Source organism: Cricetulus griseus, chromosome 6 (genome assembly GCF_003668045.3).
Source record: "Cricetulus griseus strain 17A/GY chromosome 6, alternate assembly CriGri-PICRH-1.0, whole genome shotgun sequence".
NCBI lineage: Eukaryota > Metazoa > Chordata > Mammalia > Rodentia > Cricetidae > Cricetulus > Cricetulus griseus.
The window spans coordinates 75,132,468-75,204,556 of record NC_048599.1 but is presented as its reverse complement, the minus strand read 5'-3'; the positions used below and the strand labels follow the sequence as shown (position 1 = coordinate 75,204,556).

The 72,089-nt window shown below is 43.5% G+C and overlaps 1 protein-coding gene and 2 long non-coding RNA genes across 6 annotated transcripts; 2 read left to right on the top strand and 1 right to left on the bottom strand.

Annotated features, from left to right (window-relative positions):
- Positions 1-14,412: 14,412 nt before the first annotated feature.
- Fjx1 (four-jointed box kinase 1) lies at positions 14,413-16,940 on the bottom strand. Its single transcript, XM_027422389.2, has one exon. It carries the CDS (start codon positions 16,657-16,659, stop codon positions 15,307-15,309), a length of 1,353 nt encoding a protein of 450 aa, XP_027278190.1. The 5' UTR covers positions 16,660-16,940; the 3' UTR covers positions 14,413-15,306.
- Positions 16,941-16,986: 46 nt separating this feature from the next.
- On the top strand, positions 16,987-54,384 carry LOC118237704. 4 transcript variants are annotated; one of them, XR_003486606.2, is made up of 3 exons: positions 16,987-17,256; positions 29,312-29,494; positions 53,876-54,384. It is a non-coding gene; the product is annotated as an uncharacterized LOC118237704 (long non-coding RNA). The 4 variants fall into 4 exon arrangements; XR_004770589.1 differs by lacking the exon at positions 53,876-54,384 and adding an exon at positions 44,744-45,228 and having other exon boundaries at positions 16,988-17,256; XR_003486603.2 differs by lacking the exon at positions 53,876-54,384 and adding an exon at positions 29,665-30,030 and having other exon boundaries at positions 16,990-17,256.
- Positions 54,385-65,816: 11,432 nt separating this feature from the next.
- LOC107978072 lies at positions 65,817-67,536 on the top strand. Its single transcript, XR_004770590.1, has 4 exons — positions 65,817-65,885; positions 66,416-66,508; positions 66,983-67,162; positions 67,433-67,536. It is a non-coding gene; the product is annotated as an uncharacterized LOC107978072 (long non-coding RNA).
- The last annotated feature ends 4,553 nt before the right edge of the window (positions 67,537-72,089 follow it).

Below are 72,089 nucleotides of genomic sequence, written 5' to 3'. Positions count from 1 at the left end.
TGTGCCCTGATCTAGATCAGTATACCACAGTGATTCATTTATTATTCAAAATAGCCAAGATACAGAGCCGAGGTAGAGGTCCATCAATGAATGGGTGAGTACAGAAAATGTGGCCCATTACGCAACGTGGAATTTTGTATTTATTTATTTATTTTTTTGCACCGGGGAATTTTATTCTGCTGGTTTTGGTGGCATTCACCTGTATTTTTAATGCTTGGGGTCTGAGCCAGGAGGATCAGGAGTTTGAGGCCATGGAACTATCTGGGTCTACAAAGTGAATTGCCCCACACTATGTTTAAATATTGATGTATGATACACAGTGTACACTATAATGATTAGATATTACTGTTTTGTGCTATTTCCATCTTTTTAATGTTAGGTGAGATATAAATAATCAGAATGGATGTACAGAATACAAAATTTACACTCAATTATAATACATCTGTGTTGAATCTTCCTGGGAGCAACTGGCAGTGCCATTTCTGACAAGATGCCTGAGTCTGATGCCACCTCCCACATTCTGGAAACAGGAAGCCTTTCCTAATCTGATCCTATCTATCAGCATAGTGTCATGATTAAGTGAGTCACCTCTGGAGTCAATTACTAGATACTTCAACTTCCAAGTTTTAATCTTTGAACAGTTCTTATTTTCCCCCTGCTTCTGTTTTCTGATCTATAAAATAGGGGCAAAACTTGTATCTGCCACTGAGGTCTGCCTGGCATGGTACTTGGCGGGCAGCAAAATATGCAAGCAAAGTCAGCCATTTTTATTAGACTGTCTTGCCAGTGCACCTGCTGTAGGTAGAGGTAGAGAGGCAGTGTCATGTTGGAGCCAGATCACAATGGCTTGGCTCAGAGCTGATTTATTCATGTTTCCAGTTCTGCATTCAGGGGACCTCACAATGGTGTTATCCACATGGGAGTGCTTGCACCACAGACACTGGTCGGGTACTCTCTCCTCTCCCTACCCATACCAGTTGCTGAACATTCACCAACATACTCCTGGGTACAAGAGAGTCTACTAAGTCACCATGCCTGCTTTTCCATAGTTCCACTAGGAAGTGAGAGTGGGGCTCTGGACAGGTCAAAGTCTAACAAACTAAGTGTATGGGGAGAGGAAGATCTTCCTTCCTTGGCTCTGTAACTACCATGACAACATATTAGATAAAATATCTACTCTTATGGAAATGTTCATTCATTCATTCATTCATTCATTCATCCATTCATATAGGGTCACAATATATAGACTAGCCTTGAACTCATAATCCTCCTGCCTCAACTTCCTTGGTATTGGAATTTCAGGTATGCAGACATCACTTTTTCACTTCCATCCATGCTCTATCTACTTACCTATGTACATACATAGTATGTATGTATGTATGTATGTATGTATGTATGTATCAATCAGTCAGTCATCTCCAAGGTCTTCTAATGTAGCATAAGCTTTCCTCAAACTGGCAGTCCTACTTCTGCCTCCAGAATGTTGGGATCATAAGTGTGAGTCACCATATTAAGCTTTATCTGTCCTGCTTTTTAAAAAAATCACATTTATTTAGAGTGTGTGCACACACATGCGTGTGCCATGTAAAGGTCAGAGGACAACTTGAGGGAGTTGGTTCTCTTTTTCCACTCAGTGGGTCCTGGAAGTTTGATTCAGGTCATCAGGCTTGGGTAAGTGCCTTTACCTGCTGAACCAGGTAACTGTAGCAAAAAAATGAAGCCCCGGCAAACAAGAAGAATATGGGAATTTAATAGCAGGAAATGGAACAATGACAGGCTTAGAAGGAAGTTTGTGGCAAGTCGCTTCAGATAGACAGGTCCCAGATAGCCACACAAACTTCTAATAATAGGGACCTTCCTAGTCCGGCAACTATTTCATGGTTCAGAAGCAAAGTCTTAGGAAGGGGCAATGCAACTGATGAAATTTAGTTCATAACTCCTTGGTTGTCAAGGAGCAATTAGACTCCGGATTCTATACAGTCACAACTGGGAACTCCCAAGTGACCTGAATATCTGGAAGACATGGATGTTGGTGGCCACAACTGTGGCAAATGTTCACCTCTTCGTTCTTAGTCCACATGATGGGAAATTATTGGTGATTCTTTTCTCTTAAAGGAGTCACTAGCTAAGCCTCCCATGCACAGCCTTTCACAGAGGCATTGGCAGTGATTGTATAAAAAAACTACATAGCTAACAGCCTGCAGGATGACCTCCAGGGAAGAGGTCAAACTTTTAAGGTGAATGTTCCCAGTTTACTGAGTTCATGATGTGCACTTTTCGGAGCTATCACCAGGAGGTGTTCTCTGGGGAAAACCCTAAGAACTCAATCGGGTCCCTTTAACTCCAATTTCTCTCTTTCCTGCCCAGGGTGATTAACGCACCGATAGCTTTGATGACAGCTCTACAGAATCTCCGGGGATCTATAATCTTGGGATGGCATCATAGGACGATTTGTCTCCTTGCAGGCCCTTGCAACATTTCTGCAGGCACCAACTAAACACTGGGGAAGGTCTTTTGTAAATCTGTCAGGCGCATTGTCAGGCGCATTGCTGGACCTCCCAAGGCCTTTGATAGTTTGTGTTGCTTTTTCCTTCCACTCCTCATTGTGATCCATTCTGGAGGTTTCATTCTCTCTCATTCATTCTTTTTTGTTTTCCTTTGTCTTATTTGTAACGGTGCTACAGATGACGGCCTCATTTCTTTGACACTATGTGGTGGCTGCAGAAAGTTTCAATGGCTTTTCTGTTTTGGGGAGAAATCTGCTAAGAAAACTGGACAAGGAAGAATAAGTAGTATGTCTGATATTGGGTGGCAGGAGGGAGGAGACAATGGGATAAGGGTCTCTCATGAGCAGCAATGCACAGGTAACAAAAGCACAATGATTATTATTAGATTATTTTTAAAAAGAATATTTTGCTACATAATCATAATTTGAATTGGATGGGCATGGGTAGAAAAGAGGCCACTTACTTTTCCTCCTGTGCTGTATCCCAGGGACCAATTACCAATGTTTCTAGCCCCCCTCCCCTTTTTTTTTGAGACAGGGTTTCTCTGTGGCTTTGGAGGCTGTCCTGGAACTAGCTCTTGTAGACCAGGCCGGTCTCGAACTCACAGAGATCTGCCTGCCTCTTCTTCCCGAGTGTTGGGATTAAAGGCGTGCACCACCAACGCCCGGCATTTCCAGCCCTTCTTATGTGGCAAGGCATTATCCTAAGCGCTTTGCATGTGTTGATTTATATATTAGTTACTTGTCTTGATTCTGTGACCCAATCCAGGACAAAAGCAACTTAAGGAAGGGAGGCATTCTTTTGGTTCATGGTCTGAGGATGCATTCCCTCATGGCAAGGAATTCACAGCAGTAGGAGTGAGAGGCAGCTGGTCCCATTGTATCGGCAGTCAGGAAGCAGAGAGATGAATGCTGTGGCTCAGCTACTTATTCTTTCTTTAGTCAGTCTAGAGCCCCAGCCTGTGGAATGGTGTTCCCCACATTCAGGGTGGGACTTCTCTGCTCTGTCAAGCCTTTCTAGAAACAGCTTAATAGACACGCGCAGGGGTTTGCACAGGGTTTACCCTGGATTTGTCAACTTAACAATTAAGATCAACCATCACAACTTACTGAAGGTAGTTTTATTGCTATTCCTATTTTCAGATGCAGATACCAAGGATCAGAGAGTATGGGCAACTTGGTTAAGGTCACAGGACTAGAAAAAAAAAGGGAACTTGATCTGAAAGCAGCTTTCTCTAGAACTCAGCCTTTTGTCACTTTGCTCAAGGGTGTCCCAAACAGATGATGAACATGCTGTCATCGAATCCTGCCCTCTGTGCCTGGCACTTAAGGGGTGTCTGTTTTCTTGAAGCCTCAAGTTCTACAGTTCCCTTGGGGTCTCTGTTATTCTTTTGTTTAAAAAGAAGAAAAGAAGAGAAATTGCTGAGACAGACATAAGACTATAAGTTTATTATAAGGGCTGGTAGAATGGGTAGACTAAGAAGAGGAACAGGGTAATGGCTGACCGCCATGGCCGGTCGCCATAGAGAGACAGAGCGGGAAACAGAGAAACAGGGGGAGAGAGAGAGACAGACAGAGAGAGAGAGAAAGAGGAGTAAAGGGGCAGGAGCCTATCTTTTAAAGGGGTCCTCTGCACCTGCGTGCAGACTTCTTTCCCATGGAACCTTGGGCTGACCAGGGTATTGCCTGAGTGGATTCCACCAGGTAACAGGGGCAGGCCAGCATAATGCCTGAACCTTTCAGTCTCCACATTGGTTTCTTTAGTATCTTCGAAGCAGGTGCCTTCTGCCAGGCTCTCAGACAAGAGTTCGTTTTGATTGAAAAGCTCTCCCCTCCCACTTCTCCCCTCTGTGTCGGCTGACTTTTGCTCATTGCTCTGGTCTTTGTTGAAATGCCACATCCTTCAACCTCCAATGTGAGGTTGTCCCCTATTAGCACTCTTACAGGGCCATGTATTTTCCTGTCATTTCATTTATTACTGTAATGATTTGCTTAATGTCTGTCACCTCTACCAGATTCCACACTCCAGAAGATTAGAAACAATGTCTTTCTAGTTAACTCACTTGTCTCTACCACCTGACACAGTGTTTGACCGAAAGCAAGCATCTGGGAGCTATGAGGACCATGAACAGATATGCTCACTATGCATCTGCCTAATAACTAAAGACTTTGAATAAAGCAGAATAGACTGGGTTTAAGATGACAGTGCCACTACCACACAGATCTGTACTGTTGCATCTTATATGTGTGAGACGCTGTTCATATTGTAAAAGGAGAAACTAGAACTTATTTTTTTTTTATTTTGGTGCTGGGGCGCTGTCCAAGAGCATCCCCAGAGTGTTAACCTGTTAGGTGTCATATCATTGGGCAGTATGGGGAAACTGTTCAGGAAAGGGGCTTGTGGCAGCTGGCAAAGTAGAAAGGGCACTTTGGTGATTAAGGGTGGTAGACATTTGCTAAGTAAAGTGGAAGTATTTCAACAGTGTCACAGCCAACATAGCTGTGTTGGTATTCACAGAACATACCTGGCCCATAACTTTCCCAGTAGGGATTTCACACTGAGCACCAACTCCTGAGTTGCTACATCAGAATCATTATAATAACTTTTCATAGCATCCAGCATGTGTACAGGACCATAGTGTCAGCAAAGGCACAAACTGTGTGGAGCTGGGTCATGAGTATGACTTTACAGAGAGACTTTGGACGAGTCCCAATTACACAGGTGGAGAAGAAGAGGGCCACACAGCAACATTTTTTTTTGTTGGACTTTTATTAGCTCAATGCCTTGAGAAGTCAAAGATGCTTAACCTCCCCTTTCATTAGCATTTTTTGATTTTGCTAATAGGTCACTAGAGAGGTGCTCCCGAAACGACGAAGCCCAATGTTCTGCCCCTGGAAATGCAAGGTTGAGATTCAATATGTGATGTCAATTGCTCTGTTTTCTTTGAGAGGTTGGCTGAGTATGATCTTTAGTGTCACGAGGCCAAAGATCAAGTGTCGGTGGCTGGATTTCTCATCACTGGAAGCTGTGACAGAGGCAGGAAGCTGACTATAAATGAAGAGTCATTTTCTCTGGTATTACTTGACCATCCCTAATCCTGAACATAACCCACCCACACGATAGTGCTTTCCTCTGTAGTGGGGCATCACTGTGTGGGCTCTGATGCTGGCTGAAGGTCAAGCTGAGGGCTCTGCACCAGAGGCAAAGGCTGCATCTTGGGCAGGTCTGCCACATGGACTCTTTTTTTCCCCTCTTGGTCCCACTTTTACCTTTTCTCTTTTACTTTTAATCATTTTCCTGGCTTATATCTCAGACTTGCTGGTGGCAAACAGAACAGAATTTGTATTGACTCCCAGGTCACCTGTTTCATGGATTACTTCATGTCAAATCCCATTAAAGTAAATGTCTCTGTGGTGGGGAAATCTCTGAATAACCAAACAGGGCATCTAACCCTCAAATAAGGACCAGACTACAGCAAGTAGGATTTGACAGTAGGGTTTAGAGGGTATCCAGGTGGACTTTGCTTCTAGTGATAAGACAAATGACATGACCTAAAAACCTTCTGTCTGTAAAACACCTATAAATGCTTTATAAAATATAACAAACATCATTTTAAATGCAGAGCTCAACTCGTAAAAATGTAGGAAAATCCCCAGGGCCTCAAAACAAAGAGAGAACCAAAGGCATAGTGATAAATGTGACATGAAAATGGGTCTGCTCTGTGTGTGTGTGTGTGTGTGTGTGTGTGTGTGTGTGTGTGTGAATGTGTGAGTGTGTATGTGTGTGAGTATGTGTGAGTTTGAGTGTGTGTGAGAGTGTGTGTATGTGTGTGAGTGTGTGAGTGTGTATGTGTGTGTGTGAGAGTGCATGTGTGAGTGTGTGTGTGAATGTGAGTGTATGAGTGTGTGTGAGAGTTTGTATATGTGTGTGAGAGTGTGTGAATGTGTGTGTGTGAGTGTGTGTGTGTGTGACAGTGTGTATATGTGTGTGTGAGAGAGCGTGTGAATGTGTGAGTGTGTATGTATGTGTGTGTGTGTATGAGAGAGAGAGAGAGAGAGAGAGAGAGAGAGAGAGAGAGAGAGAGAAAGAGAGAGAGAGAGTGTGTGTGTGATCTTAGTAAGTAGATTGGATTTAATGTGCCCCAGCTAGAGGGAAAGTTGGATTTATCTGAGACCCCCCAAAAGCCAAGACAAAGGAAAAAGCTAACATCTTATAAAAGAATATTGTTTCTCTTATCTGGACTCTGACTGGGGAAAAATAATCTCTGACCCCACCCCCACCATGGATCCTCTTTATCTGGTATTTAGATTTCTCTTATCAGCTAGGACTTCAACCATCAGGCAAAACATTTAAAAAACCCAGTTCTGGTTTCAATCCTGGGGTTCCTGACCCAAGAAATAAAAACATTGCGAGAAGTACTTATCTCCAATCCAAACAAAACAGAGTCTCACAGATAAAATCTCCCTGAGGATGAGTTTATGGCCCCAAATTACAAAACACAAGCCTCGAAACATTATATTATATTATTTAGGAGAACAAAGGAGAGTGCCCAGTTAACTTTGCATTTCAGAAATATAACACATAATTTTAAATATAAACATATTCTAAATATTGCACACAACGTATACATATTAAAAATTGATTCACTGAATATGTAAAATTTAAAGTCAACTCAAGGTCCTGAATTTTATATGGTGATTGTAAAAGTCAACAGGATTAGACCACCTCAGAACTTCAGACACCAGAACAATCAGGTGTATATTTGTGAATGATTGATGCATTAAAGAAAGTCTTGAAAAACAAAGAAAACATCTAAAAAATGACCAGGGGGGCTGGAGAGATAGTTCAGAGGTTAAGAGTACTGACTGTTCTTCCAGAGGTCCTGAGTTCAATTCCCAGCAATCACATGGTGGCTCACAACCATCTGTTATGATATCTGGTGTCCTCTTCTAGTGTGCAGATATACATGGAAGCAGAATGTTGTATACATAAATAAATAAAATATTTAAAAAACAACCAGGAAGTTCTGGAAAAACAAAAACATACAAAGCTTCTGGAAACAAAAGAGCAATGTCTTTGAGTTGAAACAGATGAATCTACGCTTTGGGGTTGAATTACACAGTAGCTTTGCTGATTGGAGAGAAGATGCATTGATCAAGAGACAGATCCCCACTTCCAGCGGGCGTCACAGAAAGGTAGAGATGGGAAAGATGGGAAATCCTTTGGGTCATGGAGAATAGAAAGACTACCTAGCTGGGCAATTGTGGCCATGCCTTTAATCCGGGCACTGGGGAAGCAGAGATAGGCAGATCTCTGAGTTCTAGGCCAGCCTGATCTACAGAGACAGTTCCAGGACATCCAGGGCTACACAGAGAAACCCTGCCTTGAAAAACAAAAAGCAAGGAAGCAAACAAACAAACAAACAAACAATAACAATAAAAAAACCAAAGGAGGGAAATAGCCAACCTAATATATGACCAACAATATTTCTAGAAGAAGGTAATAGAAAGAGCAAGAAAAAAATAATCGAAAAGACAATGACTCAGAATTTGTTTAGATTAAAAAAACACAAAGAAAAAAATTTTTTTTTTAGATTTGAGAAACATATAATTTTCCTATCAAAAACGCAAAGGCAACAGGGCATATATAGAAATACCATAATGGAACTAAAGGACAACAACGACAAAGACAAAGGGAACGTCTGGATATGAACTGTTTTAAAAGACTAAAATGGCCAGGAGACAAAGGAAAGAGAGAAAAAGTATTTGGTACTAGAGAAATTTGTCTTTAAGACATAGCTCTTCACCTCACCTAGCCACAGGGGCACTTGATTTCCTCTGAACCTTCCTATCCAATCTGTAAAAGAAATATCCAGTCAGTGCTAATCCTCAGAGCTCCACGAGATGTGTAACACAAAGCCTTGTTTGTTAATATGCACTCAGCAAAAAGTAGCTATTAATATTATTGACAGTCCTAATTTCCCCCTGATATTAATTCCTATCATGCCCTCCCCATGCACCCAGCCTTGGGAAGATTAATATTTAGATGTATGTCATGTTACAGACAACAAATAAAATCTACCGGAAAAACTTAAACTACCAATTGAGGGCTCCCCCAGGCTCCCAAGGGAAGCAGCAGAGACCACACCCTCTAGTAGTCTGGTCCCCAGAACACCTATAGATCCTTGTGGGGGGCACAATGATGATAGTCCCACATTGCACCCTTCCTGCCAATATTGCCCTAAATTTCAAAAACAAAAACAAGGTCAAATTGTCAATGTTTTTGACTTCCCTTTAGGTCAGCTTAAGAAGTCACAATACAAACTCACACTGCACTTTTCTCTACTGTGATTTACTTATCACATCTGACTTCTGTTAGACAATTTTCCATTTCCCTTCTAGATTCTAAGCTCCACAGAAGCAAAACCTTTACCTGTCTGGTTCACCGATGAACCTACAGTGCTTAGCCTATGGCCCTGGACTAGAAAGTTTAAAGGTTATTTACTCCATAGGTAGGGGAATGAGACTGGAAATAAGACTGGAAGTTAAGAATAGTATTCAATCCCCCCCCCACCACCTGTGTGGCTGCTTTTCTGGAGCTGAAAGGGACTCTAGGGATGCTGACACAATCTTCCCATGACTTTTCCAGAAGGAACTGAGGAGGTTCTCAATTTGACTCAACTTCCGGGGTTATTATGGGGTGGAAATGAGATTCAAATGCAGTACAGCCAATTTCCAAAACTTCTGTCTCACTTCTATAGAGTTGCCATGAACAAGACAGTGACCATGGATGTAAAAGAAAAACAGAGTAAATATCAGGTGATTCCACTGAAGAGAAATATCCAGAACAGGCTATCTTAAACAGACACAAAGGTGACTGGAGAGCAGGGGAGAGAAGGGGTGAGGAGTTACTGCTTTATGGTTGATTTTATTATTTCTTAAAGATTGATGGAAAAGTTCTAGAAATAGTGGTATGCTTGCTCAAATTTGTAAGTATGCATAATGCCATAAAGTGTACAATTAAAATGATTAAAATTACCATTTTACGTTGCATATACACATTTACAACTTTAAAGAAAAAAGACTATGGCTGTGGTCAGTCTCTTAATCTTACCTTTCAGGCCATTTGTAGAATGGGACAAAGTCTTTAATGGACATTAAAGAAAAAGTCATCTCTAGGAAGCTATAAACAGCAGGCAGGGACAGCTGCAGAATATAGAGCCATTGGCTTAAAAGTGACATGTTTCTATTATAACCCATAATTTCTCAGTACAGTAGAGTCTGTGAGCTGGTACTAGGGGAAAAAAAACAAGAGCTCTATAAGCTACTTAGCTTTTCTGGATGGGAAATAAAATAACTATTAAAACTGTAAAAGATACCATATGGCACCCAAGAAAGGGGGGAACAGATAATTTTTGTGGTTGTTTCCTCAACGAACAATTAGTTCTCTATTCTCCTAAAAATAATAAGAATAAAGTGCCATTAAGAGAAAAATTCAAAACTGCCAAGAAGACATATCTGAAACGGAAATAAAGTTGAAAAGATAAATAAAATAAGCATTCCTTTGCTATATTTGGTGGAGTCCTGCAGAGAAAAAAATTCCAGCTAGGCAGCATTGAGACATAGTTTATTAATGCAGTTTCCCCCACAGCAGGACACAGAAAGAGAAACTGGTAAAACAGTCGCATTAAAAAATTATGACTCTTACATCTGATCTTTATGAATACATAGAAAAGAAACTGTCCTCCTGAGCTGTCCTTGGGCTTCGAGGAGGCAGAGATGCAAAGAATTCTTGTTTTTTTTTCTCCAAAGCATTATTTACTCACACATGCTTAGAGCAGACCAGACATTACCTCCTACATTTAGAAGTATTTATGAAAAGACCCCATGGAAGATTCTGAATGGTTCTCTCAACTACAGTTTGAACGAAGCCCATTATTCTTCTTTTCAGTCTACAGAATTGAAGTCTATTTGTATTCCCTTTGGGGGGAAATGCAGTGGGTTATAAACTGGTTGTAAATGGAATTTCCCTAGAGTTTGAGAGTTGGGAAGGAGCTCAGTGATGAGGTAAGCCAGTGTTTTGTGTTGTGTAGGTTGTGCCCCTCTGATCAGTTAGGAAAGAAATTTAGAGGGCTACAATTAGTTTTTGGAAGTGGAGAAAGAGGACGGAGCACAACTGAATAAAACATAAAAAAAATGTGTTACACATATTGTTTGATGAGACTTTTGTTTCGTGTGTGTGTGTGTGTGTGTGTGTGTGTGTGTGTGTGTGTGTGTGTGTGTGTGTCTGTCTGTCTGTCTGTCTGTCTGTCTGTCTGTCTGTCCTTGGTCACAATGTAAAGGTATATCATACTGTGATTCTGGAAAAACAAAACAAAACAAAACAAAAAACAAAAAACAGATTCATCAAACACTATCTTCCATGTAGGAGAACAGGAGCCAGAGAAGGGGAGATGAATGACTTCCTCAAATCACAAGCCAGAAGGAGCCTGAATCTCCCAACTCCCAGAATCCTTTACATTAAAGTTTATTCATGAGCATATGCTGCATATGCTTGAAGGTGATTTACTTCTGTGAAGATTAGTTGTCAGTTTGACAGGATCCAGAATCACCTGGGAGACAAGTTTCCAGTCATGTTTCCAGGTTGGGTTCAAGAGGGAAGAGCCACCCTAAGTGTGGGCAGCATGGTTCTATGGGTTTTGGTTTAGGACTGGCTATAAAGGAAAACAGAATGCATCTCTCGCTGCTTCCTGACTGCCCACGAAGTGTGACACCTGCTTTACATTCCTGCCGCCATGACTTTCCTTCCACAACACACTCCCTTCTCAGACTCTGGGTCAAAATAAGCTCTCCTTCCTTTAAGTTGCCCTGGACATATATTGAGAACAGTATCTAATGGGGGTTTTAAGCCTCCAGCTGATGTGCTGGTCCTTCCTGAAGCACTTCCTGTGCTTCTGGAATCACTGGCTTGCTTTCTTTTTCACTCTGCACTTCTATACTATTTGGGATCAGTGGTTGTGTGGGATGAGGCAGGTGCATGGAGGGGCAAATTAGCACCCAAGGTCAGATGATCCATGACTCATAAATAACTCCTGATATCTCTGGAGCCTGCAAAATTCCACAGCTCACTGCTCTCCGAAGCTGACAGGCCACATGAGAAATAGAACTACAGCCTCCCTGTAAAAAAGAGGGAGGCCCTTATGCTGACTCTATCATAGAGGGCATCTTCAGAAATAGTGGCCTACTGGCAACCAGGAGCTCTAGGTATCTCTTAGCAGACTCATGCACTCTAGGCTGTATAAGGTGTTCTGTAACCACAATGATAAGGCTGCGTTATAAGTGGATCTTGCCTGGCATTCAAAGTGTCTCTGGTTTTGAGTCAAAGGAGGGATGATCTACCACATTAATAAAGCCATCTCGTGGTTCCTGTGTGCCAGATACTCTTCTGAAAATACCATAAATATTTTCTCATTTAGTTCACACTATCAGATTCTAGGTTGCAGAGGCCTTTCCTAACTACCAGTGTAGTCAGAAGGCTGAGAAGTGTCGAGATGTGCTAAAATAATTTGTTTTTCTTTCTGATTTGAAGACAGGCGGGCAAGCATACTTAATGGAGTTTAGAACTATGTCACCGACAGAGTGAATTAATCAGCAGTCAAACCTAAGGAGAAAGGTCAACTGCCTGCTTTCTCTTGGCAGAAGAAATCGGGAAGAGGATTGTTCTTGCAAAGATTCATCACTTTTTGATGCTTTCCAGAAGTGGTGATGGATTTGCAATGAGGCATCTACTTTTTTTTCTTGTTCTTCTTCTAATCTGTCTCATACATTTTAGTCCAGCTGCCTTGGTACATGGGGGGTGCTGGTTTTTGAAAACATCCACTTAAAACCATGTGAAACTCAAACCTATGCCCCTGGCTGACTGAACCAATGTTTTACACAGTGCTAGAAGAGGGTACTCAACAAGCACTTTGTTAATTTATCACCACATGTCAAAACTGATCTTGAACTTGGAAACAGGTAGATTTGAACTTAACAGGTAGATAAAGAACTTAACTAGTAATTTCCTGAAGTGTAAGGTGAAAAAGGTTCCCTCACCCCTTAAAAGGAATGTGAATTGAGGATTATTTTTTTAAAGCATGCTTCTTATGTGGATGTTTTATATGTTAACATTTAAATCCCACAGTACTCTGATTAAATCTCCATTTCACAGATGAGAAACTAAGTTAAATGATGATGTGCTGAAGGTAAATAAGTGAGGGACAGAATTCAGATTACACTCTCCCTGCAGAACCCATTACTTTTTCCAATTCATCCCCAGTTCAAAAATGAATTATCCCTAGGAGCATTCATTGACCACAGCACAATGTTAATGGGTCTTTCCATGCCCTAGCCTATTGACTAGCCACAAGGAATACCAATAGTTAAAGCCCTTTGTCTATAATTAGTCCTTGGTTCCCTTAACAACGCTACCATGTAATTAAACCAATTTTGCCAACAGGCAGATATGCTTCACTGGAGAATCTGGGAAGAGCCCTTTGTATCATGCTCTATTTCTCGTTCATGGTTGCCCATGGTCAAGTCTGGGCTTGGAGCTGAAGCGCAGGAAGAATGTGGAGAATGCTGTTGGCCCAGAACTTGCTCAAGGAAGCAGGGTGGATTTCCTGTGCGGCTGGTGAAAGTCCAAACTTATTTCTTCTCGTTGTTCCCCTCAAGGAAATGTGTTGAGGAAAAATGCCAGTGGCCTAATATCTACCCTTCTCTTGGAGTGGCCTCCATTAACTTCAACAGCAAATCTCCTAGTTATTAATCATCAGAAATGAAAAATGTCTCCTTTTCAAAAGTGTAATTATCAGAGGTCTCACCGTGTCTTGAAAGAAGATGTATTTGCCATTATCAGCAATTCTGTATTTAGTCTCTGAAAAAAATTGGCTTACACCACAGTTTATGGACTGTATTTTTCTTAAAGCTAGAATAAGGCACTGAAAACACAAGAATGGCATTAAATAGTTAAATTACACACTATGCTACAGTGCTAAGTGAGAAGGGGAACCCACAGAGACTTAATATTTTCCTGGGTTTATAAAACTCCAGGTTTACAAATGCAAGTAAAATAAAAAGCTATTCCAATTGTAACTAAAAGTTGCCTGGATTAAAGATCATTAAATGATTAAGAAATAGGCAAGGTCATTTGGGCTCAGATACCAATCCAAATTTTCTAAATTTTAAGTTTCCCAAAGGCCACAATCCGAATGTCATGTACTAAAGTACTTACTGTACTCTTTCTTGTCCCAGTGGCTGCCTTGAGAGGACAAGCAGTTACTGCCCCCAATAGCCACAGAGCACCAGAGGGGTCCAGATGTTGGAGATTATCTCTTAAATGTAGTAGAATGTATGCCAGAGATTAAAAGGCAGAATTAATTTATAACACACTCTACCTGTTTGCAGTATGTGCTCAGTTTATCTGCACACATTGTGTTGCATGGTAATTACATTGAAAATGACCTGCAGCACATGACCACTGCAGTGAAGTTTAACAGGGGCATTTGTCATGTTTTAGTCCGCACATCTGGTTCTATCATATTTACCAAATGATTAATATAGGAATATATTACAGTGAAATCTTTCATTTCAGTTTTATTTGCTAGGAAATGGAGCACCTTTCTTTCATCTGTCCCTATTCCCTTCCTCCCCTTCCTGGCTGAACTCAATTTTCTAGTCCTAGGGTTCACTGGAGTGAAGACAGGGACGCCACTCTTGGCCTTTGTTTGATTCCCCCAACCACAACCACAAAGGGGGCGGATCTGCATCCTTTGTTTTACAAGGCACACCCACTAGCCAGAGAAAACTGAACCCTTATTCCCAAAGTAGATGAGATCAGGAACCTCAATCAGATCAAACCATGGGGATTAAATTCTAAACTTTAAACTCCCTTTTATTGAAATATAAGTTTGTTTAGTCTATTTACACCACAATTTATGCACATATATACATAGAAGGCAAAATCTGTCAAATAAAAAAGTTTCTTTTACTAAAAAATTAAAAACAAAGTAAAGTGCATGGAATTGATTTTTTTTTTCTTCTGGTGAACATCATCATTGTCATATTTTTGGTCAGCTGGGAGAAACAGGAAGAAATTCATTACTGACTCTGCATACAACTAGTCCTGAATTCATAGCCTTCAGGCCAACATGATGGGAGTTGGGGAATGAGTCAGACAAATTGCCAGGGTCTGTAGGGCTCCCCGGGGCGGGGAAGTCTTGTTCTTTGTCCTATCCAGAGCTGTCCCCCAGCTTGGAACAGTTATCTCTCCATCGTGGCGCTGGAACAAAGGGAGAACACAGGAAGGGGGCTCCACCAGCCCAAGTCACAGCCGGCTCTGGTTCCACCCGTATGGTGATAGGAAATAGAATTAGCTCAAGGGCTCAAACGGAAGTTTTCCTTTTTTGGGAAAGGGTTGCGCGGGGGGAGGGGTGGGTGGGTGGGGGGCGGCGACAAGAATGGACTGCATCTCCCATAGAGACTCCCATTCGGGGGCCAAACCCCAGCAGCCAGTTTCTTCGGATCCAATCTCCACACAAACACAGAAAAGAATCCTTTTAATAAACTGGGTGGAGGGAGTGTTACACTTCCTGCTTCGATGAGTTTGCCCTTCCAGAACTTGGAAAGGAAACCGTCTGGCAGGAAAAGAAAGGGGCAAGTGGGTAAAACACAAGTTTTTAGACAGCTTCGCGATCAGGTCACTGGGTGGGCGTTGGCTGGTTGGTCCTAGCCTGTCGCAGAGAAAACAGCCTTAACCTTCATCATTCATATCCCAGTCCCTCTCTTCCTCGGAGTGCCATTAAGTCCCCAGGCCGGCGGCCGTATTTGGCCTTGCAGTGTAAAATGTGCTTGGCGAGGAAGTCAAGGCGGCGCTGTAGCAGCTGAGCATGGGGGTCTGCGAGCTCGGCCAGCTCTGGGAAACGTGGTTCGTGGCGAGTGTAGAGGCGCAGCAGCCGGGCTGCCGCGTCTTGACCTCGGTGCAGTTCCAAGACTCTCCTTGCAGTCCGCTCTCGGAACACACACACTGACTGTAACAACGGCTCGTTATACTTGTCCCACATGCCGGCCACCCGGTAGCCGTGCACCAAACCCGCCTCATTGTCCAGAAAGACCAACGCCCCTCCCGGTCCACGGTGCAGGTTGCTCGTAGCGCGGTGCATAACGCGTGGGTCCCATTGCAAGCTGAAGAGGTTGCTTACGAGCCGGTCGAAGTTGGCCGTCAGGTAATCGAAGAGGATCAGATCGGTCCATTGTACCAGGTCCACTAGCTCTGCCTGGCTGAGGTTGGTCAGCTCGCCCCCAGCGTCGCGCAGTGGGCGCAGACGGCCGTCTTCTGATCGCCAGGGCTCGGGTACCACCACGTCGGTTAGGTTGGGCAGCCAGCGCGTCAGGCTCACTACACTGCCCTCGGTCCAGTGCGCGGCGCGCAGCTCCTCCTGCACCTGCGCCCACTGAGCGCCCCGAGCCTCCACCCGAGCCAGTGCCAGCGGCGGCACGTGGCGCTGGAGGCCCAGCAGGCGCGCAAGATAGTAGGACAGGGCCTCGCCCTGGATCTGCTCCGGGTTGATGCCATAGCGTACACAGGCACGGGTGCCGTCGGCAAAGCGGGCTAGGCGGTTGGAACTACGTCCGCAGCCTCCGCGATCCAGGGCCACTACCCGAGCACCCCGCACCACTTCGAGCCACGCTGCCGCCTGGGCTTCGGAAAAGCCCCGGGGCACCTGCTCCTCCAGGCCGCGGCTCCAGAAGACGCCCCCGTGCACCGCAGAGCGCTCCGCGGGCTCGGGCAGCCCGGCTGGCACGTGCGGTCCGAGATGGTCCGGGTGCCTCCCAGGCGGGTTATCTGCGCCGGCCGCCAGGGTGAGCAGCGCCCGGAAAGTTTTCAGGGAGCCGCCGCGGGCGTCCCACGCTAGGGGCGGGGGTAGAGGGAAGCGCGGCTCGGGCGCGGGGCTGCCACTCTGGGTCGGAAGCCGGGCGAGTCGATCTTCGGGCGGCCAGGAGGCTGGCAGCTCGGTCCGTGGTGGCTGAAGCCCTCCCCATAGCGTCAGCAGCGAGCCCAACGCCAGCAGCCAGAGCCCCGCGGCGGCAGCGGCGCTCCGCATCCTTCGCCCCATGCTCCTGCCGGCGCGCCGGTGCCACCGCCGCCGCTTCAAGCCAAGCCCGGGCTCCCGGGTGCGGGCGGTGAGGCGGGCCCGGCTTCTGGCTGGCTCCGGGACTTGGGGTACCGGAGCCCCATCGCGGCCGCGGAGCTCTGCGGGGCTCTGGCCAGCGCTCTGCTCGGGCGCTGGGAACTCGCCTCGCCGTGGCTTCCCAGCTGCTTTTGTATTTCGCTGTGAGACCCTCCGGCGGGCGCGATTCACAGGCGCCGGGACCACGTGGGAGCGAGGGGGATCCCCCTCCCCCTCCTCTACTGCCTCTCCCCGCCCCCCACTCCCCCGCCCCTTCCTCTCCTCTTCCCCTTAAAGCGGCAACCAATCCTTCCAGGAGCGAGAGGTGGCCCCACGCTAGGTCCAGGACTTTGGGCGGGGAGGAAGCTGGGTTGGCGGCGTCCGTGCGGGGGCGTCGGAGCGGGAGGGCCAGAGACCAAATCAAGGGCCCGGAGGTAACTGTGAGTCCAGGGCTCTGGTGGGAGTTGGGTGATCGCCTAGTCCCTTTGATTGGACTGTGTCCGCTCTCCTGGAAACTTGAGACAGACCCCCACCGTGATACAGGTACTGCAGGGCAAGGATCAGGGCGGGTCTTTTTGCAGCCTCACTTGCTATGATTCACGATGCCTTATGTAAATTCCCGGGAATGTCTCTAGCCCTAGAGGATATGACTCCAGCTCGGAGAGGAACCATCTGTAGCCAATGACTTTGAACCTACAACCCCTCTTTAGAGCAAGCTCCCCAGTATGGGTCACTGCAGGTTTAAGAGCAATGAGATTGGCCTCTGACTTTTTCCAAGGATGTTGGGAATTAAACCTTCCTGTGGAAGTTGAACATCCAAGTCAGGTCTCCTGGTCACACGCCACTTGGTTTTCTCTTTTTAAAGAAAGCTCAATATATAGAAATAGCGATATGTAGACAGATACAAGCATCCATTGCCAACATTCTCAATTTATTTTTAAGTTGTCATTTAGTCGGTCACTTTATTACCAATTATAAATCTCACCCAAAGAAAGGAAAACAAATAACATTTGGCTTACTAGTTTAGTGTAAAGGAAAAACGAAGAGTGGGAAGAGGGTCAGTGGAGGAAAACCACAAACAAAAAAACCACCGCAAAAACCAATGCATCTTTGTCCAGATCTTCTTGGGTTCAATCTGCCAGAAAATCCCTTGGAAACAAACTGGCTCTTTCCCTTCCCTTCTTGTATCCCAGATTCCAAACTGGAGATTCGTAGTCCTAAGACTGGGGCTGTGAGGGCACAGTCCTCCTGAGAGCCAGAGCTGGTAGTGCTAGGGAACCACCCTAGGACCAGTGCATGCTAGGCAGGTTCTCTGCCCCTCGGCTTCTCCTGCAGCCTTACTCCCAGAGTTTAAAATCAGTTCATTTCATGCTGTGATTCTTTCCTCTCCTTTTACTTTACTCAGTGCACATGAGGGGTTTCAGCTGTCTTACATCTGCTGCACTGTGTGTATTTATTCTGGAGTTATAGGGTAGACTGTGTAGTGCTTGTGACAGAGTAGAGACACAGGCCTCCCAAAACATCGCTGACCCAAGACATACACCATCATGGGTTTCTTTTCCACCCGTGTGTGTACTGACTGAAGTGTGGGGTCTTTGTTGAATGTATTCCTGGTCAAGGGCTTTTTATAGCTCTTATCTGATAAAAGGGTTACAATGCCTCCCATGTAGATCCCCACAATATATTAATTTATTAAAGACTATTCTTGCCTTGTGCAAGCTCCCCCCTCCTCTTTCCCTAGAGAGCAGGGATAGCTCTTATCAAATTTTTATTTCATTTACCAGTTAATGTGGTTTATTACATGAAATAGGTACTGAATTCTTTGAATTTCATTTTTGTCTTTTGGTGTAACTTTCTGGGTGGTAGTTTTTTTTGTTTTGTTTCCTTCCCTGCATTGGATTTGGTGTGGGCAAACTGTAAGCAAGAGCTCCACCTTGTGGGAATAATCAGAACATCATCTAATTAGAGAACTATGTTTTACAGTGCATGATTAAGTTAAACTCAGAATACTAGATGCCACCGTGGGCCAAGTTATGACTTGAGGGCGATGGGGCAATTCAAAGTGCTTGGTGGCTTTGTGTTTTTGGCTGTTAGCAGAAGCTGTGAATGTGCAGCTCCCAGTGGTGGATCATTGTAAACTACATGGGGAGTCTGCCATTGTTTAATGTGGTCAGGGCACAAAGGCTGGCACTTAGTGGGTGTTCATTAACAATTTGCTGATTAATCTGGAATAAGATGAAACTCTGCAAATAGCGTTATCAAATTTGTTTCTTTAAATATCCCACTGCTACAGGATGCAAAGTAACTTTTCTTTGAAGTTCTTAAAACGAAAAAAAAAAAAATACTGGTGAGGCCTCTGCATAAGGAATGTGAGGGAAGCAAGCATGTGATTATTATTCTGGGAAAGCTGACTTCAAAACCAGCCATCTCGAATTCCAGACCCTCATGATCATTTTAAGGGCACTGAAGAAACTGAAGCATGAAGAAGCAGGCTAAGATTTCATACTTCAGATGATGAGCTGACTTTACCATTGAGCAGCCCTTGTCTTAGCCCCAGGACTGAGCATACTCTTTACCAGGGCAGGATGAATGTATAAAAACTCTAGCAGTCAAAATGCAGAGTGGCAGAAAACCAGAGGAGTAAGTAGTGAAAGGAAGCACACACAAACACGCCTTGCAGAGTGGAATGCAGTTGGATTTACAGGGACGCTTGATTGTTAGATGTGATTACAGACCTGCCTCTGTTTCCCTGTTAGCTGATAGCCCTTCTAGCTGCTTCGCTTTGACGCCTGAAGACGCCTGGAGGCTCTGTTCCAGGGAGATGCCATCTTTTTTTTTTTTTTTTTTTTAACTTATGGCAGTTGCTTAGTGTTGAGGTGCCACTCACCTATCCCCAAATAGCCTATTTGCTCTTTTAAGACTTTCTCAATACTCCTGGAGCTTAGACCTCCAATATATTCAAAACTGCCTGCAGTCCTATGTGAACAATGATCAGGCTCATAGGACTGCACTTCCTGGGCTACAGAAGAAGTAGGGTGAGCGCTGGGAGCAGAGACTGAGGCTTGAAGTTGGAATACCTTCTGAGTCAGGCGTTTCCATTTTCTGACTTGTTCCTTAGGCTAGCTTTTGTCTTCCATGCATTTCAATTCCTCAACAAGAAATGAGGACAATAAATCGCATCTAACTTACAGGTTGTTATGCAGCTAAAGTGAAATATTAACAGTAACCATAACAACAGCATTAGCAGGCCCTTATTGAGTCCTCACTTATGGGTGTGGTGTGGGACTCAGCCCAGCATGGACTTTATTCATCCATGTAGCCCCCCCCCAACAAATATTATCATTGTCCTCATTGTACAGATGGCAAAAGAGAAGCACAGCCAGACGTTACTGGCCTGGTGTCACATGGCTGCCAAGTGACATAGCTGAGGTTCCAGAACCTTTTATATATTATAAATAGTGGAGGCAATGTCAAGTATAAGAATGATTACATTGAATCAAAGATTCAACTCAAACTAAAGTTTGCCTTGAAACATTCTTTGGAATTGCTACTGAGTGAAATGGTAAAGGATTTTCCTTCGTGTCCTGGCTGTGGTCCTGACCTCAATGTGTAGCATAAGTTCTTTCTTTCTCAGTGCCCTTGGCTTCTTTGGTGGCTAGGATGGCAGGCATTTGTCATGTGCCTGGCTCCAGTGAACACATGTTAAAAGCCGGGAGCCTCCAGGTAGCTGCAGGCAACCTGCTCATTGCTGTCTTTCCACCTGACCTCCTTCATTCTAACTTTTGCTAGATTTTCTGCTGAGTTACAGACCCTTCTCAAAGACAGAGATGCCCAAGTGCACCCTTTTTGGTGCTTCCACAAAAGTAAGACAGGAAGCAGAATGCGGTGGTGCACACCAGTGGATCCCTCTTTCCTGGAGGTGGAAGCAGGATTGTAAATTGCAGGCCAGCCTAGGCTACTTGGTGAGACCCTGTCCCAATAAAGCAATACATTGCTCCCATAAACAGTACGGGTGGAAGAGAAGGGAAAGAGGATCCTTAACATTTACTCTGATTCCAAATTGGTTCCATGACTCCAATGTTTGCCAACACTGTTAACCTTGAACAGCTTTCTAATTGAACTATAATTCCATTGTTTGTGTTTGTCATGGGCTAGACATTTGTGTCTCTTCCAAGCTTATGTATTGGATTACTAACTCTATTGTCACTGTATTAGCTGTGGGGGCTTCTGGAAAGCGATTGGATCATAAAAGTCATGATCCTGTCATGAGTGGGATTAATGTCCTTGTAAAAATGGTCCCATATCTGGTGCTCTTTTGGTCATATGAAGACCTGGTCTGGGTATGAACCGGTAGGAGTGCCTTCAAAAGACAATAAATCTCATGCACCTTGCTCTTGGACTTCTCAGTCTTCAGAAGACTGATAAATACTATTTGCTTTTTGAGCTACTTAGGCTATGCTGCTCTGTTGTAACAGTTCAGATTAAGGCAGTCTTTATTCTCCATTTTCTCTTCCAGGAAAGCATAGTACCTTTCTGTCTGAAGAGTGTTCTACTTTAATTGACCTTGCTGTATGTGGTGGTTTCAATAGGTATGGCTCCCATAGACTCATGTATTTGAATGCTTGGCACAGAGAGAGTGCCACTATTAGGAAGTGTGGCCTTGTTGCAGTAGGTGTGACCTTGTTGGAGGAGATGTGTCACTGTGGAGGCAGGCTTTGAGGTCTCATATGCTCAAGCTATGCCCAGTGTGGTACACAGTTTTCCTTCGAATGCCTGTGGATCAAGATGTGGATCACTCAGTTCCTCCAGCACCATGTCTGCCTGCATGCTGGCTTGCTTTTCACCATTGTGATAATGGACTAAACCTCTGAACTATAAGCTGGCCCCAGTGAAATATTTTCCTTTATAAAAGTTGGCCTGGTCATGGTTTCTCTTCACAGCAATAGAAACCCTAACTAAAATACTATAGTTTGGGAAGACACACATGATGTGTGTGTCTTCCAAGAATCGTTTAACTGTGGCTGGAGAGCTATCTCAGTCCATGAAAGTCACATTAAAGCCGGGTGTGGTGGTATGTGCCTGTAGACCCAGTGTTGTGGTATGAAGACAGTAAGATCCCGGGTTTCACTGACCAGCCAGCCTAGACAAAATGACAAACTCAGCATCAGTGAGAGATCTTATATAGAAAAATAAGATGGAGAGTGAGAGAAGACAACAGCCTGTGGACTCCACGTGAGTCGCTCCTCCAACCTTCCCCCCATTAACACAAGGATTGCTTAGCTGATCTCATCCCCATGTGTATGGGCTGTCAAAGGCAGTCCTTCTTTTCCAAAAGGAATTATCTTCCAAACTCTCCAGTGAATGCCTGAGGCCTTACATAATACTGAATCCCCCATTTCCTTTTATTTTCCATATATGCTCTGCTGCACTGCCATACAGTTTACTCATTTTATGCCCTGGTGCCTTCTATGCTGTTACTAATGAGTTTTGGGATTGTTAAAGAGTGCCATAATACTATGATAGTCAATCTGGTAAAGGTTTGCCTCAGGTAGGCAGCATATACAACATGAATAACCTGGGCTAAAGGATACTTTGTATCTAGAATGGGAGATCTCATTACACTACTCAGAGTGGCACACAATTTAAAGACTTATGAATTATTTCTAGAACTTCCCATCTAGCATTTTCAGGCTGGAGAGTAACTGAAACCATGGAAAGTGTGGGCAAGAGGAGACTACAAATTTCTGGTTCCAGTCAAAGCTTGCTAGCTCAGGCAAGACCAGAGGACAAAACAGTTATTAAGTATATTAACCCCCATGTGTCTGAGTGAGTCCCACTTTTAAGAATACAAAGTATTCCTGAAAAGAAAGAGTTGACACAAACCCCTTCAATCCACACTAACATGTTTGAGTCTCTTTATTCCAGGTAGCTCACTTTTGGACCTGTGTTTGAAGAAGGTGTGTTTATTCACTGGCTGGATACTCATACTTGTTCTAAAGAGGAGAGCATGGGCAAATTAGTTTAGCAACTAAACTATTTTTGAGTCCTAACTTGAGAAGATGACATAAGACTTCAGGGCTAGGCATTGGGGGTAGAGTGTCCTTTCTCTACCTTCTGTATCTTGTCTGCCACCACTGAGTGACCTCCAACACCACCATGGTGTTCTGCTAAATTGTAGGCTTGGAATCAATAGGGTCAAGGATGACTAGCTGAACCCTGTGAAACTGTGAGCTAAAAGAACCCCTCCCCCTTAGATTGTTCTTGGGTACTTTGGTCACAGGCATGGAAAAGTAACTGATTCAATTGGTGTGGTTCAGATATAGATGGGAGGCCTGCAACTGGGGCAGGCATCCTGTAGGGGAAAGGTGACTTAAGTCCACACTGCCAGGGTAGCAGAGGAGAAGGAGCCAGAGTTCTTAGTTTCTGTTTGCCTGAGTTCACAGGCAAATGGCTGCTCTTCCCTGGGTTTCCCTTGTGTTTGATTCACAATTGTTTGCATATTGTTTCTATATGCTATGTGCCCTTACAGGAGAACATGCAAACTAGAGAGCGGGGCAGACATGTAAATATCTCCTTAATCAGAGCTGGACTGCTGGGGTGCCTGTGCTTTTGGTCTTTGGGAACATGTGCACTATAGCCAGGCTGGCTTGAACCTAAAGAAAATCACCTCTCCTCTCCGGGTCTGTTAACTCATCTGTGAAGAGAAGATAACAGTTCCATGTTTCATTGCTGTGTAGATGAGATGTATCTTCCACATTTAGTAATTGCTCAATAAAATTTTATTGCTTGCTATCACAATCTTGGCACTTTATTTTAAGAAAGAACATTGGTGCTCAGAACAAGGAGTAACTGACCCTGCCAGGGAAGTCCAGGGAAACTTCCCCGAGGAGGCAGATGCTAAGATGATCTTGGAGGGCACATTAAGACTTTTAAGTCCCAGTTTGAGGGGCAAGGGACAAAAGAGGGAACAATAAGTGAGTACAGTGGCCAAGTACCCAAGGGTGCATCACCGCGTTTTTCAGGCACTCCACTTCTTCATTTTGAAGACATTTGAATTTGATTAATCCTCTTTTGATGAATGAAGCAAATGCTAGGCCCCTCCCTAGATGAGAGGCACGGGGTGGGAACTTCCACACCCCTCCATCACCCTTGTATTGTCGAAACCCACCTTAAAGAAATTCACTCAACAAGCATTCTGTGCTAGAAGCAGTGACTCTCCCCAGCTTTGTTGATTTTGATCTTCGTAGCTGCTTAGAGCTTTACCCAGTGTGCAATTAGTGATTCTGCGCCTCTCCAGCTTCCCCAGGCCTGAGTCTCATCAGTCACATAGACGCTGAAGCTTAATTAAGCTTGTAAAGCTTTCTGATTTCCTCCGATGAGAGGTGGCCCATGAGTACCAGGTTTTATTTTGGTGGCTCCTGCCAAGTGTTATTATAAATAGGACTTAGTGCGATGTGGCTGAGCTCTTAGGGTGATAATGTGTCAAGACCAATCGAGGCTGCGGAGAGCAGAGATATTATCATAATGGTTCCATCATCTGCAGTGGGTGTTAATGGAAGTGGACGTGAAAGGGAAAAAGAAGTACTGCAGGCAGCAGAGCTGGGATGGAGGCGACTGCAAGTGAAATATCGCAGCTCCTGGGATCTCCATCATAATCATTAACTCTATTAGCCTCGGAGCTATTCTTCTGCCATCTCTCCTAGATCAGGCTTGGCTCAAATAAAAAATGGATGCTTTAACTCCAAATGAAAATATATTCCTTTGCTGCTTTTTAAAATCCATTTATGTTAAAATGATGGCCAGCAGGTAAGTAATTTATAACTGGGGGCTCACCGTAGTGCAGGAGACTGTCCTCAGAATACCCAGCAGCTCTGGTGGGAGATGAAGGGACTCCGGACCCAGGGAAGGGCAGTGCCCCTGGATTGCAAAGCAGCTGGCAGGGAGACAGAAGGGGACAGGAGAGCTTGAGGATGCTGGCCTGGGGGAATAGTGAACACAGAGGCTTCCTGCTTCTACAAAGAGGTGGGTCCAGCTTTCTCTGTGGTGCAGTCCTCGTTTAAAATGCACCAGCTTCCTCAGCTCCAGACTTTGCCCCCCAAACCATTTTGTGCCTCCTGTGGTGACAGCCGTGATCGTGACAATGGTATGAACTGGCTGCCACCTGCATGTGGCCTCTCTGTATCCAAAGTCCTATCCTGGCTGGAAATATGCAAAGGCATTCTCCTAACTTGTAGCATCCCTGGAGCTTTGCCCTTCAAGCTTGCCTCTGTGGGTCTCCTCCCACTTCTAACAGGTCTCTTTTTCTTCCTTCCTTCCTTCCTTCCTTCCTTCCTTCCTTCCTTCTCGTTTGCATCATCCATTCATCAATAGATGGACAACTAGGTTTATCCCACTTCCTCAATATCATAAACAAAACAGCAATAAACCCTGGAGTTTTTAATGTTAACACTATTTTGTGTTCTGAAGCCTTCCATAAATGAGGTCACTTAAAACATTGACTTTTTAAGAGGTCAAAAACCTGACAAATTGTAGTTTTTGTTTGACATCATTAGTACAGCACAATGACACAAACTTGTGGCTTAAAATGAGACAAACTGATGATTCTAATCTTCTACAAGCCATAAGTATGAGTGACAAAAATCCTCCTGTCTCTGCCTCCCCAGAACTGCTATTACCAGTATACCACTACGTGTGTGTGTGTGTGTGTGTGTGTGTGTGTGTGTGTGTGTGTGTGTGTGTGTGTACATGCACATGCATGGGTGCCCTTATGTGTGCCACAAATGGAAGTCAGGGGACATTTTTCAGGAGTCAGCTCTCTCCTTCCACTATGTGGGTGTTAGGAATCGAACTTGGGTCCTTAGGCTTGTTGGCAGGTGTCTTTACCTGCTCAGCCACCTCACAGGTCCAGATATGAAGTTCTATAACCAGGCCTTTTCTGTCATGTATCAGGTGCTCAATGAGTTTTCTGGAGCTCTGAGGGTCTTGTCACCTCACTTCACCCTTTCCATGTGCCCTCCTCTCCTCTCTTCTCCTTTCTTCTTTGTAGAGAAAAGGGAGAAATTTCCCTTGTCACATCGTGTAGAACACATTCGCATTGCCGACCCCTCCATTTCAGCTCCTAATCCAGGCTTCTCCAGGTGTAGGATTGGGGAGCCCATGGAGATGTTCTGGTGGATGAGATTTAATATTTCCAGCATGTGTGCTGCCTTCCAGGAGGATGTCGAGAGCCTTTCTATGCACCCCATTTTTAACACCTGCTTCTCATCCCCATTTAATTGATAGGAAAATAGGGAAGCTAGGCTTGGCCTCCAAGACTGCTACTATGGAACAAAGGAAGAGCACCAACTACATACAGTCTGCTGAACACTTCAAGTTATGCTAATCACAACATAGGATGAGCATCCCTAATCCAAAAATCCCAAGTTCAAAATGCTACAAAGTCCACAACATTTTGAACACAGACATGACATCACAAATGAAAAATTCCACACCTGACCTCATGTGATGGGTTGCAGTCAAAACACAGGTGCGTTAAGGACATTGCATAAAGTTACCTTCAGGCTAAGCATATAAAGCATATATGAACATGCATAAGTGATTTTTGTGTTTAGGCTGGGGTGTGAGGGTGGGGGGGGGGAGAGAATTCCCACGATGTCTCATAACAGATATAAGCATGTGTTCCAAAATCCACAATGTGTCAACATCTGAAACACTTCCGGGGCCATACATTTGGATAAGGGGTATAGTACACAGCCTGTATATCATTGATCTTGGACCTCAGAAGCTCCCTGGATAGTCAGCAAAGGCGACTTTCCCCTTGATTTTGGTGCATTGTCCCTTCCAAGCTTGTCTGAAGTTGGTACTTTGCACCCTGAATCTCTCCTCCCCTGTGCTGTTAAGTCCAGGACAACTCACAGGGAGATGAGGTCCAAGGAGGGTGGGCTCCTAGGATTAATAATTTATTACTGGGTTCAGAATGGTTGGCAAACAAAGGGGTGGACTGATAGCTGTGAGGATAGTCCTATCTCTGTGGTCCCAGATTTGTCTCGGCAAGGATGGAGTAGAAAACTGGCTGTCGGTTCCCCTGTGGTTTTGACCTCTTCTCCCCTGGAATCAACTCTTGAGTTGTCACAGAAAAGGTGTCCCAGTGGGGCTGGGCACATTTGTTATGACACTGATACTGGCTTTGGAGTATCTCCAGATGCCTTTTATCTCCCCAAAGGAAAAAGGAAGAAAGAAACCCTGGAGGCTGTTTCCTGCTGAGATTAAAGACTGGCTATGGGTCTAGGGGCACCTAGCATAAGGAATTGCAGAAGAACGGCTGGGGAATTATGATAGTGATATATAGTTCTCAATAGTTTTGCTAATCTGACCGGAGTTTCAACCTGTCAAGATAGCATAACAAGGCAAGGTGAATGACTGCTTTTGATGAAGAGAAAAACTGCCTTCAGAGAGATGTGAGACATGTCTTGGGTACATGGCTGCTTCCCAATTGTCCTGCAACAGGAATGCATTTTACTGACTCCTACCTCAGTGAGTCACATGATGACCGCCATCCCCAGCCCAGCTCCAGGGAACTTTGCTCAGTGCTGCTCACATCTACACCCTCTGTCACCTCAGGTTTCCCTTTGAGGTCCCCCAAACCTTACTATCGTCCACAAGCCTGTGTATGCTTCATTTGTGTTACAACATCCACTAAAACCCCAGTCATGAGAATAGAGAGAGAAACCCGAGAGTTGCTAAAGGGTTGGAACATCCCAACCCCCCCCCACCTCCTATTTGATGTACTTTCTATCTTGCTTTTCAGGAAAACGAGTGTGTGTCAGTAGGGGCGGGGGCGGGTAGTGGCATTGCAAGACTATTGTGAAATAGTTTTCTCTGTCTGGCTGTTTCTGTTGGTTACCAAAAGAACTAATCAAAGGGAGCCAGAGAGACAAAGGCAGTATATTTTTCTGAGTGAAATAAAAGAAAGGAAGGAAGGAAGAAAGAAAAAGAAAGGAAAGAAGAAAGAAGACAAGCCATAAAATGACCCTGAGATGCTCAAGAGGGAGCAGTAAGAAACAAAGTGCTTCTCTTGCCTTCATGCCTCCATGCTGGATATCCTCACTCCCATCAGGTAACCAGGCCCACACATCAGAGCTCCCTATGCACCTTGGCGGTTTCCCTTTAGAGGTCTATGGAGCTGGGAGCAACAATGCTCCTCATGGCTGTTTAGAATCTACGAGCCTGCCTGGACTAAGCAGCAGTTTTTCCATCTTGGTTTTCTCCTTTCCAAAATGAGACACTCTTGCTTGTTCACAGGAGTATTCCGACTCAGATGAGATTATGGGATTAATAACAGTATTGCAGGTGAAATACTGGCTCCAGAATGTAGTGGTTTTAATCAATATTAAAAACCCCACACCCAGCTACATAGACAATGGTTATATTTTAACTGTATACATTTTCACAGAGCTCCCCCTCCCTGTGTGTATGTGTGTGTATTGTGGCACATATTAAGGTGAGATACTGAATAACAAAGAATGTGGCACTTTGAACACTTGCCTGTGTATGACTGTATAATGTGCAGGCATCACACTGGGATCAATAGCAAGCTATTGCTTTGTGAAAGAACCGAAGCCAACAGGGACAGATAAATGCTGTGTTGTATAGACATCTGTAAGCAGGAATTGTTGTTCTTGTGTCTTTTTTTTTTTTTTTTTTTGAGACAGGAGTTACTATGTAGCTCAGGCTAGTCTTGAACTCAAAGAGCCTCCTTTCTTGGCTTCCTGAATGCTGAGGTTACAGATGTTGCCATCACCGTGTTAACAGGAGGCTTCTATCATGGCTGTGGCTACAAGATGCCCCAATTCACCTTTCATTTGTGATTTTACATTTCAGGAAGGAGAAATCTGAATGGTCCTGTTGGAGACAAAGATTCCAGCCTTTGCTAGTGACAAAGCAGGTGCTATTAAAGGGAGCTCTGCATGGGACCATCATTCCCTATCCCTCCCCCCCAACATTTTTGGGAGTTTCAAAAAAGTATAGTCTTGTATTCCTTTTAAAATAATAATGAAAGCTCTCTGACAGTGAATACAGCAGGCAGAGCTAGCCTGTAAGAACTCAACCAAAAGCATTTTGTGTATCTTCTATGGGAGCCAATAAAAATCAAAACCAAGCAGCATGATCCATCATTTATTTGCTGTGTACTACATGACAGAGTGACACATCACCTTGGGTCTGAGTAAATGGTGATGGCGTTCCCTCTGCCCTGCAACAACAACAAGACTTGTCTTTGTAGTTCCAGGGGTTAGCAGATCCAGCGTTTCCATACATTTGCTTAGTTCTGACTGACAGATTAATGAAGGCTGCCATTTGAGACCTTGATTTGGGTAAAGGGAAGAAAACAGGGAGCTGCCCAATTTTTCTACCGCTTACCATTGTTTCCTATTAATAAAGCACACAGAAAGAATGCTGAAGATTGCGGGTGGGGGACAAGGGCAGGGCAAGGAGAGCAAACATCTCCTCGCCTTGCCCCAGGGCAGGATGATTTAGGGTTTGCCTGGAACAAGCTCAAAGGCAGCCTGCATTTTCTCTGCTGCCTGTTTGTGTTTCTCAGGAAAGAGAAGCCCAGCCAGGGCTGGAGAGGTTGAAGAAGGAGCGAGAAGCTGAGAAGTGGGAGTCTGGCCATCTGGGAGGGACTGGGAATACTTTCCACCCTGAGCAACGCTTCCTGGCAACGTCTGCCCACAGAGGGCTTGCCTGGTGTCCTCCCTTCCTCAGCCATAGAGTCCTTTCCAAGGTTAGTAAATCCTCCCTCTGTTTGTCCAAGCCATTCCTTGTGATTTGTTTTGGTTGGGGGGGGGGGCGAGGGCTGAAGTTGTGTTGCTGGGAAATGGTCAGAAATTGTGTGTGGGGACAGAGGCATGGTCATTTCTGACAACAGACACTGACTGTCAATCACATGTGCAGGCTCACTACATGTAAAGCAGCTGGCATCTCCTTACAAGGACTCCTAGGCGACGTTACGACCCCTAAGTACAGAAGAGCAAATAGGATTCAGAGAACTTATGTGAATGCCTCAAGTTGGCACAGCTCTACAGTGGAACAACCAGGTCCCAACCTGGGGTAGGACATTTCCAGGTTATCCACACTAACTTCTCCATTTTGGAAAGCCAGTGCATGATGACCCAAGATCTTGCATCTCTGTGGCAGGCCTCTGGGACCTATCACAGAACTGTAGTATTAAAACCTAAAGATTGAGAATTAGGGCATGTGTCAGATTTCCCTAAAAGCTATGAGAGTACTGACACAGCAATGCTGTGGTTTGACTCTCAAATGTCCCCCCCCCCAAAAAAAAAAACCTATGTGCTGAGGGCTTGTCAGCAAGCTGTGAGCTTTTAAGGGGTGATTGGATCTCATGGGTTAGTCTGATGGTGTATTCACCACTGAATGAGATTCTGAGAGGTGGTGGATACTGTTGAACAAAGGATCCCATTGGAGGAACTAGGTGTCAGAGGCATGAGTTTGTGACCATTCTTGTACCACCGCTCTCCTCTCTCCATCTCTTGCCTGCCAGGAGGTGGACAACTTTCTTTGACACCTGCTTCCAGCATGGTATTCTGCCTCTCTAGGACCCAGGAACCTGGAACCAAATGATGATGGACTGAAACCTTTGAAACTATGAGCAAAAGGAACTCTTTTCTCCTTTAAGCTGTTTTTCTTAAATATGTTGCCACAGTGACCGAAAGCTGGTTAACAAGCAAGATTTTTTTTTGTTGTTGGTACTAGATAACTTTTTTTTTATTAGTTCAAATAAGAAACAAGCTTGCTTCACATGTCAATCCCTTTTCCCTCTCCCTCCCCTCCCCAACCCCCCACTTCATCCTATCTCTGCTCCCCAGGGAGGGTAAGGTCCTCCATGGGGGCTCCCCAAAGTCTGTCATATCATCCTGGGCAGGGCCTAGGCCCTCCCACATGTGTCCAGGCTTAGAGAGCATCCCTCCATGTGGGATGGGCTCTCAAAGTCCCTTCTTACACCAGGGAAGAATATTGATCTACTACCAGGGGCTCCATAGAGTACTGAGGCCCCCTCATTGACATCCACATTCAGGGGTCTGGATCAGTCCCGTGCTGGCCTCCCAGATGTTAGTCTGGGGTCCATGTGCTCCCCCTTGTTCAGGTCAGCTGCTTCTGTGGGTTTCACCAGCCTGGTCCCGATCCCCTTGCTCTTTATTCCTCCCTCTCTGCAACTGGGTTCCAGAGTTCAGTTCAGTGTATATCTGTGGGTGTCTGCCTCTGCTTCCATCAGACACTGGATGAGGGCTCTAGTCATCAATCTCATTATAGGGGAAGGGCATTTAGGGTAGCCTCTCCACCAGTGCTTAGATTGTCAGTTGGTGTCATCCTTGTAGATGGGAATCTCCCCAGTGCCAGCTGTCTCCTCAGACCTATAATGACTCTCTCTGTTATGGTATCTCTCATCCTGCTCTCCTCTATTCCTCCCCCGACTCACCCTTTCTGCTCCTCCAATTCCTTCTCTCCCCGCCTCTTCTTCTCCTCTCATTCTGCCAGCTCCCTCTCCCCTACCCTCATGCTCCCAATTAGCTCAGGAGATCCTGGCCCTTCCATTCTCTGGGGTCCATGCATTTTTCTCTTACAGTCCTTCTTGTTTCCTAGTTCCTTTGATGAAGAGGATTGTAGGCTGGTAGTCCTTTGCTCTATGTCTAAAATTCATATATGAGCAAGTACATACCATGTTTGTCTTTTTGTGACTGGGTTACCTCACTCAGGATGGTTTCTTCTAGTTCCATCCATTTGCTTGCGAATTTCAAGGTTCCATTGCTTTTTTCTGCTGAGTAATAATCCATTGTGTAAATGTACCACATTTTCTCTATCCATTCTTCAGTTGAGGGGCCTCTAGGTTACTTTCAGGTTCTGGCTATTACAAACAACACTGCTATGAACATAGTTGAACATATGTCCTTGTTGTATGAATGTGCATTATTTGGGTATATGCTCAAGAGAGGAATTGCTGGATCTTGAGATATACTGATTCCCATTTTCCTGAGAAACCACCATACTGATTTCCAAAGTGGTCTTATAAGTTTGCACTCCCACCAGCAATGGAGGAGTGTTCCTTTTTCTCCACATCCTCTCCAGAATAGACTGTCATTGGTGTTTTTGATTTTAGCCATTCTGGCTGGTGTAAGATTGTATCTCAGAGTTGTTTTGAGTTGCATTTCCCTGATGGCTAAGGATTTTGAGCACTTTCTTAAGTGTCTTTCAGCCATTTTAGATTCCTCTATTGAGAATTCTCTATTTAGTTCTGCACTCCATTTTTTAACTTCATTGATTGGTGTTTTGGTGGCTAGCTTCTTGAGTTCAAACAAGCAAGGTTTTAAGTCTATTTTTTCATTACTAAAAAAATAAAATTTTAGTTAATTCTTAGAGAATTTCATATTTGAATCTATTTTTAGCATATGATCAAAGCACTTCGAACAGTCTGGAGTCCATAACTACCAGCTCAGAAAGGAGAGGAGAGCTCTTTCCAAGACCTATATGGAAAACATCTTCTGTCCTCCCTCCCCTTCTGGTCCCTCTCTCTCCCTCTCTGTCCATCTTTTAAAAATATCAACTTGAACTCCCAGTCTCTGGCCTACACCTATCTCCCAAGGACTGGGATTACAGGAGTGTGTCACCATGACCTGTTTAGGCAGTGCGGGGGACTGAACCCAGTGCTTTATCCATGTTAGTAGAGGAGCGCTCCATTGAATGATGTCCTTAGTCCTAAAGTGTTTTCTTTCTTGCAGCCTCAGACTCAGAGTGTCCTCTTCGGTGGAGATGCTAAAGCAAGAAGCTGACTGGTTTTATAGAATCAAAAATACTGTGAATTGTCTGTTAACTGCCTCTGGCCATAACAGGAATAAAAATGACATTGCTTCAGATGATACCATGCACTAATTAAACCAGCAGAGGCAGGGACAACAGAAATATAACAGCAACAAAAATTAGAGTCCTGGGCCTCAGCATACTCCCCTGGCAGGATGGTTGGATTTAAATTTCCATTATTTTGAGTGAATGGGGCTCTGAGGAATCATATAGGGATGGTATTTTATGTGATTTCAGGAAAGTCCCTCTTGTAGTACAGAAGCTTTTTATGAAGCTCTTCTGTGAATTGGTGAAAAAGAAAAGTACCAAATACATGCATTCCTAAAAAAAAGTCCAGGCAGATACACACCTAATAGAAGATTACCAGGGGAAAGACATTGAAGAGAAAGGACATTTTTTTCCTTTAAAATTATTTTTAAAAGTATTTCTAGAGCCATTAAGTTTTTTATATGTAGTAGTTTTTTTTAAAAATGTTTTTAGTAGCATATATTTCTCTTACACAATGATGGATTTCACTGTGACATTTTCATAACTCATATAACTCATAATCTTCTTCCTCTTGCCAACCAGCCCTCCTTCTACACGTGTGTGTGCTCATGTGTGCGTGTGTGCATTTGTGCACGCACATGTGCTTGCTGGTGTGTGTGTGTGTCCCCGTCTGATGAGTGCTATCAGAATGTAGAGGAGAGTTTATTTACAGGAACATAAACACCTTACCAGTGGGTACACCACTGAAGGCAATGTTTCACATCACCAGCAGACTTTAATTATATAAATCCCTAGATAGGGGCAGGCCCTATGAGCCTCTCCGTCTTCCACATTCGGATTAGCCTGCTCTTGGGTGGATTTTGATCCCACCTCTTTTTGAGCAGATTGGCCCAATCAAGAGATTGGAATGTTTCATGCTTCATAGCGCTAGATTATCAGAAGGTAGACGACTGTGGTCTTTAAGAAGCTCTACCCGGATGGTGCATGCAGTTCAACTGGTAGAGTGCTTGCCTAGTGTGCTGAAGAAACCCCTCAGTCAATCCTCAGCTCTGCACAAAGTTCATATGGTGGCTCACATCTAGAATCTTAGCATTCTGGAGGTAGAAACAGAAGCATCAGAAGTTCAAGGTCATCCCTGGCTACCCAGTGATTTCAAAGTCGGCCTGAGAAACATGAGATCCTGTAAGAACTCCTGCTCTTACTACCCCTCACAAAAAGTATTGAGAAGCTGCTCCAGTGCAGGATGTGAGTCTAGGTAACAGCCGCAGAGATGAGAAATGAAAGAATAGGGTGTGAGCATAAGTGTAAGACATGACTCTGTATCACCTGAATTAACTGACTTAGTAACTTCTGGTATGGCCTGAGTGTAGCCCAGTGGCTGATGCTGAACACTAAAGGTACCCAAAGAGCCCAGGGATTAGACTATTTAGACTCTGTGGTGGTTTGAAAGAAAATGACCCTCAAAGGGAATGGCACTATTAGCCTTGTTGGGGTAGGTGTGATCTTGTTGGAGGGAGTGTGTCACTATGGAGGTGGGCTTTGAGGTCTCATATGCTCAAGCCACACCCAGTGTTTCAGTTCACTTCCTGTTGGCTTGGGATCAAGAAGTAAGGACTCTAAGCTCCAGCACTGTGTCTGCCTGCATGCTGCCTTGCTTCCCACTATGATGATAATGGACTGAACCTCTGAACTGTAAGTGATCCACCCCCGCTAAGTGTTTTTCTTTTATAAGAGTTGACATCATCATGGTGTCTTTTCACAGCAATAGAAACCCTAACTAAGACAGACTACCAAAACTATAGTCCAAGGGATTGGAATTTCCCCAGGAATTTCACGATGGGAGAAGGAATTTCTGAAGTCTTATGCCACACAGAGTGGGAACTTGTGTCTGGAAAAGAGACTTCACACAGTTCTGACATCTTGTCAGACCACCTTGAAGAAGAGAATGAAGCAGAGACAACAGTGATGGGTAGAGCCATGACTTGGTTAGGGCTGCTCAGTTATGCTACCTCTTGTTCTCTGTTTAAACCTAAACCTCAGGTTAGAACCCTGAAGATGGACCTGGGGTAAGCAGGAGGTCACTGGGCTTCTCTGATCCTCTTACTAGTGTGGCCACGTTGAATAAATCTTTCTCTACTTTTCATTATTGCCTATCTGTTTAACTGGCCTGGTTTATTAGAGGAGTCAGGACCAAGTTTCTCACAATTCCAGTAACAATCTCATCGGTTCTTCTCCAAACCCCAGATAGTCGATGTCTATATTGTGCCTGCAATTACAGCACAGTCACCTTCTTCAAACTCCCATTATTCTTGAAAGAGTTATGGGATCACAACTTTGTCACATATCTTTTCTGTTTCCAAGCTTCTGAAAAACTCCAACAACAACAGTATCAAATTAAATGTTATTGACACTTGCTATTTGGGTGTGCAGCCTTGGAGGGAAGGGTAGGTAATTTCTTTGGCACCCACCTCAGGCTCATACAGTGATGCCTGAGTGGGGTGTGGGATTTTAGTAACATTGGTTTTTTTCCCCACTGTCTGCTCAGAAGTTCCATTGCCCCAACAAGGCAGTCCACCTCCCACACAGTCCTCAGGGAGAGGAGCTTTTTACAATCAGAGGAGCAACTGTTGACTCAGGCTTTGTTTGCTTGCATTTAACAAATGCAGACTCTTAGCTTAATAGGCCAGTTATTGTGCATCATCAAAATGGCAAATTGATTGCTAAGGACAGTGCTTGAGATATACCAGAGGTGTAACTAAGTCAGCCTCTTGTTCCTAATGTGCACTAAGCATTGTATTTCTGGGCAGGCAGTATTTAGCTTGAGTAACTATCAGAGCCAGTTAAATGTAAATGGAAGCAAAGAATGAGTGTGGGCACATGGGGAGGTTTGGATCAGTCATTGCTGGGAGAGACTCCTTTAGACACTTCCACCTGCCAGGATGCCAGTGCTGGCTCAGGAAGCTTGGCCAGATTTACAATAGTTTGTCATCCATGGACAGAGCCGGTTATCATCTTTGCTTCAAGTATCTTCCCCTTGGACATGAACTAATAGCCACAATTTCAGTGACAGCCACCGTTGTTTGTGTTTATGGTGGGACAGGTGCTTTGAATGGGTAATCTCCAGTTCTGGTTTACAGATGGAGAAACTGGCCCAGAGGGGTCAAATAATATGTCCAGGGTCATGGATATGTTATTTGGCAGAGCGGAGAGTCAAATTTGGGACATTGAGCACTAAAGCTATCCTCTCTAGCTATCCAGCTGCAGAGACCCCTCAAGTCTTGAACACGGGAGTTTGGGGTAAGACACAGGAAGGCTCTGCCCTTGCCTTCTTGAATTACAGGCTGAGCAGTTTGTTTTACTCCCTGTTGAGCCCTGGGCTTGCTCCATCGTACTTCTCCTTATTTGCAGCTCCTCAGGTCTGCTGAGGAGAACCATCCCACCCCATGTCTGTGAATTCACTGTGACTCCCTGTATCTCTGCGTACCCAGCAGGAGGCTTAGCATCACACTCTGATGAGAAAGAACAAATTCCCAAGGAGAAAAATAAGTCCTGTCCTGTGCTCTGAACCCTATGGTAACTCTCCTGCTCTGCTTTATGAGCCTATCTGGAAGACTTACTTATTTTATTTAATGTGTATGAGTATTTTGCCTGCCTGCACATATATGTGCATAGCTATAAATATGCTAACTAATTAAACTAGGTGCAAGTTTGAAGGAATGCTGTGGAGTGAAAGGTTGTTTTAACCAGTGTGATGACAGAAAGCTTCCACGGGTCTGATAGGGGATAAAGGTCTTAAGGAAGAAGAGGGGCAGACAGACACTCATGGGAAGATTTGGGGGGAGGGGATATGTTGTCCAAGCTGAAGGGTCAAAAGCAAGGGTCTGACATAGGAATGAATACTTTAGGTTTGGGGGTCACAAGGAGGTGAGTGAAGGTGAGCATGGGGAAAGGAGGCGAGAAAGAGGAAGGGAGGAGGGGATAGAGACGCATGTAGGGGTCCCTGATAGCAGATTGTCATGAGATCTGCACTAGGTATGCCCTTGGGGGAATGCCACGCTCAGAAAAGGAGCTGAGGTTCAGAGAAGTCAGGCAGGACTGGATAATATGCTCCATGGTGCTGAGGAGGGAAACCCCTGTTATGATTTGAGTGTGAAATGGCCCCCACAGTTTCATGTGTTTCAACAGTTTGTCCTTAGCTTGTGGCACTATTTTAGAGAGGTTGTCCAACCTTTTTGGTCATGGGATCTAGCTGGCAGAAGTAGGGTTGAGGAATAGGGTGAAAGAGTTATGGGCTGTCTCTGCTTCTGGTCCTGAGGTCTCAGCTTTCTGATAGCTGATAGCATGAAACCAGCATCTCATGCTCCCAGCTCATGCTCCAGCTGTCAGTGGAATAGTCTTGTCTCGCCAGCAGGCTCCCAAATAGCCACACAGACACTTACTTAAATTATAAATGCTTGGCTAATAGATTAGTGCAGCACAAATAATAGAAACCCAGAGACAGATATTGGGGTTCAAGCTGATGATCAGAAAAGCAAAACAGTCAACCACTAGAGAGTTCTTACTTGCAAGGCTCAGACCAAAAGGGGTGATCCTGTTCTCAGTGTGACTGCTGACTGAATACACTACACTCCTGTCTCCACCCATCTTATATTCCTCTCTAGTGCTGGGATTAAAGACATGCACAACCACCCCCCAGCTTTTAGTCTGGCCGCTGGGATTAAAGGTATGTGTCACCACTGCATGGCCTCTATGGCTGACTAGTATGGCTACCTTTACACTCTGATCTTCAGGCAAGCTTTATTTGTTAGATCATAAACAAAATATCATTACAGCTTTGGTTTGTTACTAACTAGCTCTCACAATTTACATTAATCTGTATTTCTTATCTAAATTCTACCACATGGCTTGGTACCTTTTTTTTTCAATACGGCATGTTCATCTTGCTTCCCCCTGCATCTCTTGGTGACTCTGTCCTTTTTCTTCCCAGAGTTCTCTCTGTCTGGCTTTCCCTGACTATATCTTCTCCTGCCTAGCCATTGGACATTCAACTCATTATTAAACCATTGAGAGCAACACATCTACACAGTGTACAGAAAGATTGTTCCACAACACACAGCCAGGAGCATGACCACTACAATGCCTTTGCTGTCATGATGGCCTGTGTCTCTTGAAACGTGTGCTATAGAAAATCCTTTTTCCTTTAAGTTGGGGGATATTCTGTCATAACAAAGAGAATAGTTGCTAATGTACATTATCCTAAAGATGTCACATGGTATCTCCCACTTTCATGTCCTTTAATTGTAGGGTCTTAGTGAGTGGAAAGCCATCACACTTGTAGGGAAAGCCCATCACATGCTGTCTCATTCAGTGAATATGGTAAGGCCCAGCATGTGCTCAGTATAAATTGTTCTCTTTATGGTCATCTTTTTAGCATTCAAGTAAAGGAAGAAAATGGCTAAGCAAGCAGAAAAGTTCTGTATTCTCCAATCCATCCATCTTCTTGTATGATTTCTCATTGGGGAGGCTACTAGGCTGCTCCTATCACCAATCAGGAGATGGATGGAGATGGGAAGTCAAGCGTTCTCCCCTTCATTGCCATCAGAAATCTTGTAGCATCTGACAGGCCGAGACAGATTACTTCTCACTCAATGAAGCCTGCATTTCGGACAGGGTCCAGCTAGAAGGCCCCAAGCTCTGTTTCAATGTTGTTATTGGCAACATGATTGAGAGGAAAGTCAGGCGGTCTGTCAACTTGGCCTTCATGAGACTATTAGAGTGAAGCAAGTGAGAAAATGGATTTTGTTTTCAACAAGGTTCCCTTTCTGTCCTACATGATCAACTCCAAAACATACCATAAAAAATGGCTTCCTGTCCCTACTCTTAGGACACTTAAGAATTGTTAGGGGAGATGCGAGTGAGGAACTGAGCATTGATCTTCACCGAGGAGCGTGACATTGCTTTTGCTGAGGCCGATGCTTGCGGTAGACAATGTCTCCTCCCCAAGATGCACACAATAAATCCTGGGAATACGTCATGTTCCACAGAGAAGGAAAAGTCAGGTTGCAGGTGGATTCAAGGAGTCCAACCAGCGGCTTTTAAAACAGGCAGAGTGGAGATGGCATGGTGGCTTGGGACTTTATTCTTGGCACTTGGGAGGCAGAGGCAGGTGGAGTTAAGGACAACCTGGTCTACATAGAAAGTTCCAGGATAGCCATGGACAACCAGTCTCAAAACAGCAGCAGCAGCAGCAGCAGCAACAGCAGCAACAACAATAACAACAACTCTCCCCCTCAAAATGAACTTAGCAGTATGATGCTAAATTCAGTGCAGAGGAGACAGAGAAAGGAAGATCCCTGGGGTTTGGTAGCCAGTTAGTCCAGCTTACTTGGGTGAGCACCAGTCCGTTGAGAGACCCTGTCTCAAAAACAAAGTGGGGAGCTTCTGACATGGAGTTTGACTTTTGGCCTACACACATATTATATATGGCAGTGCATACTGACACCACATTTACATCTGTATAACACATACCACAGTCCCATAAACAAATAGATAAACAAGTAAATAATAAAACACAAAAAGTAAATGAAGTAGGGAGACCATCCCAGCTTATTCAGGTGGACCAAATGGAACTAGTGGGGTCATTAAATGCAGAAGTGGGGAGATTGAAAATTTGGACTCCCTAGGACTCCCTGTTTTTGTCACAGCTGGCTTGAAGATAAGGAGAGGCTCAGAAGCCCAGAAATGTGTGCAGCCTCTAGCAGGTGAAAACACAACGGATATAGATTAATGGATAGAGCCTTCACATGGGTTGAAGCCCTGCTGACATTCTCAGCTCAGCCCCAGAAAACAAAAAATTGGAAGAGTGGGACTGGGGAGATATCTTAGGGATAAAGTGCTTTGTCACACAAGCATGGAAACCTGGGTTCCATTCTCAGAACCCATGTAAAAGGCTAGTGTAGTGGTATACTGGTAATAGCAGTTCTGGGGAGGCAGAGACAGGAAGATTTCTGTCATTCATAATTATGGCTTATAGAAGATTGGAATCATCAGTTTGTTTCATTTTAAGCCACAAGTTTGTGTCATTGTGCTATACTAATGATGTCAAACAAAAACTACAATTTGTCAGGTTTTTGACCTCTTAAAAAGTCAATGTTTTATGGAAGGCCTCAGAACACAAAATAGTGTTAACATTAAAAACTCCAGGGTTTGTTGCTGTTTTGTTTATGATATTGAGGAAGTGGGATAAACCTAGTTGTCCCTCGATAGATGAATGGATGATGCAAAAGAGAAATCACAAAATTTGCTGGAAAATGGATGGCCATAAAATATACAATATTAAGTGAAGTCTCATAACCTCAAAAAGAAAAAAAAAGCATGTACTTCCCTATATGCAGATCCTAGCCTATAATATATATGTACATAATGTATATATGTAAACACATATTTGTGTGGGCATAGTCTAACTTGTAAAAAGGAAAATAAGAAAGGATACATGTTAGGTGATGAGGAACAATGAAATTCAGGTAATGGGCAAATGAACCATGAAGGAGGATATAAAGCTAATTGTTTTTCTAACCATTATTGATTTTTCTTTCTTTGTAGTGCTTAAATACATAAAAATATAATTGATAGTAAAAGTGCAGAATCCAATGTGATGCTCCACAGCTTCAGAATGGTTATTCTAACCATTATATATACCAGTTTATTAAGACATAGACAGCATGGGTCTGGCTAATCTCACTGTGTATCTTTACAATAAATATATACATTACAACACACACACACACACACACACACACACACACACACACACACACACACACACACTCTCACTCCAGGGTGGGGATTTTACCCTGCTCTTCCTAGTCCATAGAAAACCACTTTAAATCTATTTTTCCAACTGAAAGAGTCATCTGTCTGGTGAGGCTGGAAAACATTGCCGAGCATGTTCTGTTATGGACTTGTTCCATTTGCTGAAGATTTTGTGGGCTGGTGATTTGGTCAGGACTCAGTTGGGATCATTTGTCTCTGTCCCATGTGGTCGTAGTTCAGTTCACCCATATGTTTGTGGTTAGTGGCTTGTTAATTGGGTGTTGGTTTATTCTGCACATTGGTTGATTCTGTATGATGCCACTCACAAGCCCAGAAGCAGCCAAGATTTCAGCTGGGGCACTGTGGTATTTATCCATGTGCCCTTTCTACTGACATAGCCAGTATGGACTTCCTCACTTAGTAAATGGGCTCTAGAGGGAGGATGCAGTGGACCTTTGACTCAGCCTTGCCACAGAAGTTAGATAATACTATTTGAGGCTTTCCAATGGTCAGGGCAAGTCACAGGGAAACCATAGGAAAGAGTTGGGAAATTCATGCCTTGATGTGATCATGAGTAACTCCCTACAACAGGGATGGGAAGAATTCACAGCTAATGTTTTCAAGCTCTACCCTCTATGGCTCTTTTCTTTGGCTGAATGACCTGAAGCTGGTGTATGCTCTTCTTTTTCTTCTGGCCCCTCCCCTCTGGTGACATCACTAGGGCAAAGCTTCACTCTAGAGGGGAGAACCTTGATTGTGTCCAGCTGCTGGGTTTATGGAAAGGTGGCTGAGTGTAATTTAGAGAGGAAGGACTGAGAAATTAGCTGAGACTACAGATTAATTCCCACTCACAGAGGAAGCTTAGAGAAGGATGCTATCAGGGTCTTGGTTTCATTTCTGGGTGTCCCTATTGCTTTATAACTTAGAGGAGAGAAAGGCTTAATTAACGAAGACATCGCAAATTTGTCAATAATCACTTGAAGGAGTTAGAGAAATAAGCGACAGCACCAGGGCAGGAGATTATTCTGGAAGTAAAGTCACAATGTCTACCATAAGAGGAGGAGATAGATGCCCAATAGAAATGCTTTGGCTGTCTTTGTGGACCAACTCTAAAAAGCCCAGCTATGAGAATTCTTGAAAAATGCTGATGTATTTACTGGTTTTGGATTGACATTGTGTTTCTGTCTCCCTCCACTATTGCTAACTCTTGGACAGTTCTTTGGAGATGGTGATGGGATGTGGCATAAGCTGGTATCTGAGCATTCAGATAGTTCAGTTCCCTCTAGACCATCTTTTCTATAGGTAACCAAAGGAGGATATAGTGAACACACACATGCATAGATACACTTTCAGTATGGTTGATATAGTCAGTAGTGGGACCCAGAAAAGAAGGTCATTGTGGATGTCCAGACCAATCCAGTCAGCATTTAATCCAGAAACACACCTCTTTCCATGACAACAGTAAAGAGAAATCAGAGAATCCTATAGCAGCTCTTATTTTGTAGCAGCATAGAGAATATCTTTGGGGTGTGGCCACTGGAAACTTTGGGATTCCCTCAGCTATCAGAAAGCATTATGCTGTGTAGAATGAGGTAAAGGCTAGACTTTTGCCTTCAGGATTTGCAAATTCCTCACTTTGAAACCTTGAGAAGATTTTCCCCTCACTTTTCTTCACTTCCATTTCTTCTGTAAAATGGTTAGTACCCAACATGTGGCACTTCAGAGTATTGTATCAGATACACTTCTAATGTCTATACCTATCACATTGCAGGTCACATTATGGTGACCATATGACATCAAGTTCATAGGACTGGTGGAGGGGAACTTTGACTTAAGTCCTTACACAAATTTGTGCAGTGGCTAGCAAAACCAAAATTAACAAGACCAGAAGAGATGTGATTAAAGAAAGCTATGTGTTTTGAAGGATGTATTTTTATAACTACAATAGTAAGAGAGACTATTAGACTAATGAGTAGGAATTTTAGATATCTCTTACATTTTTTAGATTTATTTATTTTATGTGTATTGATGTTTTGCCTGCGCACATGTATGTACAACACATGAGTGCTTGGTTCCCATAGAGGTCAAAAAAGTGTTGTTGGATCCCCTGAAACTGGAATTACAGATCATTGTAAACCACTATATTGGTGCTGGTAAGTGAATGAGGGTCTTCTGCAAGAACAACAAGTGATCTTAACTACTGAGCTGTCTTTAGATAAGTGTTAGGCAAAAAAATAGATCTGGTGTCAAGGCCATGGCTCATGGTGACAGGATATGATGATGGAAGTGGCATCAGAGTAAGATGAGCATAGAGCAGCAGTGATGGCCACACTATATAGACAGTGATCCACAATGCCTTTGAGCTGGGTCATGGCCATGGCAGAGGTCCAGCGTTTGTTCCTGTTGTCTCCCCTCTGGTCTTTCTCATTGACTTTACAAGCTTGGTTCTTCTGAAAACAGCGGCTTTGAGAGTTCTTAGAGTGTTCTAACATAGCAGGTAAGTCAAATAATAGAATCAAGAGTGGGGGCTAGAGAGATGGATCAGAGGTTAAGAGCACTGGCTGCTCTTCCAGAGGACCTGAGTTCAATTCCCAGCAAGCACATGGTGGCTCACAACCATCTATAATAAAATCTGGCACCCTTTCTGGCATGAAAGTGTACGTGCAAGCAGAATATTGTATACATGATAAATAAATGAATCTTAAAAAAATAAATAAAAGCAAGAGCAAGGCACATTCTTCCAGTTGAGCTCTTCAGCCAGCCAGTGAATGGTTGAGAGAAACCGTATCTCAGCTGAGCTTTGCCCTCTACTAGCCAAGGTCCCCATTGCCTCTTCAGCTACCTTTCTACAACCCACTGTAGCATTAGGGTGAGAAGAAATTCAAACTGTCTTTCTAAAAACTAATCTTCATATTTCTGGCTCCCTTGTTATTATAGTGATGTCTCCCTAGGGACAGTGAGCCACATGCCGAGAGTAACTAACTGGAATCCTTGGAGCTCTCCTGACTTTCTCTGTCCCAACAGGGTCATGGAAGAACAAATCTACTTGCCAGCACAGAGTCAAGAATAGCTTCTTTGTCTTGATCCTGTCTGGGCCAGATAGCAGGACCAAGTTTTGTACGTTGCAGCTTAGATGTGCAAAAAGCCTGAAAGGAATCCCCTTCATTTTAATAATCATGTCATTCTCTTTGAAGTATCACCATTCCCACTCCCATGAGAGTAAAAAACATAAGCAAGACAGATGCCATTAAAAGAGAGCACACTCTCTCTCAGTTCAAAACTGTCCCTGTGGGTAAATATGCTAACAGTCTGTCTGCTATCAGATACGTTTCCTCTTGTAAGGGGTTGTTCTCTTCTCTTTTGGGAGATGATATATCAGGTGGAGGATGGTGGAACTATAGGCATCCTTGAAAGGAAAGGGGGAGTCCTTTGTGTCTCTGTGGTCCTTGGGCCCCTGTTCTCTGGGGCTTGTTTCAGCCACACAGCCTTCTTTGGATTAGTGAGAGAGGCCTGGGTATACAGTGAGTCTTCTCAGCCCGTGGAAGGTAAGTGTAATTATCCCCTGTTGATTGTGGCCATCCTGGGATTTTGCTGGTGACATTGGTTCATCTAGATATGGTCACATCTAGAAACAGCTCCCACTGCCTGGATAGACCTCACCGTGGCCTCTGCTATGGAGTTTCTCCATCTTACACTTTGTGAACCCCACAGGCAGGCTTCTAATGTCTTCATTCTTAGCAACCTTCACTAGATCCTCAGCACTTTCTAGATCTCTGTGCTCAGCAGAAGCCCAGGAGAGGCACGGATCTGAGTGGTATGAAGCTATCCCAGGCCTCATCTATACAGGAACTTCTCCCTACCCTGCCTGGCGATATTCACACCTGATGCTCATCGCATCCCTTGAACACACATGCTTTCCCTATAGGCTTGGAACGCTCCTTCCTTCCTTCCTTCCTTCCTTCCTTCCTTCCTTCTTTCCTTCCTTCCTTCCTTCTTTTCTTCCTTCACTTTTTCAAGGCAAGGTTTTTCTATATAATGGCCCTGGCTGTCCTGGAACATTCTCTGCAGACCAGGCTGGCCTTGAGCTCACAGAAATGCACCTGCCTCTGCCTCTCAAGTACTGGGATTAAAGGATAGCATGTCTTTTCTTACATTTCACAATGTCCCTGTGTTTACTCACACCCCACACTGAGAGTTTGATGTGGATGGGGTGTGGAGTCAGAATGTGCAGTCTCACTTGTCATCCTCTCAGCTCAATTCATAGCACCTCACTCCCCTCGAAGCACTCTCTGTCCTCTGACAGGGCTGTCCCCACCTCTTTCTTATTTCATACTCTTCGGCTTTGGCCTTTGCCTTTCAGATTCAAAAGAACTACCGAGAAAGAAAGAAGACTTGAAAGCCACCTACTGCTGTATATGCCAAGATTGGCACAGTGCAATCAATCATGTAGTGACTTACCACCAATTGAGAGGTTATGATGCCTTTTGTAGATTTTGAAACCAAGAAGACCCCCAGGAATCTTCTACTATATCTCAAATAAGTCTCAGAGATGAGAAGTGACTTGCCCAAGTAGTTACACTACTAATTAGTAGAAAGGGACTGGGAGCTCACTTTGCTACCACTCTACCTTCTGTTAATATAAATCCTAAAACACAATAAAAAAAATACAAGGAATGACTTGCAACAGAAACAGCCTGAGTCCAAGTGGATGGACGAAGAGGAGTACGTTTTGACAGCTCTTCAGTTGATTTGTTCCAAGGAAGGTATTCTATATACCATGCATACACATCTATCTATCTATCTATCTATCTATCTATCTATCTATCTATCTATCCATCCATCCATCCAAATACCCTGTTTCTGCCTTTTTTTTTTTAGTATTTCATATATTAAAAAAATCATGATTATATAAAGACTTGTCAAGTCCAAAATCTAACAGAGGAGTTGAGCAAACTAGAGCTTGGGGGTAGAGCTGCAATTTAAGTCCATGGTTAGTCTCCTAGCACAATTCCTTCCCACTTAGAGAAAAGAGCCTTCAACACTATGGAAGGCAACCTGAGTTACCCAGAATCTATTTAATTCAAATCTTTCCCCTCCATTTCTTCCTCCCCTCCCCAGCATCTAAAAACATGTTCATAAGGCAGAGTAAGGTGGCATACACCTTTAATTCCACCACTCAGAAGCACAAAGGTAGGCAGATTTTGTGAGTTTGAGGCCAGCCTGGTCTGCATATGTAGTTCCAGGACAGCCAGGGCTATTTAGAGAGATCCTGTCTCAAAAACAAAGCAAAACAAAAATCTTCACTGAAACTTTCAGAATAATGCTCCAAATATCTGGACACTGAGCTCAGACAAAGAGACATTAACATTAACTGTCATAGGGACAGTTACAAAGCTTCATTATGATCAGGGAAGTGTTCGCCACATCTCAGCTGCTGAAGCTTTTGAAGCTAAGTTTCATGTTGGTTCAGGTTTTAAATGGCTAGTGCCCCCAAGAAAGAAGTAGAGAACTGGGTAAGGAACAAGCAGCAGATGTTTTCCACTTGCTTTGCTTAGACCATGTGCAATATTGAGGAAAGTTAAATGCACATTTCTGAATGGCAGCTGTCTGCAAAGCTTCATATTGTATGATTCCACTTGCACAGCTTTCTGGAAGAGGCAAAGCTATAAGACAGTGATGAGATGGTGGCTGTCAGGGAGAGGACTCATGGGGCAGTGGAAATATTCTATATGGCTCCATATTGGTGAGAACATGTACTTATACATTTGTCAAAACTTCAAGAAAAGAACCCAGACTCTGATGTCTAGGTCGTATTCATGAATCTAGCTAGGTGTATCTTTTTTTTCCCCCCCCCAGATAAGATCTGGTCTCAAATTCTCAATATAAGCAAGGATGACAATGGGCTTCTAATCCTCCTGCCTCTGCTTCTTGAGTACTGCTATTACAGGTATGTGCTACTGTGAAAGCACTCTACTAACTGAGCTATAGTGGTCTTTATTTCTTTATGGAGACATGGCCTTAAGTAGTTCAGGCTGGCTTTGAACTTGTTATGTACCTGAGGATAGCCTTGGACTCCTGCTTCTACCTCTTGAGTGCTGAGACTGTAGGCATGTGAGCCAATGAGAAGGGGAGAAAAGGAAGGGTGAGGAAGACATGATGGGGCAGGGAGGTTGAGTTGAGGGAAGAACAGAAGAGAGTAAGATAAGAGATAATAAAATCGAGGGAGACATTATAGGTTTAAAGAGAAATCAGGCACTAGGGTAATGTCTGGAGGGCTACAAAGATGACACCAACTAACAATCTAAGCAACAGAGGAGAGGCTACCTTAAATGCCCTCTCCTGATAATGAGATTGATGACTAATTCTTACGCCATCATATAGCCTTCATCCAGCAGCTGGTGGAAGTAGAAGCAGACACCCACAACTAAACCTTGAACTGAACTGGAATCCAGTTGCAGAGAAGGAGGACTGATGAGAAAAGGGGTCCATACCAGGCTGATGAAACCCACAGAAACAGATGACTTGAACAAGGGAGAGCTCTTGGTCCCCAGACTGATCCAGACCCCCTGACTATGGGTGTGAGTGAGGAGACCTTGGAAATCTATGGGACCTCTTGTAGTGGATCAGTACTTATCCCTAGCATAGGAATGGAATTTGAGAGCCTATCCCACATGGAGGGATACTCCCCGAGCCTAGACACAAGGGGGTTGGTCTAGGCCCTATCCCAAAGAATAAGACAGACTTTGAAGACCCCCTATGGAAGGCCTCACCCTCCCTTGGGAGCAGAAAGGGTATGGGATAGGTAGGGTGTTAGTTGAGGGGTGACAGGGGAAGTGGGGAGGAGGGGAGGGGAAGGGACCTGGGATTGACATGTAAAATAATTTTCTTTCTAATTAAAATAATAAAAAAGACATCGTTGAAAAAAAAGGGGGAGCTGCAGGGGCATCTAGATTCAGGGGATAATTGTCTATACCTTCTTTACCATTTTCAGTGAACTTGAACCTACTGCTCTTCAACAACAACATAAATGCTTCATAAAGAAACAGTGGCTTAGCGGTTAAGAGCACTGGCTGCTCTTCCAGAGGACCCAGGTTCAATTCCCAGCACGTACATGGCAGCTCACCACTGTCTGTAACTCCAGTTCCAAGGGATCTGACACCCTCACACTAATGCACATAAAATTAAAAAAAAAAAAAAGAAACGAAGCAGTTGATGCTTACTTTGCCTGAAGGGCTTGTTCATTGTAAAGACACAGAAGGATCTAGGAAGTCATGAACAGAAGCACACTAGGGTTTGGAAAAGGACTAGGCTTAGGGGCAGGACTGGAAAATGTGAATGCTGGCCTCTGCTCTCCTCTGCTCTTATTTGCTGGAGGCCGGCTTCTCCTCCTGTGGCTGGGGGTTATCCACTGCAAATCTGCTCATTTAAGCAAAGCCACACATTTTGTTTCCTGAGTCCGTTTCCACTTCCTGGGAAAACTTTGCCTATCTCAGCCCAGGTGAATAGCCTACTTTTGATACAGTCAATTATGACAGAAGACTGAAGTTAGACCTTAGAGAATTACTGGCAGAGACTGCTGGTGGGAAGGAGGGCCTAAAGGTTTCTGCAGAAACTGGGCAGATAATGCCAAGAGGAGCAGCTCCTCCATCCCAGGGAGCAAGCACTGCAGGGAGCTCAAGTTCATATCAACGGGAATTGGAATGGAGCTGCCCGCCTCTTCTGAACCCTGCATTCCCCCCCCTTTGCAGAAGGCCAGCCTCTGTGACATTTCACAGTAGGTGACAGTAGCAAAGAGAATGGAGAATGCCAGCCTGCCCCTCCCTTCAGGGGAGGGCAGACCAGGTCCTGTAGCTGTTAACAGCTGCAGAACTGAGGGTCACACCATTGCATTGCCTGAGATGAGAGCTCATTCACAATTCAGTTCATGGTCCAAGAAACAAAAATAATATTTAATGAGCAAAAATCTTCTTTGTTTAATTATGGGAAATGTCAAGGTTGAATCCAAGTGCTCTGCTTAAGGTCAAATGCTCAGTGCTATCAAAAAGCATTTAAACCAAAGCTGATGGGCTATTAAAGCCCAGGCTAGTTAAAAATCAGGGACAGCTCTTCAGTGATTTACTTCCCTCTGCTGGAAGCAGGAATGTTGGAGCTGGAACACCACACCAGCTCTTGTGCCTGGCTTTTTGATGCAGTATTCCTTAGACCAATGACCAATTCCCTGATGATTTAACACCCCTAGTCTTCCAAGGAGTTACCCCCAAGTCTCAGGCTTTCCCTTTCTAATTTGCCAATGATTTACAAAGGTAATGACCTCTTCCCAGAGCTCCTGATCTAATCCTCACCGGTGAGACCTGGGCAGTGGTATTTTTTTAAAAGGCTTCTAAGGGAAGTGTTTCAAATATGTAGTGGAATTGAGAAGAACCGGGCTAAATGGTTTAGTTAATGGAAATAAATGCTGAGAGCTGATGTTTCTGTGTCCTGGACTTCCCTCCATATTTCTGTCCTTTCTCATGGTTTGCACTCAATAAAACATTTGTATCATGGAGGCTGCCTGTGCTTCTTGGAGCCCAGAACCACCTGCTTTCTGGAGGGGCTCTGTGAACAGCTTCACAAAAATACAAACTGGCTGTAGCATACCTCCCTTGTCTGTGGAAGTGAATGGGATTGGAACTCTTCCTAAAACATCTTGGTCCTCACACCACATGGGTGACTGAAGGGTAGTTCTGATGTGTCAAGAGAGATAGGAATTCAGTTATGGCTAGGTCCCTTTGGACAGTCTAAAAAGAAGAGGCCGGTGGATTGTTCCTGTGGTGAGAAATCCTTCTCCTGTTATTTATGCACACAGCTTCACCACTCTTTCTTTATTTCTTGTCATACAATAGAAATAATGATCTTGGTACTGGACCCTGTGCTGTGCTAGGACAATTAATCACCCACCAAGTCATTTATTTCCTCTTACTCTGGTCCACCAGGACCATTATCCTGTAGGTAAACAGAGGTGCCTGTAAATCACAGACAGAGCACAAGTCCATGGGAGAATAGTTGACTAAGCACCCCTATAACTTATAGTTACATAGCACCTCTCATTCCAAAGATCACCAAGCACCAGATAGACTGATGTATGTGCTGGTACCCAGCTCCTATATATGTCATTTCCTACATCAATGCCCAGGCATGTATGTGTAATGTTTACTGTCTTGTCACATTGTTACCCTCCAAACTGCAGTCACAGACTAGACAGGAAGCAAAGAAAGAAACCTTCCACATCCGTGGATAATCAGCTATCAAGCAGAAAGCCAGCAGCAATAGCGGAGTAATCTAGCCACCCTCTCGAGTAAAATTCCTCAGACTTGTGAAATACTGGACATCCTCAAGTGCTCTGCTTTAAATCTTGTGTAGTTGGCAGCTGGCAAGCAGGCAGAGTGTGAGCTGTGTCAGGATCGAAGGTTCCAGGGTCTGTGAGATTGATGTTTTAGGAGAGAAGGCAGCAGTGAACGACCTGCACAGAAGGCCTCAGCAGTGTTCACGACAGCCCTGCCTCTCAAGCTTCAGTAGCATATGGACTTATCTGAAAGACAGTAAGAAGCAATTTCTATTTATAGCTAGTGTCTTTCTATTGTTTATTAGTTGTGTGGCTGATGCTCTAACTGTACCAAGTGATTATGGGTGGGGGGAGGTGAGAATCCCCCCACTTAATTACTGAGGTTTGTCTGTGGGGTTTTACTTTCACATCTCTTAGTTGACTCTTTTGCTTGGGGCTTTCTTTCCTTCTTCCTTCCTTCCCTCCCTCCCTCCCTCCCTGCCTCCCTCCTTCCTTCCTTCCTTTCTTTTTTTGAGGGGAAAAATAATGATAGTTTGAGCTAAATTATAGAGTTCCTAACCTCAAATCAGACTCATCTTTATGCCTCTGATATATTTATAAAACCCCCAAATGTTAAATTAAATTGAATTCAATACAAGTTCAATTTGAGCAAAATAGCAAAGCCATTGTGATTGGATTTAACATTAATTTATGGGAAGAATGATGTTGTTTTGTGGAAACCAAATTACTCCTCAGATGAGTGCATGATGCAGATTGCTGCCTGACTCCCTGTTTTGGCATGCCTATGCTACCAGGTGCCATGTGATGACCAGGCTTCTCAAATTTCTTTCAATTTGAACTGCTGTGGGAAAAATCCTTTGTGAGCCATGCTATTAACTTATTGGGCCTTCATTTTGGAAAACCTAGTATTTTTGTGTGAAGCCCATCTCTCCACCATTGGAGTAAGTAAGGCCCCTGGGATGCTGAGGTACTATTTCATCATGAAGAGCCATGGAATGATGCAGAAGATGACGAAATTCAATTTTAAAACTATGGTCAAAAGGAAAACCCCCGATTAAGACAGATTCATAAAATTTTAATGCTCCTGGGAGTCTCTGGAACTATAGGCCCCATATTGAAACATGCTGGAGGTAACTGGGACTAGGCTAATAGTGACTTTAAAAATGGAATCAATGGAAATGTCTAAATTAAAAAAATCAGCAAAATAAGATGTAAAAATAGCTGTGTGGTATAGTGCATGCCTTTAATCCCAGTACTCAGAAGGCAGAGACAGGTGGATCGTTGAGTTTGAGGCCTGTCTGGTCTACAGAGCAAGTTCTAGGACAGCTAGGGCCATTACACAGATAAACTCTATCTTTAAAAATCAAAAGAAAAAAAAAGATTTAAAATCAACATGACAATAAAACTCATTCCTTCATAGCTGAGTGTGGAATCTTATAGGCATGTTAGAGACAGTCAAGTCTAAGTGTATCTGTTTGCTTTTTCCCCCTTGTATGTGTGTGTTTTGTGTATACTGTGTATAGTGTATGTGTGCATGGTGTATGTTCACTTGTGTGTATGGGTGCACACACCAGTGCCTAGGTAGAAGCAGAGGATAACTGCTCTATCACCCTTCGCCTTGCTCTCTTGAGAGAATTTCTCACTGAACCATGGCAACCAGCAAGCCCCAGAGACCGCCCTGTCTCCACACAGCACTGGGTTATAGACATATAGGTCCTCCCTGATTCAAACACAAGTTTTCACGCTGTCATGACAAGTACTCAGACCCGTGGAGTCATCTCTCCAGGCCTTCCTTTTCTTTTTGATTAGGAAGAGGGCTCCACATGTGATTTTAGAAGTGTGGCTAATCAGCTGATCAGCAGGGAACCACATTTCCCAGCTTTTCTTGCAGCCCTGTGGCCCTGAGAGATCATATTCTTGCTTAGTCATTAGGAGCAGAAGTGTTCGTCTTCCACATCTTGCTGAAAAGGTTGTCTACTGTCCACCCTTCTCTTCATCCTTGGGAAGGTACTGGTAGGCCAGCCATAGCCATGAAGCAGCACCCAAACAGACCTAGGGGAAGAAAACAGAAGAGACCTGGAACACATACATGGTCATCTTATAGACCAGAGCTGTCAATCGGCCTTGGTTACCACTGCTCTGCTTTCTACTTGTTAACCTACAGCACTTTGTGTTTCTGTTAAAACACAGCCTCTTAATGATACTCTAGTTGATACAGAAAGTACTGAATGCCAGGTACCAGAAAAGAAAGGATTTATTTGAGATTGCACATTAGTTAGAGGTAGATTAGGTGTCCAACAGTTCTGCGTATCTCTGAAACGGGAGTGAGCTCGAGTGCTTTATTCTCACATGGCCTGGCTGACCCTTGCTTGGGCTTTTTCTTTTTCCTGAAGGGAAAAATAATGATAGCTTGAGCCAAATCATAGGGTTCTGAACCCCCAAACAACATTTATTCAGTACCACAAGGCCAGCACTGTCCTCTGTGTTTACAGAGATGTAGAGAGAACCTCACAGTATGTCAGCATTCCATCAGCCAGCTTGATGGAGATATAGGGAGGCAGAGGTGGGGTGGCTAGTCGAAGCCAGCTCTATGCTGTGGAGGAAGACAAATTGGAGTTGTGTTAGGTTGGCCCACTTTGATGTTCTAAAACAGAGCCTGCGGGATGAGAAACACAGCAGAGAACAAGGCTGAACCTAACAGGTTCCCTTATCTCCCTAAGCCATTCTTTACTGCTTCATCTTTTACTTTCTAAGCTACTGCAATGATCCGAGATTCTCTTTGTCTCTTTGTTGTATCTTTCTTTTTGTTTCTTTCTTCTTGTGTATACCTTTATTGTCCATTCCTTTAAAGAGAAGATCTTCCCAGGCCTTTTTTTTTTTTTTTTTTCATCACTGATTCTCCAGTGACCAGAAGAGTGAGGTGCTCAAAGGTATTGTTCAGTGAATAAAGGAGATGAGTGGAAGTCAGGGGAGGACAGGTGATAATGCAGAAAAGGAGACACAGAAATCACGAAGCCATGAATCATAGCCCAGAGCTGCTTGTTTGTAGTCAGAGTAAAAACTGTATGCATGTTTCCAGTAAAACAAAGAAGTATGGTTGTTTCCCCCTGGAAAGATGTTATCACTCCTGATACCCCTGCCCTCCTGCTGCCACCCATTGTTGCATGCACCAGGTGCTGCATTAGTCATTTTGTGAGATTGTAATAGAGTACCTGGAGCAGGCTACATGTGAAGGGTGAAAGTTTAGGCAGTGTAGTGTGGCTCTGGTGTGGGCCCTATGGTAGATGCTTAGCGCTGTTAGAGGAGGTTGTCACATCTCTAAGGATATCTCCGATTCAGGATCTGGTTCCTTCTTTCTGGAGAACTCACTTAAGAGTGCAGCATTCCCTTCCAAAGGCAGCGCTCTGGAGAACTCACTCAAGAGTGCAGTATTCCCTTCCAAAGGCGGCATCCCAGTGATCTCTCACTTCCCACTAGGCCTCACTCTTCAAGACTCCACATCCCACAACGCAGCCATTCCATGCGCCAAGCTCTTGACTCTTGAACTTCTAGAGGTAAAGGAACAAACAGCACCCAAAGAATGCTCCTTGCAGACCTCCACTGCAGGGTGTAATTGACCATGTCTCCTCACGTTCTCTGTAAACCAGGGCTGCGTCTATGCTGTATCCAGACTCCCCAGAGTCCCTCACTGCCCACACAATGACAGCAGGGATATTGAGGCAGACCTCTCCTAGGAGTTGGAGGGACGCCTCTGTCAGACAGTTTTGGTTGGAGAGCCAAACCATTGCTCTTCAAAAAGAGCCTGTCCAGGTTTTGTGCTGATCTCAGGCTCTTTGAGCTTCTCTTTCTCCTCTCTGTTACTCTGTCATTGGGAGCAGAATGGTGGTGGCAGTCTGGTGGCTCTCTCTCAGTCACCTTCCTTTTGTTCTCTGATAGGTGTTTTCCCCTTCTCAAGTCATTGTGTACTCATGTTGGCATCTGATCCTTAGAGGACTTGGGGTGGAAGGCATGGCTGAGTCTAGTTACTCACTACTCCTTTTCCAATCCAGTGCTTGCTCTTGAAGCGCCCCAGCACTTTGGCCATCCATTCCTAGATCAAGACCGAATTTGAAAGTGCAAACAGAAAAGTGGGAGAACAAGGCAGATGCTATTTATTACTCCTTATTGCAGGTAACTGGCGCCAACAGAAATAAACTGCAACAGGGCAGGATGCTGAAGAGGAAAAGACAAGTAGAAAAAAAGAATCTTTTGAGTTCAGGGCCTTCCTGGCCATGATGGAAGACACCAGCTTCGACACGCAGTCTGCAGCACACTTTACTGGATTTTTGATAGCAGAAGACAGAGATGGGCAAATTCAAGCAGATGGCAACACCCTTGGAGTGCAGTCACTTCAGAACATGGTTTTGTTGTTCCATATAATTACAGAGCGGGAGGTAATTGGACTGAGCATGTCACAAACTAGATTTACTGTATGCCTTGGAGAAAGACAGCAGATAACAAGGCTTGTTCCTGAGCAATGGATTCCCATAGTTCAGGCCTGCCATGTCCTCTTGGGTACTCAGAGCCTGGCAGGACACACATTAACTCTCTCATTTATTAACATGACATGATTTAATTAATTGGTAATGTAGAAACTGAAAATAAATTAGCTATGCCTTGCTATTAACACACAATCCCAAAATGCAGTGGCTTAAAACACCATTTGTTTGTGTTTTATCTTGTTTTCTTGTTAGGAACCACAGATTTACCTGTCTTATGGGTCAGGCTCTTTTACAGACCATTATCAAGGTATATTGGGTTTCTATAGTCTCAAGACTCTACTTAGTTAGTAAACTTCTTGCCTTGTAAACAAGGGACTTTGAGCTAGAATCCTAGCATTTACGTTGAAAAGAAAAAAAAAAATCAAGCATGGTGGGACACCACTTACTATCTCACTGATGAGAATTTAGAGATAGATCTCTGGGGCTTGCTGTCCAGGCAGCCTAGGCTACTTGGCAAGTTCTAGGCCAGGCCAGTCAGTGAGAGTTTGTCTTAAAGAAAATGTAGATGGTGTTTGAGGAATGACACCAAAGGTCATCCTCTGCCTCCATAGATATGCAAGCATACCCAAATATACATATGTACTCATACATACATAAACATGAACACACACACACACACACACACACACACACACACACACACACACACACACACACACTCACACGGCTTCAGTTACCTGATGGCTTTGGCAGGAAGTCTGTACTCAGTCTCTCCTGGGGTGACTCACAGTAGGTGGCACTGGAGTTCACCAGAGGGAGCGTGTGAGAAAGTCAGGAGAGAAGATGCAAGCTAAATCAACCTTTTCTTCCTTAAGTTGCCTTTGTCAAAGTAGTTTATCACAGCAACAGAAATGCAATTAAGACAATAGCATATACACGACAGAATTTGTTTCTCATAGTGGAGGCTGTGGAGTCTGTCTTGGTTACTGTTCTATCTCTGTGAAGGGGCACCTTGGCCAAGGAAACTTAGAAAGGAAAGCATTTAATTGGGGGCTTGCCTACAGTTTCAGGAGGTGAGTCCATGACCATTAAGGGGGAAGCATGGCAACAGGCAGGCAGGCATGTCACTGAAGCAGTAGCTGTAGGCTTACTTCTGATCCACAAGCAGAGAGAGTGGCAGACTGGGTGTGGGGTGGGCTTTTAAAACCCTGAAGCTCACCCTCCAGTGTTACACCTTCTCCAACAAGACCATACTTTCTAATCCTTCCCTAAACATTTTCACACACTAGGGACCACATATTCAAACATATGAGCCCAGGAGGACCATTCTCTTTGAAAACAGTACAGAGCTCAAGATTGAGACAGTGGAAGATTCCTTGTCTACTGAGGCCTTCTCTCCAGGTTCATAGACAGTTCCTTTGTGCTGTGTCCTCAGAGGGACAAGATATCTCTATTCAGGCTCTTTTGCAAGGACATTTAATCCATTAATGAAAGCACTGGCTGCCAGACTCCATCACCTCTTAAAAATTCACATTTTAACACCATCGCCTTCATCACCTTTTGGGTGAAATTTTCAACATGTGAGTGTAAGGAGCGCAAACATCCTGTTATAGCAGCTTAACCATGGACTCAATACCCCACCCTTCTGCTGTGTTCCATGGCACAGTTCAAACTCAAAGTAAGGGGAATCACACAAAAGTGTGAGTGTCAAGAGGAAAAGGCCTCTGGGCACCATTTCAGAGGCTGCTACATACACAAAACCCAAAGAAAAACAATAAAACCCAGAAGCATAAATGAGTGTGTAATAGTCAAACGTGGAAGGAAGAATGACTTGGAATGAGAAAATAAAACTGGTCTTCCAAAGGGATGAGCCTTTCCAAGGATTTGTTTACATGACTGGTTAAATTGTGAGATAAGCCTGACAAGTTTCTCCACCCAACTTGTGAAAAGTATCAATGCATCCAGAGGGCTGCACATAGAAACATCTGTGTTTTCCTTTATCTCAAAAGTTCATACAAACTTGGCAGTGTAGGCCATGATATATGCACTTGTTTAATACAAAGTATAAAAATGACTTATGGAGAAAGCTGAGTTCTGAGGCTCGACTCCATGTAGGCTTAGTTTAAGGAGGCTGACTAAGGTTTCAGAGGGCCAGTCCCTTTCCACGGCTCATCTCTGCTGAGTCACAACAGTGTATTTCCTTTGTCACATGCAGAGAAGCTAATGACTATCATCTGCTAACCAGAAAAACAAAAATAAGGAAAAATCTTGCAAAATCTACTTGTTTTCTGTGTACTTTCCCCCCTCCCTCCTTCTTTCTCCCCCCTCTCTCTCTCCGTGTGTGTGTGTGTGTGTGTGTGTGTGTGTGTGTGAATGTGTGTCACACTGGCGATCAAACCCAAAGGTCTTGTTCATCTTAAATATGTACTTTACTACTGGATATCCCTCACCCAATTTTTCACGTTGTTAAAAGAATTTAGGCTCCCCACCCATTATCCCCCATGAGGTCTCCACACTAAATGCATTCAACTTTTACCCATTCTTTGGACATAGAAGCTGTTCCTTGCTTGATGTTGTATGTACCATCATCTTGGTGGGGCTGTTTTTGTTTTTTTGTTTTTTGCCATGTTTCTTTCAGTGATTTCTCTCTTTTCCTGATCTTTCATCTCAGGGAGTCAGGGGAGGTCTCAGAGAAACGATGGCATGATCTTGACTTCAGGAAATATCTGCTCTGTGTGTATCCTCATATGTGCACATACGTTTGCCTGTTAAGACAAATCAACCTGCCACTTTCTTGTGCTTTTTCCTGGGTCTGTCCTCTGTGTTCACTGCCTGTGTGAGTTGCTGTTCCATCCAGTGACCTTGGGAAAGGAATGGCATTGCAGATGATAGAGAAAAAGTACTTTCCTTGCTCTGCATTCAGAAGCCCGAGACTCCAGAGGAAGCTAACATTCTCAGGTCAGAGGTAAGAGATCTGGGAAGAAATGTCCCAAGAACAAACACATCAGTTCTCCATGAGCTCTTCTCCACAGAAAGATTTCTGGGATTAAAGGGCCAAGTGTTAAGGAAATGGAAAGGTTGTTATACTGGTGAACTCTTGGGAAGAAGCACAACCAAGGGACAAGGGACAAGAAAAACTATAGAGAAATTTGTGCATGTCAAATGATCCACTGTCATAGCACAGACACAGTCTCAGAGAGTTCTCCCAACTTTTCAAGAAAGGGGACTGGGGTTGTGTGTGATTGGTTGCAGGTGTCACTAGTGGCTTTACAGTTTTCTAACTCCAGAATGGCTTGGAAGTAAGAGAGGATTTCACACACCCAAATGTGTCAAGAACATGCAAGGGGGCCTGGATGAGAAGAAGAATTATATTTGAGAGATGTCCAGGGCAATTAGCTATTGTTTCCAAGCACAGCAGATGAAAAAGGATCAAAGATGCAGAGGTCCACATCCAAGCACCAGGCCGAGCTCCGGGAATCCATTCGAAGAGAGGGAGGAGAGATTATATGAGCAAGTGACATGGGACATGATCATGACAGGGAAGCCCACAGAGACAGCTGACCTGAGCTCCTGGGAGCTCATGGACTGTAGACCAACACTGGGGAGCCTGCATGGGACTGAACTAGATTCTCTGCATGTGGGAAAAACAGTTGTGTAGCTTGGTCTGTTTGGGGAACCCCTGGCCCATTCCCTATGGTGGGATGCCTTGCTCAGTCTTGATGCAGGGGGAGGGGCTTGGTTATGCCTCAACTTAATGTGCCAGGCTCTGTCGACTCTCCATGGGAGGCCTTACCCTTACCCTTTCTGAGGAGTGGATGGGGCTCAGTGGGTTGGAGGGAGGGGGAGGAGTGGGAGGAGAAGAGAGAGGAGAAGAGAGAGGGGTAACTGTGGTTAGTATGTAAAATGAATAAAAAATTTAAAATAATAATAAAAAAGAAGACAGAAATCTGGTAAAGATATAAATGAACAAGGGGGCCATGTTCCAACCTCAGGAAGCAGCAGAAACTTGGCTGCTTCAGCCACATTGTTCTGGCTTTTGAGTCAAGGATAGAAAAAAGGCATTCTGGAACCTCCCTCCACGACCAAGGAAAGCCACTGAGGCCGGGCATGTGTCAGGAGTGTCCCTAAATGGAGACCTAGTGAGGACACTGAGTGAAGCTGTGAAGCTGAAGCCTGGATTGCCTTGGAGGATCCAAGATGTTGGAGATGCTAGAGCAGTGGGATACTAGCCAAGAAAAGCTACTAACAGGGAGTGGAACCAGCCCGAGAGAGAGAAGTGTGTTGTAGTCAACAAAGCTGAATGGAGTTGGAGATCTGAAGAGCACTTTGACATCAGATGCAGAGTTTGAGTTTGCCCAGCTGGGTTTTGGTCTTGCTTTGGTCCAGGATTTTCTCACCATGCTTCCTTCCCTATGTTTTGGAATGTTAATGTACGTCTTGTGCCATTATATGTTGCAAGTATGTGATCTGCTTTTTGATATTTGTTTAAAGGGATCACAGTTAAGAGATTGCATGAATCTCAGACGAGACTTTGAATTTTAGACTTTTAAATAAATTTAAGACTTTTATAGACTGTGAGGACTTTTGAAGTTGGACTGAATGCAGTTTTGCATTATGATAGGGCTACAAACCTTTGGGGGTCAGAGAGTGGAATGTGGTGGCTTGAAAGAAAAATCCCCCCCAAAGGGAGTGGCACTATTAGGAGGTATGACTTTGTTGGAAGAAGTGTGTCATCCTGGAAGTGAGCTTTGAGACCTCCTATATGCATAAGCCACATCCAGTATCACAGTTCACTTTCTGTTGCCTTTGGATCAGGATGTAGAATCCTTAATTCCTTCTCCAGCAACATATCTGTATGCTTACTGCCATATTCCCAGCAGCCATGCTCTCCACCATGATGATAATAGACTAAACCTCAGAAACTGTAAGCTAGACCTCAGTTCAATGTTTTCCTTTATAAGAAAATACAATAAAAAGGATCAAAGAATTGAATATTTAGATATTAATATGCACAGATGACACCGGGCACAAGATGAGCATCTCCTAGTAGGATCTTTATACATCTTCTCAGAACTTGGTTACAACCACAGGGAGAAAGGGCAGAAAGTTCCAGATCAATGAATCGACACTGAAGTGCAAATGGAATTCAAGATAGAAATTAAGCCAAACTATAATGTGTAGTTTTATGTTTTTCTAAAATAACTAAACTAGGGTCTCATATAGCCTAGGCTGGCCTTGAACTGACTATATAGCTGAGAATGTACTTATACTTCTGATCCTCTGAAGTCCTGAGATTGCAGTCCTGGCTTAAGATTCTATTTCTCACATTGATTTCTAGGCTGTCCTTGCAATGGTCATTAACAGATGGGGAAGCTGAACAAAACACTTGCTCCAAGGTTAAACAGTTAGTGGCTTGGCTACAATTCAAACATTAGAATCAGTTCTTAAATTGTTTATTCTTTTGGATTCCTGAGAAGTAAACTCAAGGGTTTAAGGACTCATGGTCATCCCATAGCATCTGAGTAGATCCAAGTCTGTTAACTCAATTTGTGCTCATTTCCAAGACGACAAGATTTTACATTTCAAAATGTGTCACAAGAGTTCCCAACAGACATTGTATTATAAATGATTTCCCAAAAGAACGTGAGGGGTGTTGATCAAGCTGGAGTTGTTCAATTCCATCTTTGCAAATTACTAACTTTAAAGCAACGAGAGGAAATGATTTGACCTGTTTTCTCACTTTCTCCTAAAAATAGGACTCTTGGTGTTCAACTAACGTGCTATTTCCTAAGTGTGCATGGCACCTACCACCTTCCTTTCAGACTGCAGCACGGAGCATGGAGAACCTGGCAACTCTCCATCTCAGCCAGGTGATGAAGGTTATCACTGTCAGCACTAAGTTACTGATGGGTTGCTTGCTACGTTGTGCTGAAACTCGCAGTTTCTTCTGTGGTCTTCATCCCCCTTAACACAAAACACCCTTTTCCCAGTTTTCCTGGGATACTATACAGAAAAAGTTTCAAGGTATTCCAAGTTTCCTCTGAAGGCTTGAAAATTGAGTCTGCTGAAATCCGTCAACAGCAGACAGCTTAACAGGAGAAAAGGCATGCATGTTTACTAGCATGCACACATGTACAGGAGCCATGCTAAACATGAGATTCAAGAAAGGACCCAGTGCTAGAAGCTGAAATAGTCTCTTCATAGTGGATGGGGGTGTGTAGGAGGGGAATGAATCATTTAAAAAAATATTTCTCTGAAATTAATATAATTACATTATTTCTGCTTCCTGTTCTCCCCTCCATACTCTCCCATATGTCCCTCTTGCTGTCTTTCAAATATATGAGCACTTTTCCATTAATTGTTATTACATACATACATACATACATTCCTAAGTACATAAAAAAACTGAACATTTGGTATTGGAAAACCAATGGGTGTATTCTTTCCTGGGGAAGACTAGGGACTAAATGATTTTTAAGGGACATGACAGGGCTGAAACAACAAAGGCCTGGGACCAAGTTCCTCTGGGCTGTAGATGTGATATTTTATTTGTATGTTCCCTGCCACACACACAAGTCCTGGCCTCATGTATCACAGGTTGGCCTCAAATTTACTATGTAGCTGAGAATGACCTTGAACTTCTGATCTTCCTGCTTCCACCAAGTCCGGGGATGACAGGGTTGCTCCACCACATCTGGTTTATGTGTTGTTGGGGATCAAAGTCAGGGCTCTGTGTATGCTAAGCAAGCACTCTACGAAATGAGCTACACCCTAAGCCTAGTGTTTGGTTTTTCTGTGTCTTCCTGTGGGATGTGGGTTTTGGTTCATGAAACTCAGTAAATAGACGGGAGAAAAATGTGCTTCTCTCTGATGAGTTAATCTTTAGGTAGATGACTGAGCTTCAGGGGAGAAAGAGGATTGAGAGAGGGACCATGGAGGGGCAGAGAGGCCCTGAGGTTGCCTTTAAAAGTCTACTCTTACACTGTGGGTGGCTTATAAACAAGATGAATTTTGTGCTCACAGTTCTGGAAGCTGTAAAGTCCTCAGCAGGCTCAGTGTTTATAAAGAACCTGCTATCTGTTCACAGATAGCTCCTTCCTCACTGTGTCCTCAAATGTGGAAGGGTGAGGGGGCTTCCTTGGGCCTTCTTATTTTTCTTATAATGGTAGTTAACTTTTCAGAAGGGCTCTGCCTCCATGGTCATATTACCTCCTATAGACTTACTGCCCTCTATTGCCACCACGTTTTGGGTTAAGAATTCTACATAAGATATCTACACACACACACACACACACACACACACACACACACACACACACACACACACACTGTACCTGTATAACCATGACTAAAGCAACAACTTAATGAATAATCTAAAAAATACCTATATTTTGTCAGTATTTCTTTCAACCATCAAGGATAGAAAAAAACAAGACAAGTGTGAGAATACTCATTGATATTCTTTTTTTTTTCAAGACAGGGTTTCTATGTATTGCTTTGGAGGTTGTCCTGGAGCTCGATCTGTAAATCAGGCTTGCCTTGAACTCAGAGATCTGCCTGCCTCTGCTTCCCGAGTGCTGGGATCAAAGGCACTACCAATGCCTGGCTTCACTGCTATTCTTGACTATGCTTTATTTATATTAAAAGGAAATACACATTCAAGCTTAATTATTACTTTTAGTAACACAGCGTTGGTGACTGACTGTAGATCAACACAATTGGGTTGACAAAATGCAGATAAGTGTTTCTTTGAAATCTGTGTGGCAATTCAGACTTTCATGGATCAGAATGCCAAATTGTATTTGTGGTTTCTCCCTTTATTCAGCCTCCACTGAGTATCCCATTGCAGTTGTAGCCAGACTTCCCTGGTCATTTGTAGCATAGAAAATTGTTGCATTAAAAAAATTAACCTTTCTCAATTTTTTAAAAATGTATACAGTGTTTTGCCTGTGGGCCAGAAGAGGGCACTAGATCTCATTATAGATGGCTGTGAGCCACCATGTGGTTGCTGGGAATTGAACTCAGGACCTCTGGAAGAGTATCCATCAGATAGTTCTTAACCTTTGAGACATTTTTTTTCCAGCCCCCAAAGTCTTATATTTTAGAATAATGGTTTTGTTTTGTTTTAAGGGACAGTGTTTCTGTGTATAACAACCCTGGCTGTCCTGGAACTCACTTTGTAGACCAGGCTGGCCTCAAACTCATAGAGATCAGTCTGCCTCTGTCTCCTGAGTGCTGGAATTAAAGGCATGCACCACCACTGCCTGGCTAAAATAATGTATTTTAATTAACACAACATATTGAAAATTACAAAATACTGCTATATTTTACTTTTTTCTTTTTTATTGAAAATAAAAATTTTCACATATGTTTTGATGTTTTTTCTTCTCCATCATTTCCTCCCAGATCCTCCCCACCTCTCTACTTAACCAACTTTATGTTCTTTTTTCTCTCTTTCAAAACAAAACAGTAAAAGAAAATAAGAAAAAAGCAAAAGAATCGAGAAACATAACCCCCCCCCGCAAGACAAAAATCAAAATAAATAAGCAAAAGACCAATAAGAAAAAGAAAAAAATGCCCCAAAAAAGCAAAACAAAATAAGAAATCCACAAAAGTACAACTACTGGGCATGTGGCCAGCTCTGAAGTGTGGTTGGTATGCCCAGTGACACTCCACTGGAGAAATATGATTTTCCCTTTGTCAGTGGGCATCAATTGCAGATAGCTTCTTGGCTAGCAGTGGGACCTTGTGTCCACTTCCTCCTCTCAGTGCTGGAACCTCATCTGGCTTGAACCTGTGCAGACTGTACGCATGCTGCCCCCGTCTCTGTGAATTCATATGTGCATGAGTCTTGCTGTGTCTGCAAGACATTGTTTGCTTGGAGTCATCCATCTCCTCTGATTCTTACAGTCTTTCTGCCTCTTCTTTCAAGTAACTTCCGAGCCTTGTGGAGAGGGGTTGGCTAGATCAAAGCATCCTATTTAGGACTGGCTGCTCCCAAGTCTCTTACTCTGCACATTGTCCAGTTGTGGGTCTCTGTGTTAATTCCCATGTTCTACAAGAAGAAGTCTCTTTGATGTGGATTGAGAGAGACACTGATCAATGGATATAGCACTATGTCATTAGGAGTTATCTTATTGCTATGTCCCTTTAGCAGAATAATAGTATTAGGTTTTTTTCCTAGACCCATGACCTATTTCATCGCAGGTTCTTGACCACTTTAGCAGTGTCAGGCATGAGTTCCATCTCATACAATGGGATTTAGTCCCATAAAAGAAGCAATTGGTCACTCATATCACTTTTGTGCCACTATTGCACTAATATGCCTTACAGGTATGCCACTGTTTTAGGTCACAAGGTTTATACTTGGGTGATATTGATGATCACTTTTCTCTGCTGGTAGTGTGCATAGATAGTATCTTCCAGTACCACAAATGCTAGTCAGTAGGAGTGAAGCTTCTAGCTAGGCACCACCTCAACTTTTCTGTGTTCAATGACATAAATATGTTTTGCCTTCAAATAGGGTCTTACAATCAGGTTGTGGAGAGTAGACATGGAAATAGCCTGTGATGTTTGGAGAGTTCCATGGGCCCTTTGGTCAGTGACTCAAGATGTAATCCATTCTTGGCACTGGAGGATTTACTTGATGGCACAAAATGTCTAGTTGGGACATTGACTCCCCTATTATTTAGTGACTCGTTTAGAATCCTTTCCTATATGCATATATTTTAGGATGTTTCTATAGTAGTAGAAGCTTTTTCAAATGACCTTTTATTATTCATTATCTCTTCCAATATTCCTTCATTTATTTGTCTCTCCCATCTCCCTCCCTATTTATTCCTCCTATTCTAGTTTCCTCTCTGTCTCTTCATAACAATATACTCTACTTCCTCTTCCTTGGGAGATTCTCTCCTCTCTACCAGTCCTTTACTAGGTATCTAACCTCAGTGGTGATTTGAATTCTAGCACACCTATCAAATGCTTAAAAGTAAACGTCCACATATAAGAGAAAAGATACACACTTGTCTTTGGGGGTATTGGGTTATCTCACAAGGTTGATTTTTTTCTAGCTACACCCCCTTATCTGTGAATTTCATTTTTCTTAACCACTGGATAATATTACATTGTGAAAATGTATCACATTTTCATTATCCATTCATCAGTTGGTGGACTTCTAAGCTGTTTCTAATTTTCTGGTTGTTATGAATAGAGCAACAACAAACATGTATGAACAAGTATCTCTGTAGTAGGATGTAGAGTCCTTTGGGTATATGCCCAAGAATGATAAAAATAGATCATGGGCCAGATCTATTCCCACCTTCCCAAGGAACCACCACACTAACTTCAACATGGATGTGCAAGTTTGCACTTGTACATGAAATGAATGAATGTTCCTCTTGCTTCCACATGCTCAGCAGCATAGGCTGCCACTTGTTTTATTGATTTTGGCAGTTCTGACTGGGGTAAGACAAGATCTCAAATTATTTATGTTTTTCATTTCCCTGATGGCTAAGGATGTTGAACATTTCATTAAGTGTTCCTCAGTCACCTGTGTTATATCTTTTGAGAACTCTCTGCTAAGTTCAGGACCTCATTTTTTAATCGGACTATTTCTTTTCCTGATACCCAGTTTAATTTTTTATATATTTTAGATATTAACCCTCTATCAGATGTATAATTGGAAAAGATATCTTCCCACTTTGTAGGCTGCTGCTTTGTCAGAATGATTGCATCTTTCAATGTACAAAAGCTTTTGGGTTTCATCAAGTCCTATTTATTAATTGTTATTCTTAGTGCCTCTGCTATTGGTTTCCTGTTCAGAAAGTTCTTCCCTGTGCCAATGAGGTCAGACTTGTATCCCATTTCCTTTTCTATCAGATTCATGGTCTCTGGTCTTATATTGAGGTCCTTGATCTATTTGGAGTTGAGTTTAATGGAGGGTGATAAATTGGATCTATCTGCATTCTTCTATATGCAGACATCCAGTTTGATCAACACCATTTGGTGAAGATGCTTTCATTCTCCGGTGTATATATTTTGGCTTCTTTTTAAAAAATCAGGTATCTATAGATGTGTGGGTTTATTTCTGAGTCTTCCCAGGGAATGGAGATAGGGTGGGAGGAGGGGATCCTGCAGGCAGGCTGCTATGGGACTAAAAGTAAGTCTGTAGATATGAGAATGGGGGACAAGAAGGATAACTAAAATTGTCTACCTGCATCCCAGCCCAGTGTGGTCCCTTCTAGAAAGTGTTTCTGTGGATAGGGGGCTGGCATAAAGGAATGGAGATGGGTGAGAAGGGGAGGCTGAGAGGGTCAGCAGTAAAGAGCTAAGCTGGGTCTGTACAAAGAGGTGGAGTCCCCAGGGCGAGGTGGTAGGTTGGAGGAGGAGCTTCTGCAGGCAGGCTTTAGTAGGGCAAAGAGCAAATTTGGAGAGTTAGGAGGACTCTGGGTCTACACCAAGGGGCAGAGTCTACCCGTTTTCTTTAATGCTCAGTCTCTGAAATCTGGTGTGCTTTTTATGCTTACAGCTCATCCCAGTTTGCGCCACCCTCACTGGAGGTGCTCGGAGGTTCTGTACTATTAGTGTAAGAGTGATACCTGCATACACATGCCATTCTCTCTGAATTTTTAATGTATGAATAGAAAATGAATCACCTTTCCTTTATCATTCTCTTTATTCTGAATGGATTTGAGGACCAGGTGAGTTCTCAGACAGGTGAGTGGGATTTGAACACAGTTGGATTGGCTAGCATTGCATACATAATGGTGTTTGTGACTATTGTGCCCACCCCTTAGTTGGGTCCTCCTTATTTCTCATGGAACAGATATTAGAAGTCTACCATCCTGTGCCAGTCTTTGCTAAGGTGACAGTGGAATGCCCCTGACTCCATGAAGCTTCCAGTCTAAACAGATGGAAGATTAATCATAGAAGTCTCAAAATGCACTGTTAGGAGCATGTGAAGCTGGTAGTGTGTAACAAAGGGCCCTCTCTTACTTACACAGTAACATTTATCCCTTTTTCTTTTTTCCAGCAGCAAAAGACCATGCTGTCTACAGAGCACTTAAGAACAATAATAAAACTGATGGAAATTTGCTCTGCTTTTTATTGTCACTGTGCACCTGCCTAAGAAGCAGTGCCAGAGACAAAATATTTGAAGGGTTATAGAATACACAATTGTAAGATAAAAGCTCTTCTGAGTCGACATTTAATTCTTAAAATCTTTCTTAAGCCTAGAAGCAGAGCCTCACCTATGAACTTGACAGTCATGGGTCCCCTCCCTGAGAGCAAACCAGGAATGCCAACTCCTCACTGGTGATGAGAGGTCAGAGCCACACCCAAACACTTGGTAAACTCTGTCAAAGATCTACTGTACCTCTGTCTGCTCTGTTAAGTTCTCATCTATCACCTCGGCCAAAGTCTTTTGCTTTTGCTTCAAGAATCCTTTCTCTCCCATCTCTTGTTAATATTTCAGATGTCAAATTCTAGTCCCCTCCTTGAGTTGCATTTCATTGTGAACTTTAGGAACTGTAACTAAGTTTGCCTTTTCTCTTACTAACCTACTGTCATCAGTTTAGTTTATACCTTATGTTTTCTTTTATTTCTAGTATTGGGGAATAAAGCTAGGACTCTATACATGCCAAGTAGTATTGTACTCACTGAACTATGTCCCCAACTAATTTACAGTCTTCTAAGTACTGAAGTTAAGAGGGTAAAGAAAAAACACCCCACCCCCAAGAAACTCTTCACATGGAGAGCTTTAGGCATTCAAATTCCTGTGCCCATTCCAACCTCTAAGGAGGACTCCAGGGACCTGGCTTAATCATTTGAAGCTGGAAGGAACTCCCAGAGAAGTTCATATAAGTTAAGGAATGCTGGATTCATACTAGGAAGAACGTAGTTCATCTATGTTTTTGGGAAGGTCTTTGAATCCTGAAGGACACTGATTGACTAGTGAGGACACGGAATGAGGATGTTGGTAGGTATTTGCCACAAGTTCCATGTAGTTGCTCCTCCTACAATTCTTTAAAGTATTAATAGTGTCTTTCTTTATTTTCTTCCTTTCCCTTCTGAGACTTCCCTTTTGATATTTTTTAGCAAACCATCAAAGAGCTTTGCACCACTCCTCTTGAATCATATATCTCATTCGAGTTCAGAACAGATGCTGAAGAGCCGAGAGTCTCTGTCAGCATCTGCCCATTGGGCTTTGCCTCTTGGTTTATCTTGTTTTTCCATTCTTTGTCTTCAGGATTCTGGAAAAAACCTTGAGGGTGATTCATCAGCCCTGTTCTACAACTTGAAAACAAAGGAATCTCTAGCATGAGTAATAAAAAGAAGACAGCCAGCATGTGATGTTATTGCATTCCTTTTCTTTCACATTCACAGACGTCCTCTTGGAATACTTTCTAGGGCTGAATCCTCATGTTGCTTGGCATTTGGGAGGAAAGGAACAGGGCAGACAAAAATGCCTGGTCCTTGGGAAGTCAACTGTGAGCACCAGATTTCATTAGGATGAGTTTAAGTGCTGTAATGGGGGTGCTAAAAGAGTGTGTAAAGAGGGAAGAGACGATGGAGAGCTTTCTGAAGTGTTAATCCTGTTCTCACCCCTGTGGATTTGTAAATTTTATAAACTTATAGCTACTGAGCATGCCCCATGTGCCAAGTTCTGATCCAGATGTGTGGGTTGCAGGGGTGAACTAAAGAAAGATCCCTGCTTTCTGGGAACGTGCATGGTAATAGAGGGACCAGATGGGGAATACTGAGCAGACATGGATCACCATGTCAGATTTATTAGCTGCTGAAACAGGATTGGAGAATGTGGTTTGGCTGATGCTGTAAGGACTTCTCCCTTCCCTTCCTACCATCTGCAGGGAAGGTTGAGCATTGTTATCCCATCATACTCAGACCAATTAGAAAGCAGGTCCTGGGCTCTGACTCTTGTGCTTTTTCCTAATTTCACAGTGTAAATAAACCACTCCTTACCAAGAGAAGTGGTCACAGTGGGTTGAGAGGCCAAGAAGGAAGGAGAGTGCTTCTGTCTCAGAGCCAGGAGCAGAAGCCTCTACTTCATTTAGATCAAGAAAACATTCAGAGAGGGAAGAGTTAGGCTAGGAACTGTCCACTGGTCAAACAGCAAGATTGGGTTTTAGCCCGAGGAGGAGTACACACCAAAGCATGGATTATGCATAGAAAACCCTGGTAATGTTACTATTTGACCACAATAAAAGATAGGCTTACAATTTAGATATTTTAATTGGTTTATTTATTTATTTTTAATTCTAGAGCTGAGCATCACTGCATTCCTTAGGATAGAGTATGTGTTCCAGTTAGCTGAACAGAAGGAGTGGCTGTACAGAGAATCGAGAAGGAGCAAAGGGCAGAAACCAACAATCATATCAGAGTTACCTTTCTTGCGAGGTGGAGACAGTGAGGCAGAGCAGAAAGGGAGCTGGTTGGTGAATATCACATTGCCCTTTTAGCATCAGAATTAGGGCAGAAGAAACACCATTACCATGCCATTTAAATTGGGTTGATTTGAAAACCCTGGTTTTCTCTCATTCTCTTGGTTTCTGTAAAGGTCAGATAGCTGACTTTCAGTTTTATGATATGAAAGTTTAGCATGGATGATTTTATTTGATTTTTTCTAAAAATAAAAGGATTTTATTTATTTATTTTAATCACGTCTGTAAGTGGTTTGTGCGAGTAAGTGCAATGCCTGCAGAGGTCTAAAGAGGGCATCAGAGACCCTGGAGCCGGAACTAGAAATGGTTGTGAGCCTCTTGACCTGCAATCCCCGAACTCTGGTCCTCTGAAGAGCTGTACAGACTTTAAACCTTTAACCATCTCTCCAGCCTCTTGGTTTCCAGTCTAGTGTTTTGAGGTCCAGTGCAGGGTCACTGTTCAAAATAATGATTTCCTGTCAGGCTTAGAAAACTATGGCAGGCATTTCTTCTGCCTCACGCCCTCTCACCATTTGTCCCCGTCATTGCTGTAGCATCCATCCTCCCATAAGTTTCATACCTATATCCACTTCCTTCTCCCCCTTTCTGCCTCAGGACTGCACAACAACAAAAGTCTTCAGGAACCTATGGAACCCATGGACACTTTGGGAATTCAAGGAAGTTTCTGCTTAATTGGCCATCAGAGGTGGAGGCCATCTCCCAGATATCTTCTTGTAGCAGCTTCTTGTCTTTGTCACGTTCACATCTTGTGATTCCTGTTCTTTCTCAGGCCATCCCCAAGCTCCCTGCATGAAAGGTCTTGACCAGTCTTAGTATTCAGGAAGAACTCAATCTAAGTCAGAAACGGGAGGCTGAGAGAGCAGCAGCAGTGCCAAAATGCCAGAGGGAGTTGGTGATGGAAAAGGGGTTCAAGGCCAGGCTTGATTGGATGCAGGCCCCTTCCTTCTATTGCTGTCAAACCTTTCTTTCCCTGAAGCTTATTAGTCACTAAAATGTATGCCCATTGGCTATGTAATCTAGGAAATGAGCTGAGATAAAACATGGAGGCTAAAATTCATATGATCTTTTATTAAATTTGAACACGAGGCATTTAGAAGTAGTCATCAGCTTTTTTGGAATTTTGAGTCATTGCCATTAATGGTTAAAGTTACAAACTTTTTCAAAATACTGGTTTTGCACAGATTTCCTTCAATTATTTGATTTGGGGTCTGTTTCACGTGGTTTCTATAACATGTACATGTTTTTTTTTCCTTTAATATAGTGTAAGTCTTCTTGGTTTCAAACTGTGCACTCCCCCCCCCCGCCCCTTTTTGAAACATGATTGCTTAGGCAAAATACTTTAAAAACTTTTCCTATTATTTAAAAATGAAAGAATTTTTAATGCAAACAGTTTAGCTCTTTAGAACCCCATTTATTTTATCACTAAGATTTCTGGATATGTTTCACTTTATTTAACTTCAAAGTAATTAGTCAAAGTAGCTTGGCTCCCAGACAGATTTCAAAGCTGTATACTTTCAAAATGCCTTATCTAGCTAGCATGCAAAGATAGATGGACCATTTTATTGTCTCAAAACATTGGTTTTTCCAGCAGCTGAATATGGGTCTAGGCAATAACTTCACATTATTGCAGAATTGGCTACATATTTTTTAAAATTAAAACATCTGTGCAGTGTGCAAATGGATTGAAATGTTTTCTTTATCAATAATAAGGAAACTGTTTTGTAAAACTTTTATACCAGCCTTCTCTTTCTCCCATAGGATTTTAACTGTGCTGATAGCATCATTGGCTGTAAACAGTCCTTGGTGGATGAGCCTTATCCATTTGTAACTGTTTCTATATCCCATGACAAAGCTCTGAGGCATATACTGAACTATCCCTTAAAACAGACAGACAGACAGACAAGCAAACAAACATGCAGGCCCCAAAAGTAGTTTTTCCACAGTCTTATCAAAGTTATTTAAGGGCAGAGAAGGCCTATATATTCTGTTTGGCTCTATATCTCTTAGCCATAGCTCCTGTTACCCCATGCCCAGTATTCCTAACTTAATGAACTTGTCTAGACACACCCCTGTACCAGTCATGACTTCTGTTGCTGTGACAACACACCTGGAAAAAATGACTGAAGGAGGGGAGGGTTTATTTTGGGTTAAGTTTGAAGATGCAGTTCACCAGGATAGGGAAGGCATGGCAGCAGGAGCAGAAGGCAGCTGGTCACACTGCATCTGTAGTCAGGAAGCAGAGAGAGATGCTGGTGCCCAGTTCACTTTCCCATTTTTATTAAGTTTAGGACTCTGTGCAATGGAACAGTACCATCAGCATTTAGAGTGGATCTTTGCATCTCAATTAACTCAGTCTAGGCTCTCCCTCAGAGACATTACCAGATTTCTGTTTCTGTGATGAGTTTAATTCCCATTAAATTGACAATCAAGATTAACTATCCATCACACACACCCCATTCTCTGTCTGAGTAGTTCTCAACCAAATAATTATAATGTATCCCAAATCAATTGCCAGATATAGTATAAGAACTTGCCACTGATTTCAAACACTGACGGATAGGAGCTAATTATTTAATCGACGTCACACAGTGGCTTTGGGATTATCTATAGTGTCATATCACTGCCACATCTTCTTCTTAGATGAGACAAATGGGAAAATGTATAACTAGAGACTAAGAAATTACACAATCCACATGAAAGGAAGCATCTTTGACATTCTTTAGGATGAAGACTGTCCTTGGTCCTAAACTGGACATTATCATTATGTGTGGCCACTCTAATGGGAAATAATTTAGATATATGTCATCAATGCCAGCTACTTGAGGGCTACTGTTATGATGTATTTCTGTTGTAGTTTCAATTCTATTACTGTGATAAATTACCTTGTCAAAAAGCTATTTAAGGGAGAAAGGTTTGTTTTGCTTATAGCCCCAGGTTACAGTCCATCATATCAGGAAAGTCACCATGGTGGGAGCTAGAAGCATCTATTCACATCCACACACAAAGCCAGGGAAAGTGATGCTTGCATGCATACTTGCTTGCTTGCTAGTTTTCTCCTCTCTTATATAGTTCAGGACCTACTGCCTAGAGGATGGTGCCACCCATGATGGGCAGAGTCTTCCTATATCAACTAATAACCAAGGCAATCTTCTACATACATACCCACGAGCCAACCTAATCTGGACATTTTTTTAAAATTAAGACTTTTTTCCACAATGATTCTAAGTCATGTTAAATTCACAATTAAAACAAATCAGCACACCCAAACAGGCTCATGAGTTAAATACTTGGCTGTGGTATTCTGAAAGGTGTTGAAGCTTGAATGTACTGACTACTTCCTGACACCATGAAGTAAACAGCCTTTTCCTTCACATGCTTCCACCGACACGGTGTTCTACCCAAAAATATGAGGCCAAGCAATCCTGGATTGACCCCTCTATAACT

Bases quoted from the DNA above. Each gene is read 5' to 3' on its own strand.
- Fjx1 (XM_027422389.2), bottom strand. From the start codon at position 16,659: ATGGGGCGAAGGATGCGGAGCGCCGCTGCCGCCGCGGGGCTCTGGCTG.